The sequence below is a fragment of the Lotus japonicus genome, chromosome 1 (assembly GCF_012489685.1).
Source record: "Lotus japonicus ecotype B-129 chromosome 1, LjGifu_v1.2".
Lineage (NCBI taxonomy): Eukaryota > Viridiplantae > Streptophyta > Magnoliopsida > Fabales > Fabaceae > Lotus > Lotus japonicus.
The window spans coordinates 75,350,833-75,421,686 of record NC_080041.1 but is presented as its reverse complement, the minus strand read 5'-3'; the positions used below and the strand labels follow the sequence as shown (position 1 = coordinate 75,421,686).

At 36.5% G+C, this 70,854-nt stretch overlaps 5 protein-coding genes and 1 long non-coding RNA gene across 17 annotated transcripts; 3 read left to right on the top strand and 3 right to left on the bottom strand.

Moving 5' to 3' along the window:
• The first annotated feature begins 11,809 nt into the window (after positions 1-11,809).
• LOC130732045 (protein HEAT INTOLERANT 4-like) lies at positions 11,810-16,372 on the top strand. Its single transcript, XM_057584172.1, has 11 exons — positions 11,810-11,880; positions 12,010-12,068; positions 12,375-12,496; positions 12,591-12,650; positions 13,896-13,954; positions 14,088-14,167; positions 14,304-14,342; positions 14,903-14,965; positions 15,059-15,106; positions 15,173-15,298; positions 15,976-16,372. The coding sequence occupies exons 3-11, from the start codon at positions 12,447-12,449 to the stop codon at positions 16,021-16,023; spliced, it is 573 nt and encodes a 190-aa protein (XP_057440155.1). The 5' UTR covers positions 11,810-11,880; positions 12,010-12,068; positions 12,375-12,446; the 3' UTR covers positions 16,024-16,372.
• Positions 16,373-19,269: 2,897 nt separating this feature from the next.
• On the top strand, positions 19,270-27,778 carry LOC130711056 (protein HEAT INTOLERANT 4-like). 2 transcript variants are annotated; one of them, XM_057560514.1, is made up of 15 exons: positions 19,270-19,506; positions 19,622-19,824; positions 19,899-19,937; positions 20,041-20,094; positions 20,185-20,248; positions 20,375-20,433; positions 20,695-20,819; positions 20,914-20,973; positions 22,725-22,783; positions 22,907-22,986; positions 23,114-23,152; positions 23,628-23,690; positions 26,521-26,568; positions 26,641-26,769; positions 27,357-27,778. In XM_057560514.1, the coding sequence occupies exons 2-15, from the start codon at positions 19,696-19,698 to the stop codon at positions 27,402-27,404; spliced, it is 996 nt and encodes a 331-aa protein (XP_057416497.1). In that variant the 5' UTR covers positions 19,270-19,506; positions 19,622-19,695; the 3' UTR covers positions 27,405-27,778. The 2 variants fall into 2 exon arrangements, with proteins under 2 accessions (XP_057416497.1, XP_057416489.1); XM_057560506.1 differs by lacking the exon at positions 19,270-19,506 and having other exon boundaries at positions 19,513-19,824.
• Positions 27,779-29,115: 1,337 nt separating this feature from the next.
• Positions 29,116-30,032, bottom strand: LOC130711042 (protein SRC1). The gene is made up of 2 exons (XM_057560482.1): positions 29,659-30,032; positions 29,116-29,315 (listed from the first exon to the last, which is right to left on the bottom strand). Exon 1 carries the CDS (start codon positions 29,985-29,987, stop codon positions 29,682-29,684), a length of 306 nt encoding a protein of 101 aa, XP_057416465.1. The 5' UTR covers positions 29,988-30,032; the 3' UTR covers positions 29,116-29,315; positions 29,659-29,681.
• Positions 30,033-38,208: 8,176 nt separating this feature from the next.
• Positions 38,209-43,725, bottom strand: LOC130711014 (uncharacterized). 9 transcript variants are annotated; one of them, XR_009010536.1, is made up of 10 exons: positions 43,344-43,725; positions 43,092-43,250; positions 42,800-43,022; positions 42,260-42,320; positions 42,109-42,173; positions 41,921-42,028; positions 40,267-41,476; positions 40,030-40,170; positions 39,806-39,941; positions 38,209-38,730 (listed from the first exon to the last, which is right to left on the bottom strand). It is a non-coding gene; the product is annotated as an uncharacterized LOC130711014 (long non-coding RNA). The 9 variants fall into 9 exon arrangements; XR_009010544.1 differs by having other exon boundaries at positions 41,921-41,988; XR_009010545.1 differs by having other exon boundaries at positions 42,800-42,915; positions 43,344-43,724.
• Positions 43,726-44,166: 441 nt separating this feature from the next.
• Positions 44,167-48,501, bottom strand: LOC130711005 (protein CPR-5). Its single transcript, XM_057560437.1, has 5 exons — positions 47,998-48,501; positions 46,678-46,734; positions 46,270-46,305; positions 45,419-46,141; positions 44,167-44,943 (listed from the first exon to the last, which is right to left on the bottom strand). Exons 1-5 carry the CDS (start codon positions 48,268-48,270, stop codon positions 44,410-44,412), a joined length of 1,623 nt encoding a protein of 540 aa, XP_057416420.1. The 5' UTR covers positions 48,271-48,501; the 3' UTR covers positions 44,167-44,409.
• A 4,529-nt stretch (positions 48,502-53,030) lies between these two features.
• On the top strand, positions 53,031-62,711 carry LOC130710967 (protein ACTIVITY OF BC1 COMPLEX KINASE 8, chloroplastic-like). 3 transcript variants are annotated; one of them, XM_057560387.1, is made up of 21 exons: positions 53,031-53,574; positions 53,652-53,787; positions 54,884-55,050; positions 55,618-55,738; positions 55,875-55,975; positions 56,306-56,404; positions 57,276-57,386; positions 57,496-57,575; positions 57,707-57,776; positions 58,066-58,139; positions 58,244-58,313; positions 58,970-59,058; positions 59,574-59,698; positions 60,180-60,260; positions 60,344-60,404; positions 60,511-60,565; positions 60,637-60,735; positions 60,852-60,941; positions 61,420-61,479; positions 61,604-61,724; positions 62,155-62,711. In XM_057560387.1, the coding sequence occupies exons 1-20, from the start codon at positions 53,197-53,199 to the stop codon at positions 61,718-61,720; spliced, it is 2,184 nt and encodes a 727-aa protein (XP_057416370.1). In that variant the 5' UTR covers positions 53,031-53,196; the 3' UTR covers positions 61,721-61,724; positions 62,155-62,711. The 3 variants fall into 3 exon arrangements, with proteins under 3 accessions (XP_057416370.1, XP_057416364.1, XP_057416376.1); XM_057560381.1 differs by having other exon boundaries at positions 61,604-61,731; XM_057560393.1 differs by lacking the exons at positions 58,244-58,313; positions 58,970-59,058 and having other exon boundaries at positions 61,604-61,731.
• Positions 62,712-70,854: the final 8,143 nt, after the last annotated feature.

The following is a 70,854-nucleotide window of genomic DNA, read 5'->3' as shown; positions in this document are numbered from 1 at the left end:
TTATACCTAAAAATGGAAGTTGGTATAAGAAAACCTCGGGAATCATTGCTAACATGAACACAAAGAAAAAGAAGCAGGCAAAGATGAGTCAAACATAGTAACATGAAAGGAGAAGTGATGCTTCATTTACTCTACTGTGTTTAGAGTACCTACAAACAAATTGGGCAATCAACTCGGTTGGACTGGGCGGGACATAAGGATCCCTTATTCCCGCCCAAATTGAGCATTTAGATGAACGAAAGCAGCCATGGCGGGGTTTGCGGAACAACATCGAATCCCGCCCTTCCTTTGGACAGGCCCACACGCCAGCTGGAAGATTCCTTTAGATTTGTCTTATATGTATAGAGGCTTGGGCCCCGGTTGTCAGGCCCAAGTACAGTAAAAGTCCACATCATGATCACTCCCTCTATAAAAGGAGAGGTCAACACCTTGTAAAAAGTACCTTTTGAACATTTAATGAGAATATTCCTTTTATGATATTTTTAGTACTCTGCTAGGGTTTACATTCTGTCAGTCTTTCACGTCAGATCTCCCTAGTACAGAACATTGGCGCCGTCTGTGGGTCTTACCTCGATCTACTACTTGACGTAGAGGGTGAGCTTTAAGATCCATGGAAACCCGTTCGTGTGGTGTGGGCCGCCGCGATCATCGCGGGAGGGGTGGTGGTCGTCACGGCGGCCGCGGCGGCGGACGATTCAACAACCATAAAGTACCTCAAGAGCCGGAGCAGGAGGCTTCTTCGGAAGGGGTTCACTCGGTGGCGCAGTCACCGGTGTCGTTGGTGAATGCAGCTCCGGGGAGACCTTCAGATCTGATAGCTAGATCAGATCCAGGAGTCAGGCGACGATCAGCGCCGCCTGAATACGTGAATCTGGACGACCTCAAAAATAACGTTCCGAGAAAAGCACCAGAAGTAGTGACGGGAATCACTCCGGCGGCCTTGCAACAAATGTTGGATACTTTGCAAAAAGTACAAAGCCAGAACGAGCAGTTGCAAGCCCAGGTGGAGTATTTAACCCAGCGACAAGACTATAAGCAAGAACAACGGCTCGAGGCCGAGGACGTTGTCGAGTTCCAGCCTTTTGTTCCCGCCATCACAAGGGTGGGTATACCAAAGCATCTGCAAACGATGGCCTTGGACGCCTTTTCAGGCGACTCTGACCCCATGGAACACTTGCGTTACTTTAACACAAAAATGGTTATTGGAGGAGCAACAGATGAGGTGAAGTGTAGATTGTTACCGTCAACGTTCAAGGGGATGGCGATGCAATGGTTCATCCGACAAGCGCCCTTTTCCATTGACAATTTTACTGATTTGTCCACGAAATTCTTAACTCAATTCTCCGCCAATAAAACTACCAAGGCAACCATGTTTGACCTTATCAGCATACATCAACAACCAGGAGAGAAGCTCAAGAACTACATGGCGAGATTCAGTAAAATGGCGGTTCAATTGGAGGAAGGCAATCCGGATGTCTGCCTGGCGTCTTTCAAAAATGGCCTCAGGGCGGGTGATTTGAACCGAGATTTGACTAGACGACCGGCTAAGGACATGATGGATCTTCGTGCCCGCGTTCAGGAATTCATTTTGATTGAGCAAGATGATCAAAAGAAGCAAGAAAGGGAGGAGGGGAGAAAACACGTCCAGCCTGGCGGAGTTTCTCAGGAAAAGAACAAGACTGGAAAGGATACACGGGTAGCTCAAACTCCTCGTATTCCAAGACCCGGCCCTATCAAAATACCAAGCCCGGGTTCTAGAATACGTGGCATAGGAATCCCCAAGGTACCGCGGCAGCCCCGGCTGGCCAACAAGGACCCTCGCCAACTCCTGTTCCACTTACTAAATTGAATGCCCCTCTAAGCACTATCTTAAAGGCAGTTGCACAAACAAATACGGTGCAATACCCGCCGCCTCCTAGGCGACCACCAGCCAATGTGGATACAAACCGATGGTGTGAGTATCACAAAACGTTGGGGCACACCACAGATAATTGTTGGAACTTGAGGCGGGAGATTGATAGGTTGATCAAGGCTGGTCATCTGGCAAATTTTGTTAAAGAAGCAGCAACATCAGAGGCCACTAAGGTAACTCAGGGGGACAGGGGGAAAGGAAAAGAGATAGTGGAAGAGTTGGGTGACCCTGTTGGGGAATGCTCATCGATTGCAGGAGGATTTGGAGGAGGCGCTATTTCAAGCAAGGCTAGAAAGCGGTACATGGCGGCTGTTCATTCGGTGCATGAGGTGTATGAGGGCGAGTGCTGGTTGAATCACTCTCCCATCATTTTCACCCCTCAAGATTTTGCACACGTTATTCCTCATGAAAATGATCCGATTGTAGTGACAATCAGGGTCAACAATTACATGACAAAAAAAGTGTTTTTGGATCAGGGATCTTCGGCGAACATCATTTATGGGGACGCCTTTGAGCGCCTGGGGTTGAAGGAGTCGGACTTGAAACCTTATACTAGAACCCTGGTGGGGTTTACAGGGGACCGAGTCAATGTTCGAGGATATGTTGAAATATCGACGGCTTTTGGCGAGGGGGATTTTGTCAAAAAATTTCAGGTGAAGTATTTGGTATTGGCATGTAGGGCCAATTACAACGTACTCTTGGGGCGGGACACCCTCAACAAGTTATGTGCTGTAATTTCAACAGCGCATTTAGCTGTTAAGTACCCGGCCTGTAATGGGAAGGTGGGCGTCCTTCGAGTGGATCAAAGTGCAGCAAGGGAGTGTTACCTTCGCAGTGTGGCTCTTTATGGGAAAAAGGCCGCCAAGGAAAGCCACCGTATCACGGAAATTTTTCCACATGAAGGATTTAGTTTGGATCCAAGAGATGACGCTGATGATTTCCGCCCACAACCTTTGGAGGAAACAAAATCAGCACAAATCAAGGATAAAGTTCTGAAAATCGATAGCGGATTAACAAAAGAACAAGAAGAAAGATTGATCACCCTGTTGGGTGAGAATTTAGATCTTTTTGCATGGACAATCAATGACGTGCCAGGAATTGATCCCAACGTAATCACTCATAAGTTGGCGATACGGGCAGGAGCAAAACCAGTCATCCAACCAAGGCGACGGATGAGCGATGAAAAGAACAAGGCGGTTCAAGTAGAAACTGAGAAGTTGATCAAGGCACAATTCATTCGTGAGGTGCAGTACCCAACCTGGCTCGCCAACGTTGTGATGGTCAAGAAAGCTAATGGAAAGTGGAGAATGTGCACGGATTACACAAGCCTGAACAAAGTGTGTCCCAAAGACTCATATCCTCTTCCCAATGTTGATAAGTTGGTAGACGGGGCTTCTGGCAACGAACTTTTAAGTCTCATGGATGCCTATTCTGGCTACAATCAAATCATGACGCATCCTTCGGATGAGGAAAGTACGGCGTTTATGACTAACCAGGCGAATTATTGTTACAAAACAATGCCCTTTGGTTTGAAAAATGCTGGAGCTACCTACCAACGCCTCATGGATAAAATCTTTTCAAAACAAGTTGGAAGAAATATGGAAGTGTATGTAGATGACATGATTGTTAAGTCGTCCAAGTCAAAGGATCATGGCGACGATCTTAAGGAAGCCTTTGCTCAGCTAAGAAAATATCAAATGAAGCTAAATCCTGAGAAATGTTCGTTTGGGATTCAAGGGGGAAAGTTTTTGGGCTTTATGATAACATCAAGGGGGATTGAAGTAAACCCAGATAAAGGCAAGGAGATCTTAGAAATGAAAAGTCCAACAAGCGTCAAGGAGGTACAGCGATTAACAGGACGCATGGCGGCTTTAGCACGTTTCTTGCCAATGGCGGGAGACAAAGCGGCTCCTTTCTTCAATTGTTTAAAAAAGAATTCCAAGTTCCAATGGACGGAGGAATGCGAGCAAGCTTTTTCCAAGTTGAAAGAATCATTAGCAACGTTGCCAGTGCTATCCAAACCTACGCCAGGCGTTCCTCTGATGCTCTACCTGGCTGTCACGGATAGGGCGGTTAGCACGGTGTTGCTTCAGGAAGAAGGAAAGCAACAAAAGATTATATATTTTGTGAGTCATACCCTGCAAGGCGCTGAATTGCGATACCAGAAAATTGAGAAGGCGGCCTTGGCAATTTTGAAGACAGCAAGGCGCCTTAGGCCATATTTTCAGAGTTTCTCAATTAAAGTTAAAACTGATGTTCCTTTAAGACAAGTACTCCAAAAGCCTGACTTGTCTAGGCGGTTAGTCAGCTGGTCAGTTGAGTTGTTTGAGTACGATATACAATACGAACCAAGAGGGCAAGTTACAATCCAAAGCTTGATCGACTTCGTTGCGGAATTAACACCCACGGAGGGCGAGAAAAACCAAGGCGAATGGATCATGTCTGTTGATGGATCCTCAAACAACACCGGAAGTGGAGCTGGAATAACTATTGAAAGCCCAGATAAGATGGTCATTGAGCAATCTTTGAAATTCGAATTCAAGGCAAGCAACAACCAATCAGAGTATGAGGCTCTGATCGCCGGACTAAGGCTGGCCATTGAGTTAGGAGTTCAAAAATTGTTCATCAAAGGCGACTCACAGCTGGTTGTTAAACATGGCGAGTATCAAGTCAAGGACCCGCAACTTTCAAAATACCTAGAGGTGGTGCGAAGATTAATGATGGAGATAGGGAAGATCAGAATAGAGCACGTTCCCAGAAGTCAAAACGAAAGGGCTGATGTGCTAGCAAAGTTGGCTAGCACGGGGCGATTGGGCAATTACCAAACAGTTATTCAGGAAACTCTTCCTCGCCCCAGTATTGACTTGGTGGAAGTGAAGTTAAAAACAGTGAAGTCAGTTATCGAAGGCAAGCCTTCATGGATGGAGCCAATCAAGATTTTCTTGAAAAATCCTTCAAAGGACGACGATTTGAACTTGAGAACAAAACGCAGGGAGGCCAGTTTTTACACACTGGTGGATGGGGAGTTGTATAGGCGGGGAATTATGTCTCCTATGCTCAAGTGTGTTGATACTAAGGATGCCATTAGGATAATGGCGGAAGTCCATGAAGGAGTGTGCTCCAGTCATATCGGTGGGCGATCATTAGCAGTAAAGGTACTGAGGGCAGGATTTTATTGGCCAACAATGAAGAAGGACTGTCTGGAATACGTCAAGAAATGTGAAAAATGTCAAGTCTTTTCTGACTTACATAAGGCTCCACCGGAAGAATTAACAACCATGATGGCACCTTGGCCATTCGCTATGTGGGGAACAGACATTCTAGGACCATTCCCAGTAGCAAAGGCACAAATGAAGTATATCATCGTGGCGGTTGATTACTTCACCAAATGGATAGAGGCTGAAGCAGTGGCGACTATAACAGCCGCCAAGGTCAGGAATTTTCTGTGGCGAAGAATTGTGTGCAGATTTGGGGTTCCCATGGCATTAGTAATGGACAATGGGACCCAATTTACAAGTAATGTCACCCGGGAATTTTGCGCGGAAATGGGAATTGAAATACGATTTGCCTCGGTAGAACATCCACAAACCAATGGACAGGCCGAGTCAGCTAACCAGGTTATCTTGAAAGGCTTAAAAAAGAAGCTGGAAGAAGCGAAAGGACTGTGGGCGGAAGAACTACCAGGCGTCCTATGGGCATATAACACCACTGAACAGTCAAGCACAAGGGAAACCCCATATCGTTTAACTTATGGAACTGATGCCATGCTCCCTGTGGAAATAGAAAACCAAAGTTGGCGAGTATCTCAGTTTAATGAGAATGACAACGGGGGAAATTTGATAGCAAGTTTGATCATGCTGCCTGAGGAACAACGAGAGGCGCACATAAGGAATGAGGCGGGGAAAGTGAAGGTCGCAAGAAAATTCTCAACGAAAGTTGTGCCAAGAATTATGAGGGTAGGAGACTTAGTGCTCCGAAAAAATACTATACCTGACAAACACAACAAACTTTCGCCCAATTGGGGCGGGCCTTACAGGATTATAGGCGACGTTGGAGGAGGAGCTTATAAATTGGAACAACTTAACGGTCAAAGGGTTCCACGAACATGGAACGCCTCGCATTTGAAGCAGTATTTCAGTTAAAAGGAACAACAAAGGTAAATGAAGCCGAACTCTTTTTCCCTCTCTTTGGAGAGGTTTTTAAAGAGGCGGCATATGTAAAGAATGAAGGGACAATTGTTCCCATGTATGAAAGAAAATTAATGAAAAAATCATCTCAACAGAATTGCTTATTTTTTAATTTATATTACGAGTTCATGCAGTGCAAATCGTACCAAGGTATACAATACCGCGAATAAACCTTTCGGAATAAGAAAGTATCGCCATCAAATGTTAAAAGCCTTGGCAATTCTAGTGGCCACTAGAAACCAAGCCTCGTCGAAAAATCGGCTAAGGTATATAAACCCAAATCAAAAGAAAATTTAGTAAACAACAACTTGAGGTAACAACGGTTGAACTTAAACAAATTTCATTAAAGATGAAAAAAGGGCGAAGCCCATACATGACTTGAAACAACAACGAACAAAAGAGCCAAAGGGCAAAGCCCAAAAGCAAAATTCTAACTTAAACAAAATAAAAAAATCTAAATTCAAGTCGGATTCCCACTGTTGGCGTTGTTATCCTGGCTTGCAACAGCTTGAGGGGCTTCCTTCCCTTGACCCTCATTCTTGTTCTGGTCATTCCCATCCTCGCCATTCCCTTCCTCAGATTCGCTTTCAGAATCAAACTGAGGAAGAAGGTCGAGGCCAACGTCATCATCGCCAATCACTTGACCATCCTTGATCTCCTTCAGATACCCGATGCGAGAAAGATCGAAGCCCGGTTCAACCACACTTATTTGCTCTTTGGCCGCCAGAAAGCCTTGAGCAAATTGAAGGGAGGCGCGCCCTAAAATGGAAGCATTCATGCGTTCATACTTCTTCTCCAGTTTTTGGCACTTGGCCTGAACAGCAGTGTGTTTTTCATTGATGGCTTCTTTCAGAGACTTGGTCTTCTGAAGGAGCAGGTCAGAAGCCGCCAAGTCATCAGTTAACTTAGCGCACTTCTCCTCAGCAGACTTCAGATTTTTGTTAGCGGTCTCAGCATCGACCTTCGTTCTCTCATATGCAGCCTTATAATCAGCCGCCTTCTTCTCAAAACGACTTTTGGCCGATATCAATTCCTTCACACACTGAGCCATTCCCGCCACAGTGCTGGCGGCAGAAAGTGCATGGAAGATTGCCAAGGAAGCAATGTTGGGGGGACCTTGACCGAAAACATCTACTCAGCAAAGGGGGAGGAGCCTCGCCACCAATAGCTGAGCTAGTGCCAGCCTGGCCAAATGGAGTTGGCGGTCGGTTGATCATCATGCTTGAATCCTGGTTGGGTGGCGGGATATTGTCATGTCCTTTCTTTTTCTCCGCCGGCTGACTTTTGGAAGCCAAACCAGTTGGATCGAGAGTTGACTGGTGAAGAGGTTTACCACCAGCAGCGCCTGAAGTTCTTTGGCGCTTAGAGTCCCTGACGGTATCAGAGCCCGAGGCACCTTCATTCTTTTTCTTCTGTTCAGCCTCGGCGGCCCTTTTCTTCGCCGCCGCAGCAGACTGGGCGAGGTATTCCTTCATCTTCAATGGGTTAGCGTCAACCTTCCTTTTTCCCATCGTAGCTACATGGAAAGTATAAGTTAGACAAGATACATGAACAAAAGAAAAGCAAGTTATGTGCAAAGATTATAAACTTACTAAAAAATTGATTTAAAGTGTCGGATTTCGACGCCTCAATCAAGTCATGGCCAGAGATTACTGGTAGTGTGCGAAGATAATCGGCGATACCTTGCTCAGAATCATCCAAGGCGTCATATGAAACGGATATTTTTCGGCGAGGGTTTTTTGTCCAGTAAAAGGGGAAGAGAGGGTTATTATCGGAATCTCGAAATAAGTTATTTATTTCAGGCGACTCCATAACTTTGAAGTATTTTTTCTGCCACACTTTGTAATGGCTTTTAAGGGCGGTGAATCAGCTCATGTTCTTGTGGGCTAAAAGGGGAACCCACTTGACAGATGTAGGTTTTGTGGTGACTGTCTTATAGAAAAGGAAAAACAAGGGATAGGTGGGAGTGAAACTCAAATGTTCACAGAGAATTTCAAAACAGCGGATAAAACCCCAGGCGTTGGGTTGGAGTTGACAAGGCGCCACGTTCAGAAAGGAAAGAACGTGACATATAAAGGGCGAGAATGGAAGTTTTATATTCAAGTCCAAGAAAAAATAACCATAAACAAAAAAGAAATCGGGTGATTCATCGGATGATTCTTTGCGTAAAAGAACACAATCATCCTCGCCACATGGGAGAACATTCAACAGATGATCTACGTTATTAGAGGTGGCGGGATTTATCTTTGTAAACCCTTGGGAAGATATTCGAAGCGAGCTGATGCTCCCAATACTGCCCCAGATGGAACGCCAAAGACATTTATCTTCAACTAAATGTGTGTTTGAACGTCATTCGGGTGAAGACAAATCTCCATTAGAAGAGAGAATAGAATCTACAAAGCCGGCGGGACCGGAATCCTCGTGAGTAGAAGGCGAGGAATGAATTTCAATAACAGTGGGGGCAGAAACTTCCCCCTCCGTAGAGGGTGAAGAGAGTTCTAAGGAAGAAATACTGATATTTTGCATCGACATACTGGGTAATTTCATAAAAATAAATAGAAGATGAACAGGTTCAAAAAGAAAAAAGAAGAAGACGAACAGTGTCAAGAAAGAAGAAAGAGAAAGGACTCACCGGAGGAAGAAGTGGAGGATTGAGTAAAGAGGATGTCGGCTATGGGAGAGCACCGCGCAATGACGACGGCCGGGGTGACGGAGATTCACCGGAGTTCGAAAAGGAGAGGGCAAGATTTTCAGAGAAAGTTTCAGAGATAAAGTTGCAGGAAAGTGAAAAGTAAAAAGTGAAATGTGAAAAGGGGTTTTTATAGAGGAAGAAAGAGGAGAGAGAATGAGTGGGAAAGATCGTGAAGAGTCGTGGGATTTGAAATTTGAAAAGGTATGGAGTGAAAAGACGTGATTCCTCGAGACGCACACCCGGAAACTGCATTCATGGCAAATGATGATAAAAATCCCGGAAAACAAGGGTCACGAATGTCAGTTGAAAAGACGTGATGGACGGTTGTGATAAAGGGCGATGCATCAACAAAATAAAGATGGCGTGGTAATGAGTAACATAACGGTGGCGTTATATCACGGAAATGGCGACATATCCTCAAACGATGACACGGCGACATATCACAACCGTGAGGAACGGCGACACAATTATTAGAAGCACAAAGTAAATGATAAAAGCAGGCGATGAAGTAGCATATGAAGACATTTCGACTCAACTTAATTGAGCCTCATGTCTTGAGGGCATGTGGACTGGGCGGGACATAAGGATCCCTTATTCCCGCCCAAATCGAGCATTTAGATGAACGAAAGCAGCCATGGCGGGGTTTGCGGAACAACATCGAATCCCGCCCTTCCTTTGGACAGGCCCACACGCCAGCTGGAAGATTCCTTTAGATTTGTCTTATATGTATAGAGGCTTGGGCCCCGGTTGTCAGGCCCAAGTACAGTAAAAGTCCACATCATGATCACTCCCTCTATAAAAGGAGAGGTCAACACCTTGTAAAAAGTACCTTTTGAACATTTAATGAGAATATTCCTTTTATGATATTTTTAGTACTCTGCTAGGGTTTACTTTCTGTCAGTCTTTTACGTCAGATCTCCCTAGTACAGAACATCGGTGTTCTCTGAACCACCATCTTAGCCTCGTTCTGTTGCGAACAAAATGTTGGCCACCATTGGAGTCTGGTATCATACACATGAATAGCAAACAAAAATTAGTATTTCCCCTAGTTAATAAGTCTTCCCAACTATTTCTAGAGAAAAATTGCAGAAAGAAGGGGAAGGTTTCTGTTCTACAGTAGAGGTAATCAAAAGAGAAATACCGAGGGAGAACCACATATTGCTTCCGTCCTCACTTTCTAAAATCTGTTCAAAGATGCAATACTTCTTTGTAAGACAAATCACACATTACAAAACCAGGGGTAAAGAGGTCCCTTGTTTAAAAGTAAAGAGACATACCAAAGATGCAATACTTCTTTGTATATATAACGCTTACATAGAGGAGGATAAAGTCTTCGTAAGTATTGAATCTAAATAAACTCATGAAGACTTTGTAGATTGGAGCCATTAATGGAGAATATGAGAATGGAGAAGAATAAGGTTTATATTCTACAACCAAATTGAAATCGCATGTCGCAAGGTTGAGGGTAGATGATGTTTCCTAATTTGAAGAGATAATGAAAACTGTTTCAGGATTTGTTTTGGAAATAAATTTTGTAAGGAATAATCTAGGTAATAAATCTTAGATAATTAAGGCAAATTTTTTAAAATTTGGTTTCAATATAAAATAACCCAACAGAAAGAGAAGATATCTAATGGAATGACATGATTGGATATTAAACATTAATTGATTGGATATCTAATGATATGAAAATCTATTATTCAAAACTAAATCAATTATGTTTACAAAGTTGATGGCATGATTTCATGAAATTCAAGATTAATATATAAAAAAAAAATTTAGGAAGATTTTTTTTTCAACAGAAACTATCTAACAAATTGACACGTGGAATTTGCTATCTAATAAATTGACACGTGAAATTTTTCTTATGAGAATTAACCTGAGAATAACACGTCTAAATCAACCTTATGGAAGTTCTTCTTTTATAATATACATTGATTGATATTGATGATTCCTGATTTGGTATATTATTACTCCAAATCAGGAATTTGATTTTGTTTTATGCATGTGATTACTTATTTTGATTTATTTTTATATAGATAGTCTTTGTAAATACTTCTTATAAACGTGTGTTTATCTTTAAATATTAAAAAGATAACCCAAAAAATATGCTTTAATTTATCACAAGAAATAAGAAATTCATAATCCAAAAACATGAAGAAAGAAAACTCATAAAATACCAAAATATATGTTTTAAAAAAATACAAAAATACCATGATCTAAATCAAATTATCTTCCAAGATATCCAATCAAAATTCTCTTTTTAAAAAAAAAAAGTAAAATTCTCTTTTAATCCAATGAGTAAAAATATATTAAAATCATTCTATCGTCTAACACAAATTAAATAAGTAATTAGTATATTTCTAAAGAGGTTTATATGATTATATATATTTTTTTCCATAGATATATCAATATGTATTCTAACATGTTTAAACATATAAATAAATCAATAACTATTAACTATAGAATCCTATGATATTTAATAAAATCTAATGTAAAAATAAAATAAACAAATTCACAAAGTTTTCTGTGAAACCTAATAACCTTTGTAACTCTTGTAACTAAATAAAAAAAATAAATACAATAAAATAATAAATAGATTTTTGATTTTGGTCTGCGTAACCTGTAGGCTAAGTCATCCAAATCCAAAAGTTACGCAGAAACCCTCCCTCCCGCCTTCAAATTTCCCTGCGTTCATCTCACGCTGGATTTTCAAAACCAAACCCTCATTCCATTCCTTTAAATAGTGTTTTTTGGGTTTGCCGCTACGCTACGCTATCTGCCATTAACAACCCTGGTTTTTCTTACTATCTCTTACTTATGGTGTCAGTGGGATCTATTGGATTCTGTCTATCAATGCAAGTGGGATTTCTCTAATCTGGAAGTGAGTATATTCTATTACTGTTGCTTTTTTTTTTTTGAGAAGCCAAAAGATTCTATTACTGTTGCTAATTATTGGTGTTTGGGTTTTGGTTTTTATCTTAAAAGGGCTGACTGATTAATCTGATTATTAAATTGTCTTTAGAATGCATTTGAAGAGGGTGGTGTGCTGCATGAGAAAAAAGTTTATCTCTTTGGTTGCACTGAGCGTAAGTGGCTCGCAAGCTTGAGTATTTCGTTATTTTTTTTATGCAAATGCAGCTTGAATTTGATAGGTATTTGTTTCGCCTTATCTGGTCATTCATCTTACGTGTGTGTTATCCGTGTTATACCTTCAGCTCTACTGGTCCACTCCGAGGATGAAAGCAAAGTTATTTACATACCTGTTGTTGTAGCAGTAAGTTGTCAAACTGGGCTCTGTCAAAATCTACATGTGTTGGCTTCATTGATTACTGCTTACTAGCTTTTTAGATGAAAATTAGACTATTTGTTCCTGCAAATAACAATAATCATTTGTGCCTTCTACCTGGGATTTGTGTCTTGTGGGGCATGGTACTTGGGCATATTAAAATGCTTATGCTTAAACCTTGGGTGTAGAAGTGTTATCTCGAAATTCCAGCTCATAGATTGCCAGTTTTAAATGTTGGAATCAACTTTGTAATTGTATCATTTTGATAATGTTTCAACTTCCTTTTGTGAACAGGTTGTATCACCTTTTCCTCCATCTGATAAAATTGGGATTAAGTCAGTTCAGAGAGAGACTGAGATAATTCCCATGAAACAAATGAAAATGGACTGGGTTCCATATATCCCTCTGGAGAACCGGTATTCTATTCAATTTTGCCATTCTTTGTGGTTTCTTTGAAATATTTCTTCTTGACCATCTCTGAACTTCTTTATATAATTTTGTCATGAATAGAGAAAGCCAGGTTGATAGGTTGAAGTCTCAAATATTTATCTTGAGTTGCACCCAAAGAAGGTATCTGTTTCTCTCTTCTCTTTAATTCAGTATGTTTTGATAGCCTGTTTATACCTTAGGTCTCAAAATAAGTATTGCATTAATATTGGAGATGTTTGATTTGTTAGATGTTCTGAACTTCTGATTATAAATAAAGTTTCTGTAAAATATATCTTTTTATTTATAGAGAACATTATCTGATTGTCTCTTGCAACTTGATATGCTTTCTTTGATTGTGTGAATCTTTAACGTCCTTATCCTCCCCCTCCCAGTCTCAAATGACTATATGTTTTTGACAATTTCCAACTAAAGGGAACTCATATAGTCATATAGTCATTAACTTGGAATCTTTAACTTGATATGCTTTCTTTGATTGTGTGAATCTTTATGTATTTCATAGCCCACCTCTCTAACTTTCTTTGAGTTCCCTTTGTGTGAATCTTTAGTTAGGCTGAGACTGAGATAGTTAGAGAGGTGGGCTATGAAATACATAAAGGGAACTCATATAGTCATTTGAGAGAGAACTAAGGTCAAGCCGGGCAGGTTTATTAACCCTTGAAATTCTGCTGAGTTGTGGCTGTAATTGGGGAATTTGTCCATATTCTGTATAATGATATATCAGGTTTCTATACTTGTGTATCAATCTTATTGGGATGCAAAGTGGACCATCCTCACTTGATGGTGGTGAAACCAGACTCTAAATCCACTTGACTTAGAGGAGAGGAGATTCCACTCCTAAAAGCTAGGCTGTTAAGAGGGGTCAGCTTTCACTTAACATATAGTGGTTCGGTGTCTTCAACCGTGTTAACATGGGAATCATGCTCTCTCATGGATTCAGCTGTTGTGTGACAATTCATTTTGTAAACTTTGACCTTGACAGGTTTTATTTGCCGTGGTTTTCAGACCTTGATAGGTTGAGATTGGTCACATTTTAACGAATTTATACCTACATTGTTTAATTTTCTTGACTTCTTGATGGTAAATGCTAATGAAATAAACAAATGAGTCTATGATTCTAATTCTATATTGACACTTAAATGAAATGTTAATTGGGGTAAACCCCAAGTATAGGGATTTGATATTTTCAAGTTTTTACCATTGTAAAAGTTTTTGGAAGCTGATATAGTCAACTTGATGAGCTGTCCCTTTATTGTAGTAGCTAGTCGTAGTTGCTTGTTAGAATTTTCTATCCACTCTCTCTTGATCCTTGCTCTTGCATGTTTTCAATGGTTTTTATCTTATGCATGATTTGAATCTGAAAAACAGGGCTGCTTTGAAACATATGAAGATTGATCGTGTGAAGAAATATGACTACTGCTTGCCTTGTGAGTTTTTGGATTTAGAGTATAATTGATCATATATATTGGCTGTATACTTGTTTGCAACAATGGGGAGAAGATAAATGTAATCCTTTTACCATTATTATTTGATTGTTTTTATTCTATATTATTTTCACAGATTTCTACGACCCATTTAAGGAAGATGAGCTTGAACAGAGCACTGAGGTTCCAATACTATTTCCAGCAGAGCCAAATCCGGTAATTATGATTCAGAGAAGTTTTGCGAAATGAATTGACAGTTTGAATTTACATATCTATACAAGATTAGGCAGGTTGGTTCCATATTGTTTTTCTAAATGCATACTGATCTCTTCTCCCTCTCCCTTTCACACAGGTTGTCTGTGGTTTTGATTGGGAATTAGATGAACTTGAGGTAAGGAATTAGCTTTCTAAAGTTTTATTTAGAATTTTCGCTAGAGTTATTCTTTATAAACTAGAAAGTCTGGCTTTTTATGTGTGTCCTCTCTGTGTGTAGGATATTTAGAAAGTCCCCCATGTGCTAAATTGTTCAACATGTCTGTATGTCAGTATGGGTGTGTGTGTGCATGTGTGCTGCGTGTGCGTGCCCCCACGCGTGTGTTTGTTTGCTTGTTTCAACTTACATAAAATTCATTAGCTGATTATCATCATGCTTGGCATCATTCTACAGGAAATTTATTGTTTCTTTGGCTTTGCCATTTTCCATTGCTGTTGTCATCATCTTACTATAAACATGTTACTATGCTATTCAGTTCTTAAAATTCTTGACATGTGGCAATCTAGATGATAAGACATGAGGAAGAGAAAAAGTTTTGTTTGTTTGTGCTTTGTCCATGCTTTATTATTTCTCCGCAATAAACCTCCTCATAAATAGAGGATATAAATAAAAGATGTTTTGAAAGGATATCATAATTGACAAAATCCTCATGCGCTAAATTGTTCATTATTCCACAGGAGTTCACTGATAAGCTCATACAGAAGGAGGTGTTATCAGAAGATCACAAAGATGCTTTTAAGGTACCAACTATCAAGTAATTGGAAACCAATAGTTCATTAATGCTTTGAAACACTCTTCCAGCAGGAGATAAGCTGATTCTTTTAATGTTTTAGGAATTTGCCAAGGAAAAAGTACGTGAAGCAAAGAAAACTAATAGAGAGGTACTTTCACTTCTGAACACCACATGTTGCTGGTTTCTTCGTTTTGACCTATTCTATCTCCTGTAGGCAAGGGAAGCTCGAAGAAAAGCCATTGAAGAAATGAGGGAGGAAACTAAAGCTGTAATTAAGAATAAGCGATCTTATAAGTTCTACCCTGTGAAAAGTCCAGACACACCTGATGTATCAATGAAGGTAGGTGTTTGGGCACTCTGACATTATGCTTTTTGGTGATTCTCTGATGGAACATTTAAGATTTATCAATGTCATAGTCATAGATGAGAGTCTTGCAGTTTGATTCACCCACTTGAACCTTTCTATATAAATAGATAAACCTAATACAATAAACAAGGGGTGTGCCAAATATTAATAATAGTAAGAGATATTCAGTTTCTCTTTCTTAGGATTACTAAACCAAAATAAGGAGTTAGAAATAAGGTTATACTCGGTATAAGAGATGCAGCCAGCTATTTCAAATTAGAAGTGAGAAATTTTAAAACTCCTCTGCTTTGGTGATCTATTCTATCATGTTTTTCAATGTACTTGACATTCTCTATGGACCCCACCATGGGGGGAACTCTTTAGCATTAGGTTGCTCTTACTTTTCTTGTGAACCTATAATCAGTTACCCTTCATTAGTTATCTTTGGAAGGGAGCAAATAAATGATCACTCTTACATCTATGAAAAAAAATTCCCCATTTTTGAGCTTACGAAGACTAAGTTGACCTTTTTCTTGACTTTACAGTGTGAATAATGCAATTGAAGTTATTGTTTTACTTTTCTCATGATCTCTTACTTGATTACTTGATACATTCGAATTACTCAGTTGCCGCACAATTAATGAACATTGCATCATTGTTTGTATTGGCAGTCTAGATACATTAACAGGTATTATGGAAACGCTAATGAAGAACTGTGATTGGATACAAGAGAAGATAGCTTCAACTCGCAGGCTTTTTTCGCATGCCACTATAGAGATTTTGTTACTGTGATGTACAAGTCTTTGGGAGGCAACCCCTTGGTGCCCTATTAAATTTGATTTAGCAGTTTTGGTTTTTGGTTTTTGAAGGAACAAACAACGTAAAATGTAGCTTATACCAAGTAAATTAGATGTTCAGATAGGAAGATTATATGATATGTTGCTGATTTTCAATTTCTAGAGAATGTTGAGATTCAGGGGCTTCAATTGGCGTTGCTCTTGCTATCTTGGTACTTTTGAGATTCTTTCCATTTGAAAGTTGAGATGTATAGTTTTTATTAGAGTTTGAATGAAGAAATGAATTTCTTGTTTTCTTTAATGTAGCTGGCATTGAGTATGCTTCTGTTTTTTAAACATTGAAGAATGAAACATGATTGTTCGCTTAGAGGACAATTGTTTGATTTCTTGAATGAGATAATCCAAGACAGACATTTCTGTTGAGTGTTGAGGTGGTATTGTCATACGAGTTATGAAAGTTTTAGTTTACGACTGCAATTTTACACCAACTCAACTGAATAAGGTGAGCCTGTCAAAATTCTATCAAACGAAGTTGTTTTCTGGTTTAAGCCACAAGTATCCCTTGTTCGAGCTAGGTATGACCACTATGGACAAACTCTTTCTATCAAGTATTAATGACTTACATTCACAGGTTTTGGACTCGAAACCTCTATATAACTAAATAACTTCAAGTCAGTTGATATATGCAGTTTGGTGGTAAATGAAGTTGTTTCATCGTGTTGTTTTCACTAGATACATAAAGGTAGTTTGCTAATTTATAAATGTGTTTTGCTACATTATTAAGTTGTACTTCATAATCATGAATGTGCCACTAACGTCCTACAGATTAGCTTATTTTAACGGATTTCACGAGGGGACCTAAACAAGTTTTCACTGGCACCAAAATACAAATATTGATCAAAACCTCGCTGAAAATCATTCATTCAAGTCAGAAATAAATTAAAAAATAGCATTCAAAATATAATCAAGTATCTTTTATGATTTTGGTCCAATAAGACCTCGTCAGGAATGTTGTTGGAGTTGGCATTTAACCATATCATTTGCAACGGACACATTTGCATTTAATCATCCTCAGATGGAGCCACCTCAACAACTCTACAAGAGGTCCCTAGTTAGTTAAAGTAATGTTTGTAACTAGTTGTCCATCTACTCTGACACCCATTTGGACAAATATATCTAGTAAAATAATTCTACATCCACCCATGGCCATGTGAAAAATGTGTGTTTGAGGTCTCCAACGCTTCACCATTGTTGATAGGCTTAAATAAGTTTTTGGTCATTAACCTTTACCAAATGCTTGGTTTTAGTCCCTTGCCGGAGCAAAGGTGGGTTTTAGTCTCTAATCTTTGCCATAAAATTTGGTTTTCATCCCTCCGGAGCTCTGGGTTAACGCCGGAGCTCCGGTGGCCCATGTGGCAATGCCACATGGGATTAATGAGGCCAGGTGTTAATTTTTATTTTTATTAAAAAAATGGAAAATAACTCAGTAATTAAATAAAAATGTAGGAATTCTCACAAGAAAACCAGACATCCTACCAATTTGTTGCCAGCTTCAGCTTCTGTATGCCATCTATAATTCCATTTACACAAATCATCCATAACTCCATTTACACAAATCATGTAAATATTAAAATGGGAATTCTAGTTTTAAGTGTTCAATTTCAGTTAGAATCGAGTTTACTCTTAGCATGTTTCAAAATTCTTATGTGCTATCTCAGATCAAGATAAAGATGGGAGCTTTCAAATGAAGAAACTCATGAAAACTCAGATCTAAACCAAAAACCCAGAAAACCCTCATTCTCACTCTTTCCCCAGAAACCCAAACCTAGCTTTCCCTCTCTTGGATCTGAGTCGTTGAAGAACCACCACCATCATCGAGTCGTCTCTGCGCCGTGTCGTCTTCTCCATCTCTGCCGCTACCTCCCGCGAGTTCCACCATTGAGCAAAGATCTGGGTTCTCGCACTTTCCCTCGATCTGGGATCGAAAAGGATAACCCATGAAAACCCAGATCGAAGGAGATATAGAGGTGGATACAAGTGGAATTTGAGAACCAGAGGGAGAGGAAGAAGAGCGCGCTGAGCTGTATAGGAGGAAGAGGAGAAAGTCAGGGCTGGATGTTTTGGAAATAGGTTTCTAGTGAAAATGGTGGCTTGATGTTTTAATTTAGGGATTTTTAATTTGGGGAGTAGGGTTTTTAATTTGGGGATTTTATGAATAGTGGTGTTGATGTTTTATTTTCTGGATTTTAAGATGAAGATTATGAAGAAGATAATTGAAGAAGATGAAGATTCATTGTTTTCTGGGTTTCTATTTTTTTTTAACAAAATGGACAAAAAAGGCCACCTGGCCTCGTTAATCCCATGTGGCATTGCCACATGGGCCACCGGAGCTCCGGCATTGACCCAGAGCTCCGGAAGGATGAAAACCAAATCTTGTTGCAAAGGTTAGGGACTAAAACCCACCTTTGCTCCGACGAGGGACGAAAACCAAGCATTTGGTAAAGGTTAGGGACCAAAAACTTATTTAAGCCTTGTTGATATTAAGTTATGATCAATATGGAAAAAAATCAAAGTGAGTCATACCAAAAAAATCATATTGAGTCTAGTACCTTAAAATTTCACTATGGCTAATCAATTGTAAATGTAAATCACATGCTCCTCGAATTCTAATGATTCTCCATTCCATATGTGCTAAAAAATCTGAATAGACAATAGACTATTGATGGAGTAATTATGGGTTCTTTGGGACAGGGTGGATAGTTTTTCCTTCAACCATATTCTCTACATTCACATAATATGTGGTATTTTTTCACTAATATTGTTTACTCCTCATCCAATATTGGCATACCTTTCACACCATAACAATTGATATCAAAGTCGATAGTTACAACTTGATAGTCTACAACAACCCCGCTGAGAGGTAGCATGGTTGGTTACCAAACAATTAGGCGACTACATAATTCCCTATCTCTCAATTACCAAATTAAGATAATTTACAACCTCTCCATCCTCTACAAGACTACAACTAACAAATATACTTGTACTTTTTAAATTTTAATTTATTTTTATTAATTTAATCGTAACCCTTGATTACAAAAAACCAATGACTATAATTGCGCAGGAGAGAGATGCAAACAAATGATGCTGCAAGAAGCCAATTTGGAATTAAACACTGAGACTCCTACAAGTTGTCATCAATGCGTCATTTCATCGGCGGCTTACGATTCTCACTCCATCGCCCGCATCGTCCTTCTTCTTTGCGAAAATAAAATCATTATATCTAAACTATTTTATTGGTAAATAATTGTCTTTCTTGAAAATTTCAATTTCAATTTTTGAAAAGTATAAAACCAAACACAACCGAACACAACCATTCCCGCCTCTTCAATCCGCATGTTGTTTTAGGTACCGTTGTTTTATTGTCTACTTGTGTGTCTTCAAATTTCCTATGCGTTCATCTCACGCTGAAAATTCAAAACCTAACCCTCGTTCCCTCAAATTTGTGTCTTGTTCTTCACAGATTTGAATTGAATCCTCCACATTCATTGATCTTACAACTCCAACCCTATTTCCTTTCTCCTCTTCTCTTCTCTCATGGCGGCCAAAGGAACAAAGAGGAGAGCTAAGCACGAAGACGCAGCAGAACCCAAACAAAGCAAGAAGCGATCGACGAAACCTAAACCTTCCAAGCCCGATGAGTACTTCGAGGACAAGCGCAACTTGGTACACACAATTTCCCAGCTTGATTATCTTTTTCTTCACTGTTTCTGATTAATAGTTGTTGATTTTGCTTGTAGGAGGACTTATGGAAGCAAACTTTCCCTGTTGGAACTGAGGTTGGTTTATTTCATGGGTTTTCGACTTTTCCTTCTTTTGTTTTGTAATTTTATTGATTTTCATTTCTGTGATTTGCTTAATGTCTCTTACTTATGATGCCAGTGGGATCAATTGGATTCTGTCTATCAATACAAGTGGGATTTCTCTAACCTGGAAGTGAGTATTGTTGGTTGCTGATTATTAATGTTGAATTTTTGGCTTTTGTTTAAGGTTAACTGCTTACTCTGATTATTAAATTGTGTTCAGAATGCATTTGAAGAGGGTGGCGTGTTGCATGAGAAAAAAGTTTATCTCTTTGGCTGCACTGAGCGTAAGTGGCTTGAAAACTTTAGTATTTCGGTTTTTTTTTTTACAAGGATGCAGTTTGAATTTGATAGGCATCCGATTCAGTTTATTTGGTATTGAATCTTACATGTTATCCATGTTTTATCTTCAGCTCAACTGGTCTGGTTCAATGATGAAAGCAAAGTTGTCTGCATACCGGTTGTTGTAGCGGTAAGTTGTCAAAATCTACCTGTGTTGTCTAAATTGATTATTGCGTATTAGATTTTTAGATGAAAATTAGATAATTTGTTCATGCAAATAACAATAGTCATTTGCGCCTTCTACCTTTGTTTTGTGTCTCACTCCTTAGGGGACATGGTCGTAGAGGCGTTATATGTAAATTTCAGCTCTTAGATTGTCAGTTTTAAATGCTGGAATAAACTTTGTAATTGTATCAGTTATGATTATGTTTCAAATTCCTTTTGTGAACAGGTCGTATCACCTTTTCCTCCATCTGATAAAATTGGGATTAACTCAGTTCAGAGAGAGGCCGAAGAGATCATTCCCATGAAACAAATGAAAATGGACTGGGTTCCATATATCCCTCTTGAGCACCGGTATTCTATCTAATTCTGCCATTCTTTGTGGTTTTTTTGGAACATTGCTTCTTGACCATCTCTAAACTTCTTTATATAATTTTGTCTTGAGCAGAGAAAGCCAGGTTGATAGGTTGAAGTCTCAAATTTTTATCTTGAGTTGCACCCAAAGGAGGTATTGCTTTCTTCTTCTTCTTTAACTCAGTACAACCTATTTCATACTTTTAGGTCTCAAAATGTGTATTGAATTGCTATTGAATATGTTTGATTTGTTAAATGTTCTGATTATAAATAATTTTTCTGAAAAAGATATATTTCTTATAGAGAACATTGTTGCTTACAACTTAATATATTTTATTTGATTGCCTGAATTTTTTACGTCCCTATCCTCCTCCCTCCTAGTTTTGCTTTTGCCTCATCTCTAGTCTCTACTAAACTGCCTTTTTTGTTTCAAAATAACTTTTATAGTTATAAACAATGCTTCTATTTTTTTTTGGTTTTGCATCAGTTGTCTTTACCATTTTCCTACATGTTACCAAACAAATTATTTTGACATTCCGCATAATTCTTTGATTTTCAAATTTATTTTATTATTGTTTTGATAAATCATAATACCGATTCAAGAAATTGCTGTGAGAGGTGTGCTGGAGCCTACAAGTTGTTTGGAGTCTGCAACGTAGTCCTCTGTTGTATACAATGTTATACCTTTCACGGAATACTTTCTTTTTTAACTAGCTGATGTAGAGCACAACCCATTCATAGTCAAGTTTTTAAGAATGTAAAAGGGGAGAACCTATACTTTAAATGGGAGGGATGTACATCTGATATTGGATCATACTTATACCGTAGCCACCAATGTGCTAGTTATCAAACTAGTTAGTTGGAAATTTTTAGGTTGAAATTGAGATAGTTAGAGAGGCGGGCTATGAAATTCATAAATAACACGAGGCGGTGAAAGGGAACTCATGAAGTCATTTGAGAGAGAACGGAGGCATTGGCTGGGGAGATTTGCAGGCCCTTGAAATTTTGCAGAGTTGTGGCTGTAATTTTGGTGAATTTTTCCATATTCTTTATAACGATATACCTGGTTCCTATACTTGTATGTCAATCCTACAGGGTCGGAAAGTGGTCCATCCTCACTTGATGATGGTGAAACCAGACTCTAAATCCACTTGACGTAGAGAGGAGATTCCACTCCTAAAAGCTAGACTGTTAAGAGGGTGAACTCTTACTTAAAAAATTAAAATATAGTGGTTATGCAATTTGTGTCTTAAATAGTTAACATGCGAATCCTGCTCTCTCTCATTTACTCAGCTGTACTTGTGAGTGTTTTTAATTGCGGATGACGGGTCATGGCGGAAAGCCAAAATCCTGCCATACATGACAAATAATGGCGGGAAATCGGCCATGGCAGAAAGCCTTAAAACTGCCATAAGAAACCGCCATGGCGCGACCATGGTGAATATTTGATAACACTGTCTTGTGCGACAATACATTTGTTAATTTTTTTCACTGATAGGTTTCATTTTCCATGACTTTCATACCTTAATATATGAACATTGGTTGGTTTTTTCTAGATTCGTCACATTTTAACTAAGTTTTTCCTACATTGTTTAATTCTCTTGACTTCTTGATAGTAAATGCTAATGAAATAAACAAATGAGTATGTTACTGTAATTTTATATTGACACTTAATGAAATGTTAATTGGGGTAAACCAAAAGTATAGTGCTTTGATCTTTTCAAGTTTCTACAATTGTATAAGTTTTTGGAAGCTGACAAAGACAGTTTGATGATCTGGCCATTTATTGCAGTAGCTATTGGTAGTTTCTTGTTTAAATTTTCTATCCATACTCTTGATCCTTGTTCGTTCATGTATGTTTCTGAATGGCTTTTATCTTATGTGTGATATAAATCTGCAAAACAGGGCTGCTTTGAAACATCTGAAGTTGGATCGTGTAAAGAAATACGAGTACTGCTTGCCTTGTGAGTTCCTTGGTTTAGAATGTGATTGCTCAGATGAATATATATTGGTTGTATACTTGTATGCAATAATGTGGAGAAGATAAATGTTCATTGGATTATTTTTATTCTATATTCTTTTCACAGATTTCTATCAGCCATTTAAGGAAGATGAACTTGAACAGAGCACTGAGGTTCAAATAATATTTCCAGGAGAGCCAAAACCGGTAATTATGATTGAGAGAAGCTTTGCGAAATGAATTGACACTTTTATATATTTACATAAGATTAGGTAGTTTAGTGTCATATAAGTTTTCTACAAGCTTACGTATCTCTTCTCTCTCTTTCCTGCAGATCTTCTGTGAATTTGATTGGGAATTAGATGAACTTGAGGTAAGGAATGAACTTTCTCAAGTTTTAGTTTTGAAAGTTTGCCTAGGGTTGTAGTTTATAAACTAGAAAGTATGGTTTTGTACTCTTTCTCTCTCTCTCTCTCTCTCTCTCTCTCTCTCTCTCTCTGTATGTGTGTGTAGAGGATATTTGCAAAAGGATATAACAACAGTAGACAAGTCCTCATATGATAAGTTGTTCAACATAGCTGTATGTAGCAGGAGGGGGGGGGGGGAGGGGGGAGGGTGCACGCGCACTCCCTACCTGTGTGTTTGTTTGTTTCAACTTACAAATCATTCATTAGCTGATAAAATCATGCTTGCCATTTTTTCATCGCTGTTATCTTCTAACAATAAACAAGTTACTTTGTTATTTAGTTCTTAAATAGTGGGTAAAAAAATATGTTTGGAAAAGGATATTATAATTATAATTATAATTGACATAGTCCTCATGTGCTAAATTGTTCAATATTCCACAGGAGTTCACTGATAAGCTCATAGAGGAGGAGGAGTTATCAGAAGATCAAAAAGATGCTTTTAAGGTACCACTTGAATTTGATAAAATAATACTTGTATTTCATTGATTAATACTTGACTGAAAACTACAATATATATAGACTAACAAAGAGATAAAAAGAAACTAAATCTATCTAAACCTATCTCTATTTAAATAGATATCATCTCTATTTAAATAGATACTAATCTAAGATATACTAATCTAAGATAGAGAAACAAATCTAAACTATATCTCAATGAGACAAGACTAATTATAAACTAAATCTTAATAGATATTCAACACTCCCCCTCAAGCTAAAGCTTACTTAGCTTTAAGCTTGTAACAAATCTAACCCAAGAAGAAAACTATCTTAATAGATATCCTTTAATAATGACGGTCCTGGCGAATCTCTGGATTGAATAATCTTTCGAACTTCTAGTAAATCCATGGCGGCAAAAGACAACTTCTCATACTTCAAATTGAATAATCTTTCGAACTTCTGCTAAATTCATGGGCACGATAAAGACAACTTCTCATACTTGATATGGCTGAAATTGATGCAAGACAAAAACCAATTCTTCTGGAGTGTCGTAGGGTAGCTGAGCCAGCAAACAAGGGCGAAAAACCAGCAACAATACGCCCGAAAACAAAACAAAGCTGAAGCAACAACTCACCAACAACAACCAAACAGAAATAAAACATACTTGAAGTCAATCGATTGATGGCTTATAAGACAAACAATGGTGTCAACTTTGACACAGACAACTCTCAAACATTAGAGAGTGGGCCAGCGCAACTCGCAGCTGAAGCCCTAAAACCAGAACCAATAACTCTCAACTAGAGAGTGGGCCAGCGCAACTCGCAGCTGAAGCCCTGAAACCAGAAAACCAAACAATTGAGACAAAACAAATGAAGGTGACACTGTCACCTTCAAAACCAAACCAAATTGCATAAAGTCAGCCAAGATCAATATAATAATAGCATCTCGAACCATGAGACGCAAACAACAACTCAAGTCCAAAAAACCAATGTGGACCTGAGCGTCAAAACAGAGTTAAAACTCTAAACCAAACCAAACCAAACCAAACTTGGCCAACAGTGAGATATGGCACGAGAAACGTCCAAACAGGGTCAAAACAGCTGACCCACAAACCAAACAGGGAGAGGACGACCGGATGATCACAACTGTGACGGCACAACACACGTCAAAACAGAGGATCCTTAAAACCAAACCTGGCTGATACACAAAGAGGACCGGCGAGAACAAAGCAGCGGAGAGAGCGGCGCAATCTGGCTGATACACAAAGAGGACCAGCGAAAACAAAGCAGCAGAGATAGCGGCGCGTGGACTTCACACGCAGAGAGATGGGAGGCGCGTGGCTTGGAATCCGACGGCGGTGGCTGACTGTAGTCTCTAAGATACTTAACAATATCTAACACTTCCCCTCAAGCTATAGCATATATGTCATATGCATAGCTTGTAACAAATATAATTAAGATTTAACAATATCTAGATCCTCCCCTCAAGCTAGATCATATATGTCATATGCATAGCTTGTAACAAATATAATTAACTTGAGAAGTCGCTGCTGCCGGAGAGAGATATTCCCAATAATAGTCCAAAATTTATACACCAACAAACCACACAATGCAAAACCAATTCTCCACTTTAATAGAGAGCAAAAATCTTTTCCAACTCCAAAACCACACTGTGCCATAAAAAAAAAAGCAAGAAACCAAAACAAGAAACTAGAGCCAACCATGTTCTGAATCTTGAGATCCTTAAATTTAGCGTTGAAACAAGTTTTTGAGTAATACGAGCATACTTCCTTGCTGCCAATCTGGACCAATGGACTTCTGGAATGGAACAGGGAAGAGAGGAAGACCGGTTCTAGCCAAGAACCGCCAAAAACCGAGAACTGAAATTCTTATGCCTAAGAATCTGGAAAACATGTGGGCAAAAAGGAAAGCGAACAAGCGTGAGGGCACCATGTGTCTTGCCACAACTTCACCAATTGTAGTTTTAAGTCCTAGTTTAGACTACCAAGAGTAACCAAAAGTGATAACTACTGTCCACCTAACCACTGCTCCATCAACAACTTGCAAACGAAACCCAAAGAAGCAAAAACCACAGTAACAGAATTCCACAGTAGCATGGTTCAGACACTTTAACACGAGTCACGGCCACAAACGACACGCAAGAAGGGCAGATATGGAGAAACCGACCGCTGGAACAGAATCAAGAGAGCATGGCGAACCTTTCTGTGGAAGCGGCATCACGAACGATGGCTGGGAAGGCGGCACAGCGAACCGACTGTTGATTTGATAGTGGTTGAACATTATTAGGGTTCCAAGAGAAAGGGAGCCATAATTAGAAAGAAACGAGGCCGTAAGAAAACGGCTAGAATTAACAAGCGGAAGCAAAGTAAAAAAAATAAATCCAAAGAGATTTGGAAAGTCACCATGAGGGGGCTCACGGGGGAGGAGCCCCCTCACAGCGGAGGGATCAAAACTAGCTCTGATACCAACTTGAATTTGATAAAATAATACTTGTATTTCATTGATTAATACTTGACTGAAAACTACAATATATATAGACTAACAAAGAGATAAAAAGAAACTAAATCTATCTAAACCTTTCTCTATTTAAATAGATATCATCTCTATTTAAATAGATACTAATCTAAGATATACTAATCTAAGATAGAGAAACAAATCTAAACTATATCTCAATGAGACAAGACTAATTATAAACTAAATCTTAATAGATATTCAACAGTACCTACTACCAAGTAATTTGAAATTAATAGTTCATTCATGCTTTCAATTTCAACCACTCTTCAAGCAGGAAATAGACTGATTCGTGTATGTTTTAGGAATTTGTCAAGGAAAAAGTACGTGAAGCAAAGAAAGCTAATAGAGAGGTACTTTCACTTTCAATTCTGAACACCATGTGTCGATGCTTTCTGCCTCTTTACCTTTTGCATCTCTTGTAGGCAAGGGAAACTCGAAAGAAAGCAATTGAAGAAATGAGTGAAGAAGCTAAAGCTGCATTTGAGAATATGCGATTTTATAAGTTCTACCCTATACAAAGTCCAAACGCACCTGATGTATCAAATGTTAAGGTAGGTGTTTGGGCTTTCTTACATGGTGCTTTTGGTGGTTTTTTCATGGAACATTTAAGATTTATCATGAATTTCACAGATGAGAGACTTGCAGTTTGATTCACCCACTTGCACCTTTCTATATAAATAGATAAACCTAATAGTGAAAAGGGGGTGCCAAAGATCACTAAGAGATATTCAATTTCTCATTCTTGGGATTATTAAACCAAAATAAGGAGTTAGAAATAAGGATATACTTGGTATGCAGCTTGCTATTTCAATGAACTTGACATTTTACCGTGGACACTGCCATGGGGGAAATTCTTTAGCATCAGGTTGCTCTTACTTTTCTTGTGAACCTGTAATCGGTTACCCTTTATCGAGTGTGATGATGTTTACAGTCATTGGAGGGGGTAGAAAAGATCACTACATTTATGAAAACAATTTTCCCCATTTTTAGCTAACGTAAACTAAGTTGACATTTTTCTTGGCTTTAAAGTTGAAATTATATTACTTTTCTCATGATTTCCTTGTTGATTACTTGATGCATTCAGAGTACATAGTTGTCGCACATTTGATGAACATTGCATGATTGCTTGTATTGGCAGTCTCCATTCATTAACAGGTACTATGGAAAGGCTCATGAAGTTCTGTGATTGGATTCGAGACGATGATGGCCTCATTCTCACCTGCAACTATAGAGATTTTGTTATCTATATATGATTTTCGGATCTTCAGGAGGCAACCCCTTAGTGCCCCATAAAATTTTATTTAGCAGTTTTGGTGTCTGAAGGAACATACAATGTAAAATATAGCTTATACCGGAGAAGAAAAATAGATGCTAAGATAGAAAGAATATATGATATGTTGTTGATTTTCAATTTCTAGAGAATGTTGAGATTCAGGGGCTTCAATTTGTGTGGCTCTTGCTATCTTGGCGCTTTAGAGATTTTTTCCATTTGAAGGTTGAGGCTTAGAATTTTTATTAGAATTTGAATGAAGAAATGAATTCACCGTTTCCTTTGATGTAGCTGCGCTTTGGGCACGCTGCTAGTCTTTTAACATTGAAGTATGAAACATGATTGTTCGCTTAAAGGACAATTTTTGGATTCCTTGAATGAGTCAGTCATTTCTGTTGAGTGTTGAGGTAGTATTGCTTCTGAAATTTTCGTTTTACTACAACAATTTTACACCAACTCAACTGAATGAAGTAAGCTTGTAGGAATTCCTTCGAACTTTCACCTTTCTATGTGTTTCATCACTAGTTTGCTAAATTGTAAAATGCATTTTGCCACAAGTTATTAAGTTGTACTTCATAATCATAAATATACCACTAGGGTCCTACTAATTTGCTTATTTTAGTTGGTTTAAGGAATTTGAACAAGTTTTTGCAGGTACTAACAAAGTACCAAATACAAATATCGACCAAAATTTAACTGAAAATGATTGATTCAAGTCGGAAACTAGTTATTTTCCCTAATCTCCCTAATCATGGGAAGGAAAACCAAAAAGTAACTCCGTTGGTTAACTAAAACTGAATCTCGTTTGTTTTAGAAGAATTTGAAACTTAATCATCCCTATAATTTATTTTCTCTCCAAATCTCTATTTTTATAGGAGAAATTCCTTCCAACCTAAACAATGTGTTAAGTTTGTGCTCTATAACTATTTCACCATACAAAATATTTGCTGTTGAAAGCAAAAGAGAAAATATTATTTATAAACATGAGAGTCAAACAACAAAGAGATTGATGGGAAAGGAAAAAAAACCAAACAAACAAACTAGAAACACGCTCAATAGCGCAAACTAAACCAAAAAAACAACCTACTCAAGAAACAAACACACACAAAAAAACCTTCCATAAAACAAACCTCTTGCAGTAATTATTGCTAAGCCAAAGCATAACATAATGCAGTAACTTCATATGTATCAAACCAATTGGAACCAGGAAAAAGAAGATTATACTTGCCTCAGGTGGTGTACATGTTTCGGTAGCTTCACTAATCTGTTTATCATAAGCAGCATACACAAGTGAGGCTGACATGATAAACAGACCAGCAATAAGACAGACTATGCACTTCTTATTCAGTTCGCTATGTCTCATATCTTCTAACTGGTTCTTGAACTTTTCAGCTTTGAACCATATTACAGTAGTTCATAGAAGACATACCACAATGGGTGTACAAGGACAATTCATTGAAGTTTTGAAATTATTATCCAAGACAAGATTTTTTCTTCTTCTTAAACTTTGAAATAGCAGAAAGCAAGTAGTATGTATCTCGCTATCAAATTAATGCAAGTTTTTATCTTGGCATAAATGGGATTAATCAGACATCCGAAAAGTATGACGATAATTGAGCACTAATAATAGGCATAAGCAATAGATAGTTAAACTTAATATTTTTTGAAGCATTACATTACATCCAACGTAAAACAAAGCTGCAAGGTACTTTTACAGAGTAAATAAAAAAGCAGAAACACATGACATTTCTCTCTCAAACTATCAAGCATTATTTATTTAAGGGCATACACACACTGAGTCTCCTCCACTTTGGTCCCGTACAAACCCTGCAAGCAGGACAAAGAGCAGAGCAAATGTTAGTCCTTTTTAACCTGAAAGATATAATTGAATAACTTCAAAATGATTATGTTTTGTGTTACAACTTAGAATGATTTAGATGTGAATCAAACATGTAAAAACAAAAAATTATGGATGGATCACACGGAACAGACAGAGTCCAAGTTCGATTATCTTAATAATGCTCATAAGTCATAAGAATAAATAGTTTTTTTTAAAGATCTGGGTGGGGAATTACATGGCATATCCACAAGATCAGGAAAACACTGATCTAACGCTAGCTGTTTCCTGTAGTCAGCTCAAGAGTCATAAGAAAATAACACATTTATTTACCTTGACATAGAAAAGGAAAAGATCTAATCGCTGTCGCTGCTGCTGCTACTGTCATGGTCATGGCCATGCTCGTGCTTCTTCTTCTTCTTGTCCTTCTTATCCTTCTTGTTCTTCTCGTCGTGCTTCTCACCCTTTTCGTCACCGTGGATCTTATCCTTGATCTTGTCCACAATCCCCTCCTTGTGCTCCCCTCCATGGTGCTGATCTGACTTGTGCTCTCCTTTGTGAGCATCACCATGGTGCTCTTCTTTCTTGTGGTGCTCCTCCTCTTTCTTGTGCCCTCCTCCCACATGAAGAGCCTCTCCAATCTTGTTGATGATCCCTGACATTTTTCACAATGTTTGGTTTTGATTTTGATGTAATCAACTCATGTGAAGCAATATTCAATATATAGACAGACCTAAAGGTCAGGACTGTGTCAAAACATTATTGCCACCAAATTTTCTTGTAATTACCAAATGCCCATGCCCGTGTCCTAAATAAAAATACTAGGAAAGGAAGAAAAGATAAAATATATAGGTGAAAAAGTCACATGTACTAACTCACTAAATTTATCAACTAATTTTTTTTGGTGCTTTTTTTTTTCAAAGGTTACGATCGAATCATCGTTTGATGTAAAGTGCTTTCATGAAGAGAATCAATATATGCACGAACAATTACATGAGCATAACCTTATTCACCACACAATCAGCAAAGGGACTGACGCTCTGGATTTCAGCAATTTGTCTTCTAGAAGCAATAATAGTGAATCTTGTTTCCAACATAGTCGATAGGTGATCATGGTGTTGAAGGTGCTTCAGATAATTCATCAGCAAACTACCAAATCTTGGGGCTCCAAGACAACATGATCTTCCTCTCACACATTGCAGCCTGTCGTTCTGCCACCCGTTGGGGGAGAACAACAACCAGATGGAGTTTGATTCGAATCTATTTGATCTGGAAGGTTACTCGAGCCCTTCGTTGATGGGTTGAGATTTCGATTCAGTGAAAGCGCTCTGATATCATAAGGGAATCAGAGCTCTTCAGCGATCATGGTGACAGGGTCAACCTCGACGTTCGTTGATGATTTCGACATTTGCAAACTCGTTTAGGGTTTAGACGGCGCGTTGAGAAAGAGCTCGCTCACTAACTGGAGAAGGAAATCAGAATGCTTAGAATATGGAAACATTGCTCATCCTCAAAGAGAGGCAACAAAGGCTCCGTTTAGAGATTCGAAAGGGGAAATGAAACGAATGAAATTTGAGGGGTCGAGGTACTCAGGAATGCGTTTGAGAAAGGTGGGTTCAAAGGGTTAGAGCATTGAAAAAACATAGAGCCCGACGAAGAAAGGAAAAAAGCGACACGTCACTTTAAAAACTGACATGGCAAGTTTAAGTGAAACTAAATAGTTGAGTTGACAGTTTTATATTGCGTGCTTCGAAATCTATATATTATATTAGAATAGATATAATTCACCTTAACTTGTTCTGCCAACCCTTTAATCATTATATTCTCGGGACCATCGTACACAAGACCAAAATACCAACCTACCCAAGAAACAAACACACAAAAAACCTTCCATAAAACAAAACCTTAAAAACCCTCTTGCAAGTTAACATCCAATATGATTCACCTTAACTTGTTGTGTCAGCCCTTTAATCATTACATTCTCGGGGCCATCATACACAAGACCTAACTCCTTGCCCAATAACCAAACACAACGAGCTCTAGTTAAAACTCCGCTAAGAATAAAATCCTCTGAACCAAATGCAGATGGACCAGGTGAAGAACTAGCAGAATGGAGAGGAAGATAATATGATCATACTACCATTTTTGAAGTTAATATTAACTGCAATTTAGAAATTATTTTAAAAGATAATCCGTATTGTAACATTCTCAACCACTTTTAACTTGTAATGGAATTTGACTTTATTTTAACTATCCAAAGTTTATGACTTTCACTTATCTAGTCTATTAAACATGACTAGTTTTATACCCGTGCCTTGCACGGGGGAATTTATTCTCGATTATTTTTATTAAAAATTTGTTGAACAAATTTTTTAATGTTAATTTATTAAATACAGTTATGTTCTTTGTTTTTTTTAATAGAATTTTGGGTGTTATTTTGTTAGTTTAATGTATAGGTTTATTGTACTAAAAAATGAGCACTTGTTTTGTAGTTGTTTCATATCAATTTGTTTTTGGGTGAATAGCACTTATATATTACTCTGCACGAAGATTTTCAAACAAACAGCGATTTATTGAAAAATTGACAATCGTGGTAAATATATGAAATATTAAAAATTGTCAAAATGAATCAAATTGACCACCGAGGTCAATATACCCAAAAAAAGTAAAAATTCTCAACGTGGATAAAGAAATACAAAGCAAAGTTTAGCACAAAAGGATATCTATGCGTAAACAACATTAAAGGAATGGTACTATATCTTCTCCACCTTAATCTTCTTCATCATATGTGCACTTGTAAATTGGATTTGAATTTTGAAATAATTTGTGGGTCCATGCAAATTTTCAGTCCATTAACTGCTGATTTAAACCACTTTCCGAATCTATCTTTTCCTTCGACCTTGAAAAGAAATTCCTTGTGCACCAAATCAATAATTTCTCTTGGTGGGTGTTCTATGCGGCCGTTCTAGAATTTATTTAAAATAAAAAATGAAATAAATTAATATATTATGAATTAATTTTTCAATGTACTTAATTTGAATTGTATTTTCCTTTTTCCATTTCATCCAAAATTTCGTTGTTTTTTTGTTGATCAGATGACAACCATCGCCATAAAAAATTGTCAAAGTTGCAGATCCAGTATTATCAGCAACATGAATCAACAGCTTGTACATTAGGTAAACCTCCATAATTAAATCAAATGTAATGTTTATTGAACAAAATAATTTATTCATTCAAAGTGGAGTTTACCGTATGGTAGGAGTGATGTGCTTGTTACACTTTATCTAAAAATATAGTGCCCCATCAGAGTATGTTGCTGTGACATTTGCAATCATGATAATACCAATCATCTGTGCTCACAATTTTCTCAATCGCAGCATACACAATGAATATTGTGCGTTGTTGTAATGAATACTTGATTTAGAATTTTGTTGTATTAACAATTGTTTGTAATATTAATAATGATAATAACATATGTATATTTAATAAATATAAATGTACCTACCTAATGACATGTTTTTTTAAATATGTGTGTACTATAGTAGTATTTGTTGCTATTATTTAGCTAAAATTTTATTTGTAAAAAAAACATTAAATATGTTTACTAATAAACTTTTTTTCATAAAAGTAATGGAATTTTGTTCTTAATGTTATTATCATTTAATAAAAGAGGAGGGCTCAATTTACTCCAGGAGTAACTCTTCAAACTTACTCCGCATCCTAGCCCTTCATTTTAGGAAAACTCAACGGTTGTGATTAACATATAATTCTTCATCACGTGACATGTTCTTCTCATATCTTGCAATTGCTCCCTGTTTTGTTTCTCCAAATTGTCACCTTTATTCACACAGTGATGACAAAGAAAGTTTTCTTAGTTTCGCTTAGATTCGATCTCTGGTGAGAAAACCCTCCATTTACCATCCAATTTGATAATTCCACTAATGAGATTTTGACAGGGTTCGATTTTCTTCTCATCATTGCTTTTGTAAATTTGTGTTCTTTTAATCCATTGTTTGTCCTACAAAGCTTCATCAGCAAATAATTTTTTAAACTGTCTCATTCTTCTTTTTGAGCGATCTGTATCATTTTAATTCTATAGCCCAGGCCCCAGATCCTTTTACCTTCCATGTGAGATGTTTTTGATATAAAAAATTATGGAAAAACACACATCTGCAGCATAATTGCAAGGAGTGATACATATGATAGACAAAGTTAATATAGTAATTGGGCGGAGTGGATGGCAACTTGAAGAGATCTGTGCAGCATAAAGCTTTTTGTGATCAATTTAGGGTAATGAATTCCAGAATAGGAATAAAATGAAAATCACGTGAGACTTAATTAGATGTTAATCACAACCGTTAAATTTTACTAAAATGAAAGGCTAGGATGAGGAGTATATTTAAAGAGTTACTCCTGGAGTAAATGGAGCCCTCCTCTTAATAAATATATTAGGAGTTAAATACCCAATTAACTCTACCAATTTTTTTTTAAAGTAATGCAGAAGTAATTATTTTTATAAAATTATTACTAATATATGTATTTAAAAACTGTCAAATAGCAAATATTAACAATGTTTCTGTTAAATAGGAGAGGAATATAGCATTTTTTAATTGATTAAAATTTAATGTATTTAAAAACCAGTAAATGTAAAAAAATACGCTTTTTTTTTTAAGAATGGCAAAAAATATACGTTTTGTTCTATACAAAAGGAAACATGCTCCAGTATTTTTTTAAATTTATATTTTTATAAATACCACTAAAATTATTTAAGGGCTTAAGTGTGAAAAACATACCGATCTGCATGCAACCAAATTTCCAATGTTTGTGCGTGGAAATAGTTTTAGAAACTCATCTTCTTCAGTAACTTTGAAGCTTTTAAGCAGGACATTCATAACTTGAGTAGGGACTGTGTCACACTGAAATAACCGGTGAATAAAGATTATTAGTTGGAATTGTCATTAAAAGTTTTTGAAACGATTATTCAATATTTTGACAAATCTGTCTCTTTAGCACTCCGCTTCATGAATGTTAGGATTGAACATGACTTTTGTGCATTTTAACCCAATAGTTAACTGATATCCCCCTTTAAATTTTTTTATTGGTCAGATGTTGTTTACATATTAAACATGTTACTGTTTTATAGAGAAGATTAATTAAGAAATTAGATCAAAATTATAAAATGTACCTTGATGCCTTGTTACTGCTCCCAGTAATATGATAACAACAACATATTTGTTATCTTCTCCACTTAGAACTTATATCTAAATTGTTGGCAAATTCGCCGTATAACAAACATTTAAATTTTTTCCTGCAAAAATAATAAATTAATCGCGCTTAATGTTTTTGATCGGTAGGTAATATTCTTTTTTTTCTCGGTTTTTTATGATAAAAGCTAATAACTTACCATTGAAATTCGATTTCAATGTCTCTAATATCACTCGCCACCCCGTTCCACTCATATCCTTGATAGTTTGTGAGATGCGTAATTTTCCCCATGACATCTATTTTCATGTTAATGTAAATGCTTGAAAGTGATAACTTACGTGAATTTATTTGAATCAATTGATTTACCTACCAACCAAGTATTTCTCATCGAAGTCATCGTTAAGAACATCATGCACGTTGTCAAATTTCAGCTCACGCAAAGGAACCATACTTTCATCATATTTAAATATCATTGTTCTATTCAGCAAGTGTATCTTATATTGGTGTCTTTATGAACTTAAGCCTTGAAAGTTATGCGATACGAAAAAATATTCAAAGTTGTAATCTAATTCTTCATTGATTCTTTTTGCATGACGTTCTGCATGTATTGTTTGACCCTACAAATGGTGAAGGTTCATACCGATGTAAGTTTCTGAAGTAAATTAAACGATATTAGGACAATTAATAAAAAAAGTCGGTGTTCTTTGGTACTAACCTTACGATCCATCAGTAACAGATTATAGGTTGATGTTGGATTCCCTTCTTCTTCCGCTTTTGTATTCCACACCTTGATGACTCTGACAACAGTTTTCCAGTTTTTTGTATAGGATTTATTTGGTTATGCTTACTGACATGAGGATTCATGATGTAATTTCTTAGAAGAAAATGAAAAAATACTTGTGTTGTAATGGAGGAGACTGTCGTGCTATGATATGAGTAAGGAGGTACATATATATAGATGTTCGCTCAAATGATGCTATCCAATCAGCCTATTTTTTGTTGTTTTATTTTTCTTTTTTGAATGTTATCACACGAAATTTATTTTGAGTTATTTTTATTTTTTAAAAATTATAAGGAGGATATTAGGGTTTTCTCATTAAATTTGAGTATTCACTTTTAAACAATAAATGACTGTACGTCTTGCATTAAATTTGGTATATTTAATTTTAAATAAAATGATGAATGTAATGTTTCTTTATTTGAAACTGATGAAATATTTTAAATGTTTGACTTAAAATTGATTGATATAAATTTATTTTAATTCATTTGACTTAAATGTATGCTGTAAAAGGCAACAAAACGTGATTGATTTTTTTTATTACTAATTATTACTGAATTAAATTTTGTATAACGTTTTTTTAAAAATTAAGTCAACAAATTAAATTTTATTAATATTTGAATTGTTCGACTTAGAATTAATTGGTAATAAATTCTTTTCAATTCATTTGACTTAAATGTTTGGTTTATAAGGTAGAAAAGGTGATTGCATTTTTTTAATAGTAATTATTATTAATATCAGTATTTATCACTTTTTTTTAATTAAGTCAAAGATTAAATGTATTAATTTGTGATTTGTTTGACTTGGAATTAATTGGTAATAAATTTATTTTAAATGTATGTTGTAAAAGGAAAAAAAACGTGTTTAATTTTTTTTAAAAGTAAATATTATTGAATTAAATGTTGTACTACGTTTATTTTTTAAAATTAAGTCAATGAATTAAATGTATTAATTTTTGAATGATTACTAATGTAATTAAATGATGGTAATCATGACATTTAAAATATTTTGTAAATTTACAATAATTAAAATAAATGATGGTAACTAACGTATTTAAACTATTTAAGTAATGGAGAAAATTATGATTATTTATATTAAATGATCGGAATTCATTTTGATATTCATTAATGATCTTAAAAAATGGAAGGTATTTTATTTCACAATTAATCAATGATCTTAAAAAATGTTTATTTGATAGCAATATATTAAAAAACATTAATTGCGTGTTAAAAAACGTTCACTTTAGTATATCATAGTATGCGCTATCAAACGTGCAGTATCATAATGCTAATATCATAGTATATATATAGTATTTCTAAAATTTAATATCTTTTTAATTTAAATTCATAATCAAATAATTAAAAAGTATTTGTATTTTACTAACTTTTTTAAACAAAGGTTGTTTGAATTTTTTTTTTCAATTAGATCTCTTTTTAAGTGTTTGATAAAAAAATCGAGTTTGAATTCTGAAGTTTTTTTTTTTTCTTGCTTTCTGAAAAAATTATCTTTTTTTTTTGAAGTTTCAATTATTATCTAAATTTAAAATGTGTAAAAGTTTTGTTTGACATTAAAATTTCGGTTTTATTTAGAATACTTAAATTATTATTATTGATTTTTTGTTTCTATATTCAAATTTTAATTTAATATGTCACTAAATTGTTTGATTATTCCAATTTCCAAATTTTAAGTCTAATATTATGCCTTTTTTATGAAAATCGTAATGAATGACATTAAATAATTTAATTTTTATGCATAAATTAATTAATGCATTAAACTTCTTTTATCCCATTAAATTGGCTGCACATTATTAAATTGGCTGCACATTATACGCAAAAATTTTATGCACTAAATATTCTTTTTTTGACAATAATTTTTTTTTGACAATATAATTTCAAAGTTATTTGGAATACCTAATTTGTCATTATGTATTGATTTCATTTTTTGAAAATGCAAGATTATTTTAATTTTTATAGCATGAAGACTTTATTAGTATTAATTTTAGGTTAATTTCGTATGCACATTTAAAGGCTATTTTTTTTGGTTTAATGCGTATGTGATTTTGCTGACTTTTATAGATTGATAGCATTAATTTTAATTTGATTGTATTTTTGCTGAGTTTAATGGTTGTGCACTGTTAGTGTAAAACGTTTTTACACAGACATCCAATAACTGAATGACACGTGTTCAAATGCATTTATGACACTTTTTATTTTAATTAAATTAAATGCTCACTTTTTGATTTGACAACCTATCATTGGTTGTATGTGTAAAAAATATTTACACTGTCAGTGCATTTCCATTAAATTCTTAGTTTATTAAAAGACATTTTTTTAATTTTCATTGTCTTTGTTATACGTGAGTTTACCTAAATTATTCAATTTTAATTTTTTTTCCTATTTGAGTTTTTTTTTTTGAACGTGGCTATTTGAGTTAGTTGGAGATAGGATTAATAATGGTTCAATTCTTTTTTTATTATATATTTTCGTATTCTGTAAATCACGGAACAAATGGTGAAATAAAATTGAATAACACCAATATGTAATTTATTATGCTGCTGAAATTAAAAAAAAAAAATTGATTACATACTTTTAAAAAATAAAATACATATTTCATATATTTTCAAATACTTCTCGGTAAAAAAAAATTGATTCCATAATTTTAAAAAATAAAATACATATTTCATATATTTTCAAATATTTCTCGGTAAACTACGTTCTTTGTAGTGTTTGTCATTTTTTCTTCCTCATCCAGCACTAATAATTTAAGTCATTTCCTTGATCTTACCCTGGGGAGAGCAACGTAAAGCTAACCATGTGTGGAGACAGGGCGAGAAAGATATAGGCCAACGTGGGACAATGACCGACCTTGACTTTTATTTATAGTCATTGCAAAGCACAAACTGATCGGAGACTGACGTCTTTCAAACTTAAACGGGTAACTTGAGTCAGATGGAACCATGTCCATTCTTGGAATGGAAATGTCATCTCCAATGTTGGTTCCGGTTATTACAGTGACTTGTATTTATTCCAAGATCAACCACTATTAGTCGCGTTCCATTGCATAAACCGGATGCTTGAACTATATTTCTCAAAAGCATTATCAAAGCACCTTCCTTTTTCTGTTATTTTGTGATTTGGTATATCAGAGCATGTAATATCATTTAAGAACACTGTAGTAAACCATTATGACTGTAGTTCGGTGTCTTCATCATATTTGCAAGTGGTATCTGAGCTTAAGTACTCTGTTGTATTTCCTGGAAGTAAATCAAGCATAAATTCATTAACCTTCTCAACAGATTCCAATGTAGGGAAGATCTAATACATGACCAGTGAAATGACTCCTCCATCAGCATAATATCAAGCAAAGGTAGAGAAGATGTTCTTCTTGAGAGTGAATTCATCATACTTTACTGGGTTGATTGACTACATCAAAAGATCGCAAATTTTCAAACATTAGTTAGTGACATTAACATAAAAAATCAAAGCTAAAAGTTTATATGCCAATTCATAAGAGAACGCTTGCAATTAAAAATTATTTCTTTGCTTTTCGTAAGCCAAACCATTGATTGTTTTTTGCTAATTGATTTACTAACACTGTTTAGACATATCACCATCACTCAGACTCTTACCTTCAAAATATACTAAACAGATTCATAATTTGAAATATCTACATTGTATAGTAGAAAATATCTTCACTGATAAGATGGTGTTCTTGTTTGATGTTCAGTACAGTTAGCATATTAGCTACTTATATATTTATCATATTAAACATGAAAGATGTAATAAACTACCTTCTCAAGCACATTAATCTCTATAAAATGGAAGTAAAATCATTATATAACCCCCCTAACTCTCTTCCATTCTCTTCCTTATCCCTTTTTTTTCTCTGTTTTCATTCAATCCGTAGTTTGTTTGGAAACCAAAGCATACATTTAACAGAGCACAAAAGGATTGTGCTAGTGTGTATGTGAAACCGAGACAAACTCGTGGAAGTCTTCAGATGCATCACAGTATAATGAAGATTAAATGACAGTATGAAAGAAGAGCAACACAAAAAAAGTTGAATATAACATAATCAAGGTAAAGAGAATTACTGTATCTTCATATGGAAACCCTTAGATTGATTGAAAAAAAGTTAATGCTAGTTATTAGCATTTTTTATGGCACATTGATTCAGGAAGGAACATTTAATATACCTCAATAAGCCAGTCAATCAGTATTGCCCTCACCCTTTCATTAATGTCACATTGTTGTGCCATATAATTTGGTGAGACACAGCCAGTACTTTGCAAGTAGTAAAAACCTTGAGTTACCAAAATTTGATAGGAAAGCATTCTCATATTAGTTGACATTCTGAAATCAATTTTGATTTCCAAAATCATAGACAGTGAACTGTGCTAATTCATAGCAAGTCTAAGCTAATTCAATAAATTGAATATTGTTTTTGCAAGTTATAATGGGGTAAATAATAGTTGGTGGATCTTAATTCCCAATGTACCTCAATTTTTCTGTAGTAGGAATAAAGACCTTCAATATAATCAGTAACTGCAAGAGGATTATTCGCATCTCCGACATCGATGTCCACAATAGGCTCTTCGGCAGACTACAATAATATCCTCCATCTCCAATTCCTCCTAACAGACCAATTAATTCACAGTCACCAACTAAATTCTGAGATAAGAAATACATAAATATAAATGAAAGAGATGTTAAAAGAAATACCATTTGATCAGATTCACTATGCACTGTTTGCTCCAGAGACATAGGCACTGGCTGATCTTCTGCCTTGAGTTCATCATCAACAAATATATACTCCCCAAATCCATTCGAATTTGCAACTGTCAAGTTTGACTTCTTGGTTTCCTGTTCAAAATTGATCCCAACCTAATCTTAGTTCCAATAGTTCAAGATCTATGCAGTGCAGCAAATTTCAGCAAAAAGAAAAATAAAAGACTCTACCTCAGCTTGAGATTGCTGAGTGCTGCTAGCAATTTTTGCAGCAAACCTCCCAAGAGTGATGGTCAAAGACAAAGAGATAGGGAAGAATTAGTGTTAGCTGTAAGCTTTGAGTTCTCTAACTCTTCTATAGGTAAATGATTTGGTAGTCTCAACTTAGTCCCTAGTACAAAACAATACTTTCAATTTATGTTCTCCAAAGTGTCCTTCTAGATACATTGCAGCCATAATTGATTCACCTTTACATTTATCAAGTCCACATTGTGTTCCATCAAGAAGCTATAAAAGAATTCCATAAAATTCTTCTTTCAGAGTCATTCCTTTTATTACACAAAACTACAAAAATCATTATGAGCTAGGCACAAAATTCCACTTAGATCCCTCGACAGTGTGTGCATGGTCCTTGCGTTTTTTAAAAATAGGTCTTCTTGCTCCAACAGTCACTTGATATACTTTCCTATCTTTCTGCATTTGTAGGCATTGAAGTTCCACAACAAACATTGATAGGGACACTTAGAAAAATAACTTTAATTTGCATTGTGCTTAATGATAGAGCATCAACCTGAAGTGGTTTAAAGAAATTATAAACACAGCTATAAATCTGGCTTGATGAGTTTAATTGCTCACTTTACTGATTCCCCTTGCCACACATGCTGTTTTAGAGCCATTTATCCAAAGGAATGAAGACGGGGTTATCTTCTTTACTCACTCAACAAACCATAAAATTGGATTGGTTTACCATGAAGACCCTTGCCACAAATGATTGTGCATTGAATATTCCACTTCAACTAAATTAAGCCATCAAAACCACAATAAAGTTCCAGATAAGTGAATGAACTTTTTAGATAACCATCTCATAATCATAAAAACAGATAAGCATAGTTTCACATAGAAGAATCAAGTAAGTAAATGTCTCATGAAGAGAATGAACTATTTGTTTATCATTTGTTTAAGTTTGTATTCTGCAATGAATGCAGTATGTAAAACTATCAACACCATCACATTTGATTAAGGGAATCACTGGGCCGAAAAGCTATATGTATTTGAAAAGTGAATGATGCAAATAAAACAACAAAGAAGTACCAGATCTCTCATAATGAACTACCTATATGCAGAAATATTTTGTAGTTGAAGCAGAGCCATCTCGTGCAATCTCCAAAAGTTTAACATTAGAATTGAAGTATAGCCTCCTCATGCAATCACCAAAAGTAAACTGCAGGTACAGAGTCTTAAGCATTAATCAGGCATAATTTTGTACAGAAAATACTAATTATGGAGACTTAGCTACTCATTTACATGAATGAACTTACAAATTGTATATGCACCAAAAGTAAACTGCAGGTACAAAGTCTTAAGCATTAATCAGGCATAATTTTGTACAGAAAACATGGAGACTTAGCTACTCATTTACATGAATGAACTTACAAATTGTATATGCACAATCAGATTCTCTCTAGTCTATAGTATATATTAGCTACCTATGTCATTGGCCTATACATGGAAGGCGTGTCAATTAGCCCTTACAGGTTTTTCCTGTTAACAGGTCACATTACTTAGTGGACCAGCTCTAAATGATAATTTAAGATGAATGCGACAATCACAATACCTGTATTCATAGAAAAATAGTGCATATAAAAGATCAGATATGAGAACCTACAATCATCAATAAGACAACTTCAGTAGCATCTTTAATCTGAAAACAAAGCTTCTCTGGGGGGCTCTCCTCTAAGATGAGTCAGCAGAAAATGAGTAGAAAGAAATTTCCCTTCAAATAATTCAAAGCTTGTAAGAAATAAACTGAAAGAAACGTGAGAGTGGGCAAGAAAACGACAGAGGACTACAAACCTGAGGCATGGAACACCTGCACTGGTTCTTGACATATGCAACATTGTTATTCAAAAATGCTTCATCTGAAAAATTTATCAGCAAATTTAATCAGAACAAATAAAATTTGAAATCTAGTTCTCAAGGCCAATAGAGTTCAATTCACATTCACCTCTCATACAAAAGACAGATAAAATAAACCAAAGGCACGTCGTGAAAATCAATCTCTAGAACTGAAACAAAGTTGGTAAGCCTGAATGAGATCAACAGATTCATTCGACCATTAAGGGAAAAGACTGGAAATGAAAATAAACCTCTTTTTCTCTTTAGCCTGTTTTTCTACTTTCTCAACTTCATCTTTATAAGAAAAAAATCAAAACCTGAATCAGTAAGAATGATAACTTGGGAAGATAAAATAAGCAGACGATTAGTACTTTGAGTGTGTCATCTATCTCTCCAAAATAAACATTGTTACAAAAAAAAAACATTATATCAAGTGTGAAAAGGAAAATGCAGAAGACGCTTAGAAACATAAATATGAACTAATTGATACCACTAAATAACTTTATTTAATTTTTCACTCAAGAAAGGAAACAATTGAAAGTGAATACAGTCAAGCAATCAATTAATGGGCGGAGTATTTTACGGTCAAGAACATATTTGAATTCAAAAAACACCAATTTCTAAGAGAGTAATTAACGGAGAAACTAACGGGATTCCATTGATTGAGCAGGTATACGAAATTTGATGGATATTAGAGCTCTTAATCGGGATGAGAGATGCGATTGAAAGAACGGCCATGAGCCCATGAGAGATGCCATTGAAGTTCTGAGAGAATTGGAAGGTCGAGTGGATGAAATCAATGCATCGGAGCAGGCTATGAGAGATGCCATTGAGACAATAAAACATCATTAAGGAATTTTTCACAAAATTACCTGCGAAATATACAAAAATCAAAAATTTGAAACCGTAACAAAATAAGCCCTAAACCAAGATGAAAATACCTGAGTGATCAGACATTGAGAAGGCAGGAACACGATTTGTGAGAGAGGACAATGACACAGGCAGTAATGCTTCAGAAATTCCAATTGAAGCAGATTGAAAGGAGGTGGGGATGAGATTGAAAGGTACCTCTCATGGACTTCATAAACCAGAGAATCGGTCTGCAATACCCAAATTCCTCAAAATCAAAATCCAGGCAATAAAATCTAAAATTTAGGCAATTGAAAACCATACATCCATTAAGCCCTGAATACCTGCGGGAGAGGCTATTTGCGACAGGAGCTTTCATGATAGGAACACATATCTGACAAAGATCGCGATTTGGAATTATGGTGTATGGAAGAATCGAAAGAACGACGTCTGGTTGAGAAACATGATGCAAGATGGAAGAACTTGAGATGGAAGAGAGAAACAGATTTGTGTGAACTGGAAAGGATACGATGGTGAGAGAGGAGGAGAAAACAGTGGAGTGAAACGGAAACGTGATTGAAGCGTGGTAGAAGAAAAGGAGAATACGGTTGGTTTTGAAACATTGAAAGAGAGAAGAATGAAAAAGGGAAAACTGGAAGAGATGAATTGAGGGTTGAAACGGTAGTGAAGGAAAAGAGATGAGAGAGAGGATAATAAACGCATTTTGATATATATGAATGCTATTAAAGATATATGAGTGCATGATAAGAAAAAAGGTGTAGGATAAGAAGAATGAAGGATTGATTGCCATGTAGGATTTTTTCAGAAATTAACCAATTAGGATTACTTATTTATCTTTCCATTTCAAAATTAAGAATGACTGGTGTGAATTCAGTGGCTTGTTCTTGCTCAAGTCCAGTGGAATCAGATTAAAAGGAATAAAAGAATAACTATGGCAACATAAATATGACCAAATTAAAAGGGGATCGATAAAGCTTCAAAGTATCAATTAGGAGTTAGAATTGATCAATCTTATTCTTTCAAAAAATTGTGATTCTATCCAACAATCAATACAAGGATCCACAACAATTTTCCAGCTGAAATGACACATCAGTCAATATAGCATCAGATCAGACCTTTAATTCTTTAAATTATCAAAGATGAATCTGCATGAAATCCAAAGCAGGCAGGTTCCAATAAAATACAATAAGCATACTGTAACATCAAATATTACATACCTCATAGGAGAAAATAATTAGATGAACTAGATAAAGTTACATGTGGGCAAATACAGTTATAGGTGCTTGGTAAGTTGGCTTCCCACAAGCCAAGCAGCTCCTAGTTAGGCAAAAAGGGTTTTACACCAAAGAACAGTGTTTACATGCAAGTTTTACATGACCAGACAGTGTTTTACACCTCTGATCCGTAGAAATCCAACACCTTCAACATAAAATACTCTTTCCATTGACCTATGCTTGCAAAAGGCAAGAAGCCACAACACAATGGTAGAACCACAAGCAATGTACCATAGAACAAAATTCTGCGAATCCAGTAGGGGAAGATTGTATTCTCCTTGGATGATTGCAGTTTGGTGAGTGGTCCATGAAGGATTGAGTACAATATGGACGTGAAGCCAATCGATAAGAAATGCAGCAGGCATAGAATCTCCCAATAAGAAAGCCACACATAACCACTTCCTCCCAGTGTGTCTACACATAGCTTGCCACAGTAGCCGCAACCAATTCCTAACATCAAAAGGATGAATGTAACTGGCATAGTCTGTGTTGATGATGCCGCTGAGCGCTGGATGAGCAAATATGCAACTGCAAAAATCATTATGACTCCAAACAACATTCTGCTGATGACTTGAACTTGACACCACAAAACATGCAAGCCTGAGTTGAACCAGACCACTGACTTCGGAGTCCACCAGGAGGAAGATTCCTGAAATAGAAAAAGTGCCATTAATACTTCCCTATTGAGCAAAGGCAGTGCTGGAATAATATGTGTGGTTCATGATACAGATATGTCATAATTAAATTCCATTTACATAATTTGTACCCTATTAATTCTTGAATCTGATAATTATCAAAAGAAAGATAATAAGTTGAATCTTTGATCCTGACACAGATGTACGTAAAAAGAAAATTCTAAAAATTGAAATCTTAAGCACAAATATGATTTGTTATCTAAATAATTTCAATGATATGCTCCCTATTAGTTATTTTTCACCTTGCGAGTTTTGAACACTAAAGGCAATGATTGCCAGGTAGTCATGAAAAGGATTCTGCAATGAACTTCCAAGAAAAAATCCAGACTAACTTTTCCAGTAATTATTGCTAAACCAAAGCAAAACATGATGCAGTGACTTCATATGCATCCAACCAATTGGAACCAGGAAAAAGATGATTATACTTGCCTCAAGTGGTGTACATGTTTCGGTAGCTTCAGTAATCTGTTTATAGCTATAAACATAAGCAGCATACACAAGTGACGCTGACATGATAAACAGACCAGCAATAAGACAGTCTATGCACTTCTTATTTAGTTCGCCATGTCTCATATCTTCTAACTGGTTCTTGAACTTTTCAGCTCTGAATGATGCCTTTGATGCTCCCATGGCTAACTTTGATCTCTCCAGATTATTCAAATCATAGTGGAGAGCCAATTCTGTCTCTTTCAATTGCAACTTTTTCATTGTAAGGCCAAGTTCAATTGTCTTGAGCTCATTAGAACGGCATTGCTCCACAATAGACTTCTCATATGTACTAACAATAGGATTATTAATTACAGATCCAGAAGAGGTTGGAGAAAAACAAACCACTTGGTTTGATTTCCCATGCAATGTAAGACCACGACTCACTGAATCCATATGAAAGTTATCCCTGACCTCTTCAGGACTATTTGATTGATCTTGAATTTTAGCACGTGATATTGGCCCTGAATGACCATCCTCTGAAACAACATCACTTGAGCAATCTCCTTTGCTCAAATCAGTATTTGGAATTTCCATTTTCATATTATCAAATTTATTCCTTTCATTGCGTGTAGATGTCTCATAAATTAATCGAAGAGTACTCAAAGTGCTATCAAAAGATTCTTCAAAGTTCCTTGTTAAACCATCTAGCTTGTCTCCAAAAACCTGCGGCCGGATAGGCAGAAGTCAAAAAGTGTCACTCAGAGATGTACTTTGCTTGATGCTGACAAGAACTGCTAAAGAAATGTAGTAATGGAATCAAGGGATGAATCAACAACTAATATCTGGCTTACACTGGCTAGAGATTCCTTGATAGCTGACGTGCACATCTACAAGGTAGACAAACAGCGGAACGGTCAAGGCTCAAAACAAGATTAAATCAAATTTCAGCACATGTTAAAGAGGCATATAAGGATAGCATGATAATGGTAATTCACATGTGTTATTGGCTATAAGTTATCAGGACTCAGTAATAGATTATATTTAGTGATTTTCCTAAACATCACAACTAAACACAAATAAAGAGGCATATAAGGATAGCATGATAATGATAATTCACATGTGCTATTGGCTAGAAGGTGTCAGGACTCAGTAATAGATTATATTTAGTGATTTTCCTAAACATAACAACTAAAAACAAATAATGCGTATAAGAACTGAATTTATTTGAAGTTTGCATAATAAATAGGGAAGAAAATTACCGACGAAAGATGACTTGGGGACATACTCTCAGCTGCTGCATCTCTTCTATACAACACCTAAAAAAGGCTTCCCACACATGAGATAAAGAAATAACTGTAAAAATTAAAACATGTAATAGGAATGATTGTTTTAGGCTATCAGCCTCATCTCTCAAAATGTTTGGTTAAAAGGAGAGAGGGGGGAGTAGAGGGAAAACAAAATTTCCTTTTTGACTTGGTTGGGGGTGAGTGGAGTGAAAATGGAATTAATTTACTTATTATATCCGTTGAGATATTAGATAAGATTAGTTATGGTAGGTACTATCACGTTATCATGTACTAGATACAGAAATTAGATGAAAAGAGCAATCATAAACCTTGACTTATATGACCCAAGTGACGTCAAGAAGCTCTAGAAATTATATTTGCACTATGAAAAGGTGAAGAAGCTTGATTGCTTGAACCTTAAAGTAACTAGAGGGTTTCTAAGGATAACCTATGCAAAGACAGTTTTGAAATTTGAAAAGCAAAAAAACTGATAAATTCTAGTTAGCATTTTCCATAAAACTGAAGAAATTTCCCCTCCCCTATAATTCCCCAATCCCAGAGAGTAGGAAGAATTTTGATCCCCCCTTATTATTCCTCTTCTCCCCTCTAAACTTGTGAATCTAAGAAAATATTTTTATAACAGTAATGATGGTTGATACGAAGAATTTCCAACGCGAAAGTCACAGAACAAATTCCCACCGTCTGATTATGTCATGTCATTAATTATCGAGTTTTATTTTTAACTTTTAAGCGGTGTTGCTAATTGCGAATGGTGGGTCATGGCGGAAAGCCGAAATCCCGCCATACATGACAAATAATGGCGGAATATGGCGGGATATGATGGAATATGGCCGCCATATAGCGGGATATCGACCATGGCGGAAAGCCGAAAAACCGCTGAGAAACTTCCATGGCAGATATTTGATAACACTGCTTTTTTAAGTATGACTAATGAACTGTTCTTGCAATTCTTCTCACAACCTCTGGTAACACCTAGCCCTGCTGTTTTTATTAAATCCCTCCCCTCCCTACCAGGCAAACAGAACCACATTACAGTAGTTCATGTAAGACATACCACAATCCTATAGCAGATTTCATTGAAGCAACAATCTTAACTTTTCAAACATGATCCAAGACAAGATTTTTCTTCCTTCTTAAACTTTCAAATAGCACAAAGCAAGTAACTTCAATCATTTACCCCCCAAAATCAATAAATGAGGAAAAACCAAAACCCATTGCTCAAACCAAACATGACAACAAAAGACTAAAATTGGAACAGAAAATAAGGTTTACCTGAGCCAACACAGCGGCGAATGACATTCCAAGAGGAAACCCAACGGCGTCGACACTAGCCCTAGCACGGCGGCGAACAACCACTCTAGGGTTGCGCCGTTTGTAGGCAACCACCCCTTTACCTTTCCCTTTAACCCTATGTGAAGAACAGGACGACGTCGTTTCAGAAACATCAGAGCATACCCTCGTGTTGTTTTCAATCAAAGATTGAGTCTTACACCCGTTAATTGGTATTGCTTCAGGTTTAGTGGAACAATGGTTGATCTCAGCCATGTGGGTAGGTACCGTAACTAACCTTGTCTTCTTCTTCTTCTGTTTCTTTCTCTGTGAATAATGATGATCATGGAAAAGATGAAGCAGGTTCCATGAAATAGAGCACGAAACGATGCAAGAAGAGGAGGCAACGGTACAGTGCAATTATTGTCAATGAATGAGGAAGAGAGCGATAGAAAGAGAGTGTCTATCTTTCTTTGTTTACCTTTGTTTGATTTGTTTGTTCTTGTCAATGGTCAAAGGTTGTGTTATGTTACTTTCCTTCCTTGTACTTTGCCGCGTCATTCCTAAGCTGCTTAGATACTTTTTTTTTTTTTTTTTAATTTTACTTTTTCTAGTGAGTAAAAAAGGTCAACCTCAATTTTTAATTTTTTTTTTAAATCTAACATAATTTTTTTCCCGATTTACCTTTTTTTAATTGTTCAAATGTATTAAATCAAGCCGACACTCAGGCCAAAGTATCAGAGCGAACAAAAGTATTAAGAGCAGGAGGCACTCCGAGCTGAAAAGTCGGCAACACAATTGTCGGATCTACGGACAAATAAAACATCCAACTCTAAGAAAGCTAAAGAAAGAGAACGACAATCAGAAATAATCAAATCAAGATAAGAACTGTCTCTAGAGCGACGCCTCCACCACTGATAGAGTTGCAGAGAATCAATTTCAAAGCACACTGTCCAAAAACCAATTGGAAGACGTATAGCCCACCGAAGGCAAAGAGCCTCAACTAAACCAGCGAATTGCTTCAAGACCGAAGAAAGAGTAAAAGCTGCAAGTATCTCTCCATCAACATCCCGCGCTAACATCCCAAAACCAGCAAAAGACCTGCGAACAGACGTGTAAGACTCGGATTATGTTTTAATTATTTATATGGACGAATAATAATATTAGAGTGTTGGTGAATTATAAGTTAAAATTATGTAATATGGAGAGTGGAAAATTATTATTATTGAAATAATAATTAATTTCATTTTTGGAAATAAATATTTTCAAGAGATTTTGACCTAGAAATGGTGTAACGTGTTGCTGGGAGGCCAAGCAAGGTGATGGCCGAATTTCCCATGCGTAGATAAGGAAAAGATCTTGTTTGGATTGGTTTTGGATAGTTTTGGAGAAAATCTTGGTTTGATTTGAAGTGATAGGGTTTGTTTTAGGGAAAGATATTATCACCTTTAATTTTTAAATGAGCATATTCAGTTTCTCTTTGATATAAGGGCTGAATATATCTTTTATATCTCAATAATTAGAAGATTTCATTGAGAATTGTTGAGATATGTGATTTGAAATCAAGTTGGGCCTTGTGTGTGTGTGTTGGCCGTGTGATTAGAAGGGGGATTAGGGTTAGGGTTTTCTCATTCACTCAGTTCTAAATTAGAAACCTAGAGCATCACCTTTCACGTGAAAAAGGAAAAAAATAGTAGAGAGAAAGAAAGAGAGGAGCCGCCCCTTCACCACCCTAGCCGCCGCCGCACCCCAAGGAGAAGAGGGAGAGAACGTGAGCGAGAGAGAGAGAGCTTGCGTGGAAGGAGAAGAAGAAGCTTGGATAGTGGTTGTGGTCTTCCTTCTTCATCAAGCATCCTTCTCTTTCACCCTATTTCATTCAAGGTAAGGGCTTGTTCTTAGGAAAAGGGTAGAGTTAGGGCTTTATCATGAGTGTTTTGTGATATTGTGATTCTCGGCATACTTTTATGAAATCTTGTTGAGTGTTGTTGGTTCTGGAAACTAAAGCATGTTATGTGACACATGTTAACTGGATTTTTGTTGTTGGAATATAGCCTTAAACCTTGTGCTTAATTGGTTTATAAATTAATTTAAAGGCGGAAGTTTCTCTGCCAGTTTTCTGTACTAGTCAGCGGACTTCAGGGCCTATTATCACCCGTTTCTGGATCTCGGATGAAAAAGTGTTTGAATAGAGAGTTATAGATCTTTAAAATAGCTTTCCAGAAAGGTATCATACGTGATTTTTGGTTGGAAGATGCGTTCTGTAGACCAGTTTCAATGAATGTTGTCCCTTCTGTCAAAAGCTATAAGTTGCGAAAATGTTTGAAGTTTTTGTTTAGGAATATGTGATTAGGAGATGCTATGAATTATATGTGGTTAAGCTTGTGAACATGTTCATGATTGTCTATATGTTAAGCATGATGTTACTTGTGAAGTTTTTTGAAGGTCGCCCATCTAGTTGTAATCCCTTCCATTGTGTTTTGTATGTTGTCGTTTATTTCTGAATCGACGTTGACATAAGACTCTAGGACTGACTTTAGAGCCCTAAATTATGAGATTGAGAATAATCGCTTGCAAGTATTATGTGATGAGAATGTGATTAATGGAACATAGGTCTAGGTGAGGCTATGTACCATGAGAACGATGGTGCCGTTAGAGACAACGGTAGCTTGCACGCGAGGGAGAAACTTTGATTGACTGCGGTCACCGTGAGATTTTTGGTGAAGCATTGCGGCTTCACATGATTTATACATCTGCGGATGTTGTGATTGGCCAAGGAGTTTTGGTGGGTTGTGTGATGTGAGGAAACGTTAGTCTAACTGAGAAGTAGGTTACTAACTCAATTAGTGCTATTAATACAAGAGAAGTTATGACAGGTGGTTATGTTCATATGTTGAAAGTTTATATGAGATGTGATTATGTTTATGCATGATTTGTTGTGGAACCTGACCCTTGCTTTTGTGTCTATGTGTTATTTTGGGGGGGGGGGGGGGGGGTAGATGGTGGCTACCAAGATGGTGGTAGCGACCGTGATCTGGGAGCTGGTGCTGAATAATCCCGAGGAGGACTGATTCTGGGTGACCGACACACTGGAGAATTTAAGTCGGCGATGCAGAGCTTGTGATAAGAGATATGCACAGAAGGATCTCGGAGATTCAAACTATCGAGGATGGGGCGATCACAATGCCTTACCCTCCTGCTAGGTTTAGCCAGGCCAAGGGAGAGAAGCCGCTCGGTTCGTCGGAGGACGAGGATCCCTCAGAGGAGGCGACAGTTGAATCGCCTCTGATGGAGGTGAAGGGTGTCGTGAAGTCCCCTCCACTGGAGTTAAAGGAAGCTTGCCATATTCTTGGAGATTGGGACATGCCTCCATTGGAGCCTATTCCAAATCCATCAGAGGAACTACCGCCTAAGAAGAGGCATTGTGGTTGGCTTTCGAACTCCGAGGGTGAACCAGCCTGTCTCAAGAAGGGTCGAGATACTAAGGACAAGGAGGTTATAATCATTCCTAGTGATGATGAGGATGAGAGCTGAATCTTGGTTTAAGGGTTGAGAGCGCTGCATAGAACTTATTTACTTCTTATATTTTGCTAAACAATGTTATTATTTATGGTTTGGTTCGGATTAAATGGGTTCACAGTTTGTGTACTCGGATTTTACGATTTTTCCCCCTTTTGGGTGTGGATATGATTTATACTTTGGTTAAATGCGAGTTTATTTATGGTACCCGAATTGTTATATTGTGAAGTTTTGTTCGTGCGACGAGTTTAAATGATTTAAGTTTAACGTTTGAAGAGTTTTCGTAAAATGAGTCTTTGTCACTAATTGAAGATTAATAATTGAATCGACGAAAATTCTTTACAAAAATTGGATTAATTGGTTACTGTGTGACACTCGAGAAATCGGGGCATTACAAGACGCATCCATATTAACTTTGATCCAACCTACAACATACCTCCTCCACCTTGCCGGCTCCTCCACTGTTACTCGTGGCATCACCGTTGGTCGTGGCAATGAACAAAGCGCCTTGACACGATGCAACATGTGGCCAACTTCCATTATAACGTAAATGTTTAAATATGTTTTTTTTTGTCTCTGAAACCCTTAAAATGAATCAAATGGATCTCTAAAAAAATCATTTGCAATATATTTCAAATTTTTAAAATCAAATTAGGTTTGAAAGCTATTTAAGTATCTACATTTTATGAATTTTGATCAATCAATTTTCTACGTCATTTGTCTGATCACACATGTAATTTTTTATATTAGTTTAGGTCTTTCTAAATTTTTTAATCACTTATAGTCTACCCATAGTTCAAACCTTAGCAACTCATAAATTTACCCATCCATTTCAACAAAAATTCTAATTTTTCATCTCAATCATGCATTCCGGGTTCTTCTCCATTTCCAATTGTTCTTCCTTCAAAAATAAGAAACTTCAAAACCTAAAAAAATCCATATTGAGCATGACTGCTTGAGAGTGTGAGTGGAGTATACACCAGAAAAGAATGGCAGCGCAATAGTTTGTAAAGTCAGCACTACAATAATTCTTATCATTACTTATAGTTTTTTAATTAGTAACCTCAACATAATCAAAAGTGGTAAGAAACTAAGAATATTAATTGTTTATCATCGGTAAAATGTGTGGAAAATTTATTGACGTTGAGATTGTAAAATTGAAAATTACTAACGGTCAAAGTCACGGTCAAGTTATGAATGACTTTAGATGTTGTTAAGTTCATATGACTGACGATAGAGCCTCATAAATGGAAGTAGGAAAATGTTGGATGACATTTTGATGGCTATTTTTTTTAACAACTCCACTTTAAAACTCACTTTCACCCTTACTAATTTTAATAAAATCAATTCTATCACTATCTTCACCATAAACAAAAATCCTTCACTAATCAATCCAATTCAACCAAATTGAAAAACCTTGTAACCAAAAATAAAATAAAATGAAAAACCTTATGGCTCATATTAACAAAGCCACGTGTCCCCTTCATCTCCACCCCTTCCCCCCTATGTTTTTGTTCCACTCCCTTCCCTCTATTGTCTTTCTTCTACCTCCACTCTCTGTTCCTCATTCACTGTCACACTCACATTGCCTCCCCACCATGAAAATGATCACAGTTTCCTTCTGAATCTCAATCTCAATCTCAATTCACCTCTCTCTATCTCTCTCAGAATCTTCCTATTCAATTCATGGCCACGACTTCACCTCTGCTCATACCTCAACTCCACTTTCTATCTCCTCAACTCACCTTCAACCGCCGTCTTTCTCTCTCTAAACTCCCCCTCCTCTCTTCAACCACCACCAGAATCCGCGCCGTCGGTAAGGAACCGGCGTTGGCCGAGCGACTGAACGACGTAGAGTGGACCGGAAACGGAGTCGCCGGCTCCAATAGCAATGGCGCTGTGGATGGATACGTTAACGGCGATGGAAACGGCGTCGCGGCGGAAACGGAAACGAAAACGGAAGTTGAAGCTTCCATGATAAGCGAGGATGGGAGGAAGAGGAGGTTGGAGGAGATTGGGAAAGAGGATGCGTGGTTTAAGCAAACTGTGAAAGAATCGGTTCAGGTACGTACGGCACTGTTGGCTCGTCGTTTTGGTAGATTGTATGGTGAATTTTATGTGAATGTGTGAGTTTTTGGCAGGTTGCAGTTGCACCTGGAGGTCGTTGGAGCAGGTTCAAGGGTTACTCTACAATACAGAGGACCTTGGAAATTTGGGGATTTGTTGTGAAGTTTATCTTTAAGGTTTGGCTGAGCAACCAGAAGTTTAGTTACAAAGGTTTGTTCACTTAAGATTTCAACAATTGTTTCCATCCATTAGAATTTTGGAGGAATTGTGTGTGGCTTTGGCTTGTGGCCTTGTTATATTAGTAGGAGTGTTTGTCAAGCAACCAATTATCCCAAAAGCTTAAGCTATTGGATAAGGGCCAAATGAATTGTTTTAAATTATATTCTAACAGTGTTTGTTTTCTGATGTGAACAACAACTAAAAAATTCAAAATTAGATATCATGTGAATCAAGTGAGATTTGTAGTGACTGTAAATCATAAACCAATCTGTAGGGATGTTAAAATGTGAGTGTAGTTGGAAAGTTTACACTAAGAATCTAAGATGTTTATACTAAAATCAATCACTTAACTAGGAAATATTGTTGGTCTTTTTGAGTTACTCTATTCTTTTTCACCATCTACCATCATGAAAGTGAACATCTTTTCTGATGCTGTGGTGTTCTTGTCCTTCTTCATGCTAGGTAGTGCTCATATGTTATGATGTTAATGCGCTTATCTAGATATGTCTTTGAATATTGGGGCGTCGTACTATATGACAATGAAACTACTTCATATCCTTCCATGATAAGCTATGAGTTTGAAGTCTGGAAATTGGTATAAATATAATGTTATAGCAGGTTAGTTGTATTATTGTATAAGCTGGAATTGACTGTTAGTGTGTGTTTGGTTTTTCGTTGAACTCAACATGGATCAATGTTCAAGCAAACGGGTCAAAATCCTGCTTCTCCGGTCCACGTTAAACTCAACATGACAAATTCTAGCTTCTCCGTTAGTGCCTTGAGATACGTGAAATCAAGTTTGCGTTGTGCCTAACGCCAAAACAAACATGTGCGATATCATCGACTCCAAGGGTTCAAAGTGGTGGTGGCCAAACCTTCAAAAATTAATCTCATTGTTGTTTTGAATTTAAATCACCATTTGTTTTTCTGAATGGTCTTTTTCAATATTTATGATCATCTTTTTTAAAACCTATTCCTAACTACAACCAGTAACCCCTTTAAAATATGAAATGTTTCTTTATTGAATTTTGAAGAATTTCTGGATGTTATTGTCTGTTTTAATTTGATATGAAGACATTATTTGCAGGAGGAATGACTGAGGAAAAAAAGACCTTAAGACGGAAAACCCTTGCCAAGTGGCTGAAGGAAAGCATTTTGAGATTAGGTCCAACGTTCATTAAAATTGGCCAGCAATTCTCCACTAGGGTAGACATTCTTCCTCAAGAATATGTTGACCAGTTGTCTGAACTTCAGGTAAATTAGAGTTTTGAACATCATTTGTAAGATTATTTCCCTGCATTGAGATATTTTCAACATCGAAAATTTTTTATATGTCCATTTACATGTGCCTTTTACTGAAGCCATTTCCATAAAAAAAATTGTTCACACATGCAGTCATGAACTTTTATAAGTATTGTCAATCCTAAGGCTGTTTTCCCTTAACTTTTTATTTTTTGCTAATTGAATGTCAATATGTTCGAAGAAATCATGTGATACTTTGATGCCGAATTCATTCTGATCTGGTCACATTTTATATGTAATTTATTACATGAGTAACAAACTTTACAGCTATAAGGTTGAATAGAGTCATTTGTAAGTTTTTGGATGTCCATCTTGTTCATCTACTTTGGCAGCAAGTCATACTCTTCATAAAACTTTTGAGTGCGAGAATGTTTCTCTTTGAATTCAGAGAGCTGGTGTTAATGTAATCATGAGTTCATGACATAACAATAAATTTAAAAACAGCATAACACTGAAAAGAAAAAATATATAAAGTATGCATTTCTTCGGGGCCTTAGTTACCTCTTATTTTGGGTTCAGGATCAAGTTCCTCCATTTCCATCGGAGACTGCTATAGCTATTGTTGAAGAAGAGCTTGGAGCTCCTGTAAATGATATCTTTGACCAGTTTGATTATGAACCAATAGCTGCTGCAAGTCTTGGTAATCTATGTTTTACTTTGCACATCTTTGTGATAGAAAGTAGGCTCAATCAATGAAGGAACCGGGATTAAGTGTACTGCAGCAGAGTTGAAAAGAAAACTGGAAGAGTGAACTATTTTCTTTTTTTCCTTTGCAGGTCAGGTTCATCGTGCAAAATTGAAGGGACTGGAGGTTGTTGTTAAAGTGCAAAGGCCTGGTCTCAAGGGTCTTTTTGATATTGATCTTAAAAACCTGAGGGTCAGTGTTAAGGCTTTACGTATAATGCTTATGCTTATGGTGCTGCGTGCAAATCTGATATTACTTTATGATAACTATTTCTGTTGTCTTGAATTTATCTTCTAACTTTATTCAACTAGTCAAACTTGTAAAGCCCTTTTAAAATTTTGTGCATTTATTAATTTTGTTTCCCATTTCCTTGCATGCATGGCTTTCTTGTGTGCATGGATAGGCACTTATGCGCTTATTTGTATTCTTTATGAAGGATTTAAAATAGCAATACTTCTATCTTCTGAAGACCTTGTACCACTGCATATAACACTGATACCCAGGTCTTTTATTTAATTCCAGGTTATTGCTGAATACCTTCAAAAACTTGATCCAAAATCTGATGGTGCAAAGAGGGATTGGGTTGCTATTTATGATGAATGTGCCTCTGTCTTATACCAGGTGATTATATTCTGAGAAGTTACTTCAATCTTAGGTTGCTTGACGTTACTGAATGAAGTTATTGGTCTAGCTCAGCTAAGTGAAGTCCAATATTAATACTTTATAGTTACACTACTCGGTTGGAGTTTGGTTGTGTGGAGTGGGCCAAAACGCTAACTATGTTCTGTGGTATTGCGTGTGAGAAACCAAGTATTTTTCCTTTAATCATGTGAGACTTTTATAACAAAGATCCTAGTAAAGATTTCTGCAGGTAGATTGAGATATGAGAGGCTCTTTTATTCAAACACAAAGGAGAGAGAGATAGTTGAGTTGTTTGGAGGGGATAGATAATGTGACCTGCAATGTTACTTCTTGATGACCTGGCTGGCTAGGCAATGGTGTAAATTGGCAAATGAGGATATTTGTTGTGCGGGTTTTGCTTAATTAAGAGGCATGCTTGTTGAATCTTCCAGATTTCATATTTCATTAGATGTTTTCTAAACAGTGAAAATTATAATTAATCTGAAAGTATTAGAAGTATTAGTTTCTTGCCAAAATAGCACTAATGATGTTCTTATGGCAATCTAACAGGGATTGGGAATGATAGAGAGTAGGGAGAGAGAGTTTTAGTGTGCCTGGTCATGGTTTTGAACTGTCATAGATTGTTCATCTAACTTTGTTAGAAGTGGAGTTATGGAAAACCAGATGTAAAACAACTAGCCAATACAAATACTAGTCTTAGATCTAACATAAGAGTGCTCATGCAATTTTTAGTCCCTGCTCGAGTTGTGAATCTTGTTCTTGTTTTTCAGTGTGATGTATGCATGTGTTCTCTGCACATCCTCAAACATTCTCTGGTCCTGTTACTGCAACGTGAATTAATAATTTTCAGGAGATTGATTACACAAAGGAGGCTGCTAATTCAGAATTGTTTGCAAGTAACTTTAAGGGCATGGATTATGTGAAAGTTCCTACAATATACTGGGATTATACCACGCCACAGGTCTGATATTCACAGCCCATAGATATATGTCAAATGTTGTAATGTACATATTTCACATTTTCTGTCTGATAACTTATTCATCTAAATTTTAACATTGTTTCCAATGCAGATTTTGACAATGGAGTATGTTCCAGGGATTAAAATAAACAAAATACAAGCTTTAGATCAGCTGGGTGTTGATCGCAAAAGGTTGTTGATTCTTTACTTATTTGCTTGGCAAAACCACTATGGAAGTGATACCATTTATTTTGGTGCATATCTGCTAAGGATGTCATGTAACTTAAGTCAAACTATTATAATGTTTGTGTTGTGTTCTACAGGTTAGGGAGATATGCGGTTGAGTCATACTTGGAACAAATTCTATCACATGGTTTCTTCCACGCTGATCCTGTGAGTTTGATTTTTATAATTGATATCAGAATTCTCTTTTAATATTATACGAGAGTGGTGGGCCCCTGATCTGCATGAAAAAAAAAGCAAGTGCAGCTGCATTAAAAATGCTGGTGGTTTACACTAAAAGTCTAAAATAACTAAAAGTCGTTGGTGTCCGAAAAGCTAACAGGAAGTTGACAATTGACATATGGCTATGTATTGGACAGATTTATTATAATATGAATTATATATGGATTGACTATCTTGATACTCTTGTGTATAACTGATAATGTTTATGTTTGTGCAGCATCCTGGGAATATTGCAGTTGATGATGTCAATGGTGGAAGGTTGATCTTCTATGATTTTGGAATGATGGGAAGGTATGGCTTTTATGACTATTTCATATATGAATCACCAGAAATACATAACTTAAGCTTTGTGAGATGTTTACCTTTACAAATATGATTGGTATTGCACCTTACAGTATCAGTCCAAACATCCGAGAAGGTTTGCTTGAAACATTTTATGGAGTTTATGAGAAAGATCCCGATAAGGTAGTTGCTTTTTATGGATGGTTTCCTATAATGCTATGAATACCATAATATGTCTTGGCTTAATTGCAATTTTGGTCCCTGACGTTTACCAATTCCACGATTTTAGTCCCCCACCTAATTTAATTACACGGATGGTCCCTGACTTTGCTGGTCGTCTGCAACGTTGGTCATTCCGTTTATTTGTTAACGGAGGAGGCTTACGTGGATGTCCAATTGGAGAGAGAAAGAAGGACTGAAGAGAGAGGGAAGCATGCGAGTTGCACGTGAGACCTGCAACGATCATCTTCTACCCTCTTCCTCCTTAAAAAACAGAGCACCGTGAGGAAGATGTTTCGAAGCTTGAGATTGAGCGAAAAGGGAAGAGATAAAGAACGAACGAGTCCCTGGAGGCAAGGAAGAAGATTGAATCAGTTGCTGGTCTCTTTCTCTCTCCAATTCGACTTCCACATCAGCTAAGTGACCATCCACGTAAACCTTCTTCGTTAACAAATAAACGGCAGGACTAACGTTGCAGACGACCAGCAAAGTCAGGGACCATCCGTGTAATTAAATTAGGTGGGGGCTAAAATCGTGGAATTGGTAAATGTCAGGGACCAAAGTTGCAATTAAGCCATATGTCTTTTTAACTCATAAATGAGGCTTGTGACTGGTGTTAGGTTCTTCAATCAATGATTCAAATGGGCGTTCTTGTCCCTACTGGAGACATGACTGCTGTTAGGCGAACAGCACAATTCTTCCTTAACAGGTAGGAACTCATTTAGTGAGAGCATATCATAAACTGAAATGCCTCCAGTGTTCTTTACTATGGTATTTCTACAAGTCAGTATTATTAGTGGAAAAGTATAAGCATTGCAACTTGTAAATTATTGGTTGCAATACTCATTAGAATGCAGAAGCTAGTTAATAGGAAAATCTCAAGTCATCTTGATAAAGTGAAAGATTTTATAGTTCAATGTATTGCACTAGATAGTTGATAATGGCATACTGGCATTTCTTTCGTTTGTTTCATTTATATCTGTCAGGCCAGAGGCTGAAAAGCATTGCTTATTAACTGGGTTTTGTGCAGAAGCACTCGTGTGTCCTGATTATCTTAGAAATATACTGGCATCTATCTGACAATTTTTACTGAACATTTCTGAACAGTTTTGGATTTATTACATCATTTTTCATTCTTCTAATATTTTTTTAGTAGGAAAACAACTTGGGGTAGAAACCTACCGAAATGTTGACCTTGAAGTCTTCCATTTTTATCTTGTACAGTTTTGAGGAGCGTCTGGCTGCACAAAGGAGGGAAAGAGAAGAAGCAACAGCTGAACTTGGATTCAAAAAACCATTAAGCAAGGAGGAAAAAATAATGAGGAAGAAACAACGTCTGGCTGCTATAGGTAATGCTCCTTGTGTAACTGAATGCATATACAACAATAATCGTTGACTAATCTGGCTATATGTGAGGAGAAAAAGTTAGTGAGTTCTGGGTAAGTGTATGTAATATGTAGGTCATTTACCACCCAACAACAATATTTTATCCCTGGCATAAAGAGAATTAGGGTCATTGGCTCAATAATAGTATTAGATTATTAAAAATGTATGTAGCAGCACAGTAGATAAAAATTGAAAAATCATGGGTACATAAGTACATTTGCATATACTATGATGTTATAAATTTGTCTATTTATAAATTATTGTTATGGTTAGCTCTGCCCCGGCTGTAAGGACTATGATCGCAATGCTCAGAACATATAATGCTAAACCTTATGGAATATTATCTATTAGTTTGCTAAAATTGTGCAACCTATGGGCTCATTGCTTGCTTACTCTGAAAGAATAAAGGATGTTTGGTACTCATAGTTGTCTTGCTCTAAACAGGCGAGGATTTATTATCCATTGCAGCAGACCAGCCCTTCCGATTTCCTGCTACGTTCACATTTGTTGTTAGAGCTTTCTCAGGTAAGTGTGAATCAGTTTATTGTGTCAAATCTCTAGTCTTATGCATCTGATTATAAAGCAACAAGTCAACATTGTCTTTGCAGTATTAGATGGCATCGGAAAGGGCCTCGACCCACGTTTTGACATTACTGAGATTGCCAAGCCGTGAGTGTGGCGTACATAGTTTTTAACTTCTTAGTTATTTTTAAGACTTCAATTTTAAGTCCAATATTTTGCATATCTAACACAACTAGCCGTCCTGGCCATGTAGTTATGCTCTGGAGTTGCTAAGGTTTCGTGAAGCGGGGGCTGAGGTTATCCTAAAGGTAGGCAAAACATGTTTTACTGTGAGTTTAATATTTTGATTTTTTTTCCTTACTTACCTTATGGTGTACAGGACTTTAGGAAGAGATGGGATAGACAATCTCAAGCATTTTACAACTTATTTAGACAGGCTGATAGGGTTGACAAGCTGGCTGCAATTATCCAAAGGCTGGTATGTTCCAGATATTCATAGATATCATTTGAATTTTTTATGTGATTTGTACCTTCTGTTTGTTCTGAACTTCCGGTATTCTAGATTGCTTCTTATTGCACTTAATTTTTGCGCAGGAGCAAGGTGATCTAAAGCTCAGAGTTCGAACTTTAGAATCCGAGAGGGCATTCCAGCGCGTTGCCGCTGTCCAGAAGACTATAGGGAATGTGAGTCTAGCTGACATGGGACTTATTTGTATTATGAGGTTTACTTGTTTTCTTAGATTTCGTTCGAGTCTGTTCATGGCTGTTGTATGATCCCTCTTGGTATGTCAACAATTTATTTGATTATGAGAATGAAAATGGATATTATTGACTATTTCATGTGCTGGCAATATACATGCCTGTAGATGAATGTAGTATGTATCTGTTTCTTTGGGTGCACCTATTACATTCAGGGATGCCCATGCATCCAGGTTTATGCTTATACATTGCAAAGGTTTGACAGCATGCGGCCCATCTTTTCACACGATCAATATCTTATATTTTCATTTTCTCCCTACATTCTTGAATGCATGCATCTATTGAAAACCATATGCATGTTTCTCGAATCCTTGTTTAGAGGTTAATGGATGATATGATTAGAACAAAGTCGAGGAAAACCTCATCGGGTGCATAATCTTGTTACCTTTTTGTCAATTAACAGGCAGTAGCTGCTGGAAGCCTCGTAAATCTTGCGACAATTTTGTATCTCAATTCAATTCGCGTAAGCTGTTCCCATCCTGCATCCCTAATCTCTATTTTTTCTTGGGATGATTATACATTCAGTTAATTGATTATGTGGTGTGATTCATTGCTTAGTCACGCACGTCACTTGTTATCTTTTCCAGGTGCCTGCAATTGCAGCATATGTATTCTGTGCATTCTTTGGTTTTCAAGTGCTCTTGGGCATTGTAAAGGTCAAGAAGCTAGATGAAAGGGAACGACTGATTACAGGGACCGCATAAACAAGTAATAGGTGAACCGTGCTTTATTTTTCTATTTAACTACTCTTGAATTAATATAGTCAATTTATGATGTCATGCAAAAATGTTTATAAGATGATGAAATAGATTAATTTGGCAGTTATCTTGGTGGTTCTTTTCCCTTAAATTGTCTTATAAATTCTGAGGCTAAGCATGCAAAGTGCAACCTTTTAGAACTGTGAGCACGTCACATGATAGCGTCACCCAAATATTGTTGTATTTGTTGTACTTTCTTCCAACAGGGCCTCTCTCTCTCTCTCTCTGTTTGTGGTTTTTTGCTAGTGTGATCACTTTCTTATGGCTACTCTTCTGGTATCTTTCAAAATAAGAACAAAGAAAAAGAAGGGAACAGTAATCATAACAATCTTTCAAGTAATGTTCCTCTATTACTCCTTGACATGTCCTTTATTTATTAGGTTTGCTTGGACGGATTGCACAAACTGGACCAATGTGTACCATATGTTAAAGCCATGTTAACGAGTCAACCTTCAGAACATGGAAGGGATAATGACTTTGGGAGCTTGCAGAAGAAAGTAATACCCAACATTTCAGAATGCATCAGCAGCTACAAAAACTTTCAACTAACAAATTTGGTGAAGGCTTTTCCTGGCAACGGGTTAGTGTTCAAAAGAGTGTGTTGTTAGCATTTCTCAAATATCAATCGGGCTCTGTGATAGCCAATTGGCTACCCAAAACAAAACAAAGTTACAAAATTACAAATTTACAATTAAGTCATTGCTGCTGCATAGTAAATTTTATAGTCATAATGTAGCAGTTGTATATATATCACTGTTAACATCCCACGCTTGAATTTTTAATTGGATTCTGTCATGATTTGTGACATTTTTTTTTTTGACTATGTAACATCCCACTCTTGTTGTAATTAATTACTATATTGTCTAATGCAGCTTCCCACAAAAAGTTAAAGGGGAAGCTTTGCCTGAAATTGACATAATAAATTTGTTCAATAAAATTGTCCCTCTGTGCCATTAACAAGCATGTTGCTGTTGCATTTATTTGTTTTCAACAATAGCTTCTTTTGGTTATACTATTAATGTAAGAGTTTCTTGTACTGACACCTTAACTGTGTCTTGAATTCACCTTGTCCGTTTCACCTCCTCCAAAAGTGCTTTTCATATACATAAATTACATATGATAAGGACGTAATGTGTCATGAATAATAACGATAGAAGTGGTGAGAGTGATAAGGATGGAGCAGAACATGTTAAATGGAATCCCATATGGTAGATGGGTTGTAATCTTCATAAAGGACGGCAATTTATTAATGCACCCCACATGGGCATGCTTCTGTTCCCTCCATGTGTCTCTGTAAACGAGATTTTTCAATGTGGCAGAAGAGAAGAAAGAAGAACTCTTTTGACTTTGGTCTCTGGATTTCAGGTTATACTAAGGGGTGGTCTTAAATACCATATTTCAATTTGAGATTCTCAAAAGACAGGTTTCTTTTTAAGCTGAACTCAACTGAAAAGGCACACATACATTTGTAGTATTATAAATCAAATGAAGATCAACTTCAAGAAGTATGTCGGCAAGTGATTAAGATGAATTGTTTTCTCCTGTCACATTTGTAAAATATGAAGTAGTGGTACTTTCTATGAATCGAGAAGACATGCAAACAAGCAGTCAAAGGGACAAATTCTTATTTCCATGCATTAAAAAAGAGGGGAAATTAAGCAAAGGCCAAGATAGATAATGAGAAAGGAAAAACATCGTACTAAATAAAATATTTATTCATATTCAGAGGAAACTTGTTAAAGACTTGGAAATACTAGGTAGGAAAATACTAAAAGTTACAATATGAAACCTAATATTGTTAGTTATCCCTCACTACACCCCATGATTTATGTTAATACATCACAAGGTATAGAAAATAAGGGAATGACTTTACCTATAATAGAAGCAATGAAGCAAAATTTGTCATCTAAGGTAAAGAGTTGGTGTAGATGTAATCTTCATTCTCCAAAACTGTGTCCTGTGATCCACCACTTCCTTCCTTGCACTCAAAACCCTGTTTTTCACAGCCACTTCTTTTCTGCATAGTATAATTATCATGACTCAGTTAGTCACTCCATAATCTTTGAGCTAATTCATTTTATTTCTTGTTTTGAGCAACAAATCACAAGCTTAATCACAATAGTGTTGTAAAAAACTAAAAATAGTGAGAAAGAAACATTAAAAGTAGTCTGAGACGTGTGAAATCACAGGCTGTTAAGTACTTATTCGCCCAACAAATAGTTCAGAAGCATCAAGAGTGCTATATATATATAGAAAGATAGACTGAGAGGGAGGTCAAAAACTCGAACTCACAACAGTAACAGAACTCTGAGAAGCACCACCGGCAACTTGTTCATTGGTAACTGCTTCCCTTTGAACAACATATACCACAATGAAGATGGAAACTAGACAGAGAAACAGTGCTGGTTTCAAGAGTTTCATTTTCGAGTACCTGGCTTGAAAGGAAGTGTATTATCACTTTGATTGATCCTTAACAAACATACTATATAGGACTAGTTAGCATGCCTCCTCCATTGCTGCATAACAAAGAATAAAGGTATGAAAAACTCACAATGCAGAACCGACGACAATGTTAGGTGGAATTTATAATGTTATAGTAAGTTTGTATTCAATTCGTGAGTTTCAGGTTGTTTTTGGAGCTGTCTCCGGATTCCTCAGCAGAAAGCTCGACCCTCAAAGAGGTGGGTTGGCTAGTCTTGGTGTTTTCTCACTTTAAAATTACTTTTTTTTAAGTGATGGAGCAGAGAGGAAGAAGTGATAAATCTCATGGTAAGAGTGAAAGGTCATCACTTCGAACCCAGACTAAGACTACCAACTACCCTCCACTTTTTCAACCGCCCTACGAATCCAACTTGAGATATAAATTTGTTTGCTTATAGTTTCAAAATTGGATAGATGTTTACATAAATTAAGTTTGTTTGAATTTCCATTCAATCTTTAAAAAAAAAAATTCATTCAAGCTTTTATAAACACTTTTAACAAAATCCATATCTCACAATGGATTGAAATGAGAGTATTTTTTAATGTGGTTTACTGTTAAACTTAACATAAATATATATTATGTCAACGTAGTAAAATTTATTTGTCTTTGGTACAATATGAATATGATGTGTGTTTTTCTCTTTACCTTAAGTTGACAATAAAATTAATTTGGTTTCACACAAATAGAAAAACACACATTCTAACGCATCAATAGAAACAAAGTTTTAATACATCAATTCAAACATAGATTAATGTTGAGTTCAATGAAAACATATACATATATAATCTATATAGTGATACAAAATCTCCTAAATGACACAAACGTTAAGAAAATTAAAATAAAGTTTAGAATTCTCCTTTTACTAATTGAAAGGTGATTCTATGCATTGACATCCTTTCAAGTGGGGGACAATTAAACACAAAGAGTTGACATGCAGTATTTTGAATAAAGGTTCAATTTAATTGTTGTTAAGTATTAATATTATAGATTCAGATGAAATGGTATTTTCATGCTTCTACCCATTTTTATTTCTATGAGCAACGGCGAGTGTCTTCTTTCCCATGACATGAAAAATGGAAAATTATGCAAATTATTTATGAAAAACAACTTATATTCTTAGAGATTTCTCCTGCTTTTTTGAAATTTAATAACTACTCCCCCCACCAATGTAACTCAGTCATGGTTTTTGTTAGGACCAAGTTTTTGTTGTGCTTGAATTTATATTTAGTGGTCTTTTAAGCTAGTGTTTTAAGCTTTGACCCGTTTTATTTTTGACGTTTAAGTTACTTTCAGGAAAATTTGGGCCAAACACATTTAATAATAAACTCTTAAAAAATAAGGTAAAGACTTTTAAGTAAAAAGTTAAATGATGTAGCTTTTTTCAAATAAGTTGTAGAGACATCACCTTTACCCTCCACCACCACCATCACTATTTCTACCATCACTTCCACCACAACTGTCCACCACCACCATCGTTGCCACCGCCACGACCACCACCTTCATTGCCACCACCACCATCACATCTACTACTACTGCCACCCTTCACCACCACCACCACCACCTCTACCATCACCATCACCTCCACCACAACCGTCCACCATCACCATGGTTGTCACCTCCACGACCACTGTCACCACCACCACCTCTATTGCCGCTTCCACAACCACCATCACCCCCACTGTTACCACTACCCTCCACCCTCCACCCTCTACACCACCTTTACCATCACCTGCACCACAATAGTTCACCACCATCACCGACACCACCGCCACCACTTCATTCCCACCACCACCACCACCTCCATTACTACTGCCACCCTTCACTACCACTATCATTTCTACCATCACCTCCACCACAAACGTTCACCACCACCATTGACACTGCCACGACTACCATCACCACCTCCACTGCCACCAACACCACCACTTTCACTGTACCACCACCATCCCTTCCATTGCTACCACCGACCTCCACCTTCCACCACCACCACCTCTACCATAACCTCCATCATAATCGTTCACTGTCATCATCATTGTTACCGCCACGACCACTGTCACCAGCACCGCTACTACCACTGTTGCCTCTCAAACCACCACCACGTACGACCATTATCGTCAACTCTTCCTTCATAACCCCACTACCATCGCCTCCACCAACACCAGCACATTTAATGATGAAATTATTTATATATAAATATACTAAATCATCTAATATGTATGATATTTTCCTTAGGTTAGTGGTAAGTCATGGTGTTGAATTCTTTTGAGTTGCAGGTTCAAATCCTTAAACGTTTTTTTTTTGGGGTTAAAAATTGTAATAAAACAGGGGCCCAGAGATTTGAACACGAGTAAAGAAGAGAAAAATTAATTATTGACCACTGCACTATCTTGTATCTTGTGTTACCTCATATTTTATTTATACTTTACTACAGGGGCCATAAGAAAAATATACATAGTATTAAGATAAAATTCGAAAAGATGCAGGGGGTTGTGGCATGGTGAGCCACTGCGGTGGCTTTGCCCTTGTGAGCAAGAGCACAACTAACAACACAAGCATATTACGTGAAAAATTCTAAATTGGAGAAAAATCACGACCGTTGTCAAAACCGAAAACCAGAGAATAACATTATGTGAAAATTATTAAAACACATAGACTTCACTATCTACCACCATATGACCCAAATACACCAACACTCCCCAAATAAAATATTGGAACTAAACCTTCTCACAATACTCTAAATTAAGAGCATAAGAGAAAAAGAAGGTGCCCACTAGGGTGGGCAAGTAGCATTTTGGTCCACCGGTGGACCAAAGGTTATATTAGTAATTTACACTTAGATAAAAAATATATTAAAAAGATCTCAATTTGGAACCCTCTCTGGTTTATCTCCCTCTTTCACCCTCCCAACAGATTTGATTATCTGAATCTGATATTCACCCCAAAGCGATTCTCCAATCTTCACAGATACATAAAATTGAACTAGAATGAAAATACCCATCATATGAGTTCCATTATTCTAACATATCAAGCATTCTCTTGGACTAGATGTTCAAATCATTCGTTCAGATCAAAATAAACCAAACCCAAAAATCCCAAGAACCCCTAAAGCCCCAACACAACTTAGAAAACCCAGATCGGAGCTTCCATAGCCACCCAGTTATGTTTATGGACGAAAAGGTTCAAACTTTTCGATTTGGGGCTCAAGCCTTACGAGATGGAAGAGCGGAGACCAGTGCGGTGGAAGACAAAGGAGGTGTCGACCCAGATCTTCAAATCAACGATGATCGATTCTTCTTTTCCTCTCGGTTGTCGTGGGTTTTCGATGGGTGGGGGACTGGGGGTGGGTTTCTGGGTTTTTGGGGGTTGTGGGTGGGGGGTTGGTTTTAGGGATTTTGGTGGTTACTGGTTGGGGGTGATGGTGGGGGTGGGTTGAGATGGGGTTTTGGGGGTGAGGGTGGGTTGCAATGGGGTTCTGGGGATGGCCGGTGGGGTGGTTTTATGGGTTTTGGGGGTGGGGGTGTGTTGCTTCCTCTTCTGGTTTCTTGATTCAAGACAGAGTGTGCTGAGAGAGATACAGGGGGATGAAAGCTGGGAATTTGTTTTTGTTTTGGTAAAGAAATTTTAAAAATTATTAATTTTTATTTTATTTTATAGTTAATAAATGAAAGAGTATTACATTTGTACCATTTTATCCTCCTTTCAATCCTAACCATCCATCTAAGGAATATTCTTAGATCCCAAGATCTAACGGTAATTAACGGTGGACCACCGGTGGACCAAAATGCTACTTGCCCACCCTAGTGGGCACCGAAAAAGAAAACACAAATATAAGTTTACAGTGTTTCCTGATATTGATACTTTGTGTATTGAAATAAGGAGCTTAAGGCCTCTATATATAGCCTTAGACTCTCCCACTCTTCAACAAGCTAAGCAATGTGGGACTTCTCCAATGTGTTTTCTTTGACCTCTTTCTTCCTTCATTAGCAATGTGAGACTTACATTGCAATCAACCCCAATAAATCTCCACCTTGATTGCAAAGGTCTTCACGCTTCATCGTCTGCAGCAACAATCATAGCTTTCATTGACTTAACTGACAATCAGAATTCTCATTGCCTACACGACATATAAATACTCCAATAACTCCACCATAAAGAATTTCACTTCACTTGAAACTAAACCATCTCTAGAATTTTCATGTTTGCATTCTCTGGATGTTCTTCAGTCATCAACATAACCGCACACCTCGCATTAATTTCAACCAATGCTCGTGCTCTATCATCACACCTTGCATCTCTGTCAACCAATGCATGCATGCTTGCACCACACACCTTGCACCCATGTTTACCAATGTTTGTGTGCCACATGGACAATTTTTTTTACATGTCCAAAACACATTGTGTAATCCTGATTGCATCATTTCATCCATGACTTCTCAAAAGCCAAAATTTCAACTGTAAACCTTGACCCAATATGTTCTCAGGAAATAGAAGCGAGTCACAACGGACACACTTAAATGTAAAGTCTTTCCTAGCTAGAACCTTCAAAATACAACACTTTCACAATATAATTCTTCTACAACACCTTTGCAACATCAAACTTCTTTTATGACGTGGAAGATCAGACACTACCGCAACCACATAGCATAGTAAGAATTTGATATCCATCGAACCGGAAGCTCTGATACCACTGTTAGAAAATAACACATTTGAAGAAATAAATATGAGTAGGTGCACAACCAACAACACAAGAATATTACGTGAAAAACTCCAAAACCGGAGAAAATCATGATCGTTGTCAAAACTGACAACCAGAGAATAACACTGTGTGAAAACTATTGCAATGCATAAACTTCACTCTCAACCACCTTATGATTCTAATACACAAACACTCCCTAAATAAAATATTTAAACTAAATCTTCCCAGTTCTCACAATGCTCTAAATTAAGAGTATAACAGAAAAAGAAAATACAAATATAAGTTTAAAGTATTTCCTAGTATTAATACTTGGTGTGTTAAAACAAGGAGATTGAGGTCTCTATATATAGTCGTGGACTCTCTCATCCTTCAACACGCTAAGTAATGTGGGACTCCTCCAATGTGTTTTCTTTGACCTCTTTCTTCCTTTATTAGCAATGTGAGACTCACATTGTAATGCACCACAATAATATACTTAACATTTTGTAGGTAGATTGTGTAAAATGGATAATAACTAGTATATACACCTTATTAGATAAGCAACAAAATTTCAAAAGAAATCAGAAAAAAAAATGTAGTAACATCATCTCAAAAAGCAGTAGAAAAATTGCATCATATAACAAAAAAACTAAGGAGAATAACAACTTGTCTCTCCAAACAAAAAATTAGCACCCTTAGCATGATATAAAAGGCAAATATAAGTGTGCTCTGATATGTGTCAAAGGTAAATATGAAAGTGAAAGAGATAAAAACTCTTAAAGAAGCTTTTTCTATAAAAAGTCACTTATACTTATCAAAAAATTAAAATAATATAAAAGATATTGTAAATGGTTAAGTGAAAGTGAGTTCATGTGAGTCGTGACTGCAAATAAGAGTAGAATAAAAGGTTAGAAGTTGATGACATTGACAATTTGACAAATATTGTTGGAAAATAATCTCTGTTGGGGAAGATGCTGCAACTCTCTCTTGGATTGATGAAGATCTTGATGACGGAAGAACTTGAAGATTCAAAGCGTGCATAAGCACTAACCTTTAGGTTCAATTCGTCCCCACCAATTATTGTATATTGGATGCAATTGAGAAAACCGACGAATTTCCTTCAGGATACTTTGAATTCCTTGATATGGTTTGCACTAACACACCAAGCGTATCTTTGATAATAGTTTACAGAAATATGATTCTCACACTTCACTCATGCATTAGTGAAGTTAAGGATGATTTAGGAAAAAGTAAATGGAAGATAAATTGGCCAAAATGAAGTCCAATTTCGTGCATATGTTCTGCTCTAATTTTCTGCCTAAATATCTCTTTATATAGAGATATTGATATCTCTTGGTGAAGAGAAACATCACTTGGAGAAACAACTGGTAAAACACAATTATATATTATTAATGTTCAAAATATATCTGAAAAGTCATGCTGGCTCATCTGCCAGTCGCAGCCTGGAAACTCGCGGCCTGTGATCAGAGGTCGCGTGGCAGTTACACACCCACTAAGCTACTGTCAACACATTGATATGTGTTTGAATATTAATAATTATAATCATTAATAAAACGCATATTTCCAACTTCATATATTTTGAAAATATTTTTCACAAATATAATATTCTTATAATACTTAGCATAGTTCCACATAAAATTTTACGTTGTATTAGCAAAGAAAACCAATATATTGGGGTGACCATGGCATAGCCATGTCCCCTTGCATCTGCCACTGTTAGACGAGATGAAAACAAGTGTGTGTAATTCGGTTTGAGATGAATTTTCTTCAAATAATCAACTTAGACGAGGTGCAACCAAGTCTTTGTAGTTAGTTTGAGGTGAAAAAAACTTAAATAATAGACGAGGTGAAAACTAAACCTTTGTGATTTGATCCGAAATGAAAATTCCATCTTCAAACAAT

What these genes read in the sequence shown, in the direction of transcription:
- LOC130732045 (XM_057584172.1), top strand. Translation starts at nt 12,447, where the DNA reads ATGAAACAAATGAAAATGGACTGGGTTCCATATATCCCTCTGGAGAAC. An exon ending in TTGAGTTGCACCCAAAGAAG is followed by an intron (nt 12,651 to 13,895) that starts GTATCTGTTTCT and finishes TCTGAAAAACAG; the next exon opens with GGCTGCTTTGAAACATATGA. An exon ending in GGGAATTAGATGAACTTGAG is followed by an intron (nt 14,343 to 14,902) that starts GTAAGGAATTAG and finishes ATTATTCCACAG; the next exon opens with GAGTTCACTGATAAGCTCAT.
- LOC130711056 (XM_057560514.1), top strand. Translation starts at nt 19,696, where the DNA reads ATGGCGGCCAAAGGAACAAAGAGGAGAGCTAAGCACGAAGACGCAGCA. An exon ending in GCATACCGGTTGTTGTAGCG is followed by an intron (nt 20,434 to 20,694) that starts GTAAGTTGTCAA and finishes TTTTGTGAACAG; the next exon opens with GTCGTATCACCTTTTCCTCC. An exon ending in TATATCCCTCTTGAGCACCG is followed by an intron (nt 20,820 to 20,913) that starts GTATTCTATCTA and finishes TGTCTTGAGCAG; the next exon opens with AGAAAGCCAGGTTGATAGGT.
- LOC130711042 (XM_057560482.1), bottom strand. Translation starts at nt 29,987, where the DNA reads ATGTCAGGGATCATCAACAAGATTGGAGAGGCTCTTCATGTGGGAGGA.
- LOC130711005 (XM_057560437.1), bottom strand. Translation starts at nt 48,270, where the DNA reads ATGGCTGAGATCAACCATTGTTCCACTAAACCTGAAGCAATACCAATT. An exon ending in TCGCCGCTGTGTTGGCTCAG is followed by an intron (nt 46,735 to 47,997) that starts GTAAACCTTATT and finishes AGCCTTTTTTAG; the next exon opens with GTGTTGTATAGAAGAGATGC. An exon ending in TCAAGGAATCTCTAGCCAGT is followed by an intron (nt 46,142 to 46,269) that starts GTAAGCCAGATA and finishes ATCCGGCCGCAG; the next exon opens with GTTTTTGGAGACAAGCTAGA.
- LOC130710967 (XM_057560387.1), top strand. Translation starts at nt 53,197, where the DNA reads ATGGCCACGACTTCACCTCTGCTCATACCTCAACTCCACTTTCTATCT. An exon ending in ACCAGTTGTCTGAACTTCAG is followed by an intron (nt 55,051 to 55,617) that starts GTAAATTAGAGT and finishes TTTTGGGTTCAG; the next exon opens with GATCAAGTTCCTCCATTTCC. An exon ending in TCCAGAAGACTATAGGGAAT is followed by an intron (nt 60,942 to 61,419) that starts GTGAGTCTAGCT and finishes GTCAATTAACAG; the next exon opens with GCAGTAGCTGCTGGAAGCCT.